This window comes from Anolis sagrei, chromosome 1 (genome assembly GCF_037176765.1).
Source record: "Anolis sagrei isolate rAnoSag1 chromosome 1, rAnoSag1.mat, whole genome shotgun sequence".
Taxonomy (NCBI): Eukaryota; Metazoa; Chordata; class Lepidosauria; order Squamata; family Dactyloidae; genus Anolis; species Anolis sagrei.
In genome coordinates this window covers 65863-136561 of record NC_090021.1, presented here as the reverse complement: position 1 = coordinate 136561, position 70699 = coordinate 65863, and the positions used below count along the sequence as shown (strand labels likewise).

Genomic DNA, 70699 nt, shown 5'->3' with positions numbered 1-70699 from the left:
GTTTGTGTCCCCAGATGTCACTGAACGACAACTTTTGATTATTATCCGTCCTACATCCTTTGCAGCCAAATGTGGCAGACATCCATCCAGTCAGTGAAAACAAGACCTGGAGCTGATTGTAGTTCAGATCTCAAACTTGTTATTACGCAATTTAGAATCAGACTAAAGAGATTAGGGAAAACACACAGACCGGTTAGATATGCTCTCACTAACATTCCTACTGAATATGCAGTGGAAGTGCAAAATAGGTTTAAGGGGCTAGATTAAATAAATAGAGTATCAGAAGAACTATGGACAGAAGAACTATGGACAGAAGTCTGCAACATTGTTCAGGAGGCGGCAACAAACTACGTCCCAAAGTCAGAGTTCCAAAGTCAAGGCATTTAGTGAGGGATACAAACTGAAGTCCACATCCATAAATCAAGCGGGGAAGTCAATCAATAATTTAGAGTCAAGGATTCAGGATACAACAGAGTCCAGAAGAAGGTTACAGGAACAAGGCCACAGCCCAGAACTCTAACCTGCGGGCAGCAGAGCCAAGATCCAGTGCAAAGAGGTGCCGTTGTCTGCTCCCAAAGAGCTATTTCTTCCAGACCCCTTTTATCATGGGATCTCAGCTCCTGCTCGTTTCAGAAGGCCTTCACAGATCGTGCCTTGAGGGGGAAATTGTTGCTTTAATATTGAAAAGAGTCCTTTGTGGGAGACCTGCTCCCGGCAGCAGTCAAGCCAGGCAACATAAACGGCTGCCCGCAAGCTGCCCCTCTCCCTCTGTCGTTCCCTTCTCCCATTCTTCACCACCTGCAGAGAGATGGGACCCTTTCCGGGCACCTGAGTTTCCTAGTTCTCCTCCTCTAGCCGAGAACTCCTCCTCTAGCCGTGTGTACGTTCTTTCATGCTTAATGCATGTCAAACTTTCTTTGAAGCTCTTTCCGCATTCCATGCACGGATGTGGCTTCTCCCCTGTGTGGGTCCTTTGGTGGCGATGCAGGGACCCACTCCGACTGAAGCTCCTTCCACATTCCATGCATTGATATGGCTTCTCCCCTGTGTGTGTCCTTTTGTGGGAAAGGAGATGCCCACTTTGACTGAAGCTCTTTCCACATTCCATGCACTGATATGGCTTCTCCCCTGTGTGGGTCCTTTGATGGAAACGCAGGGACCCATTATGACTGAAGCTTTTCCCACATTCAATGCATTTACTTTGCTTTTCACCTGTGTGGGTCCTTTGATGGGAATGGAGATGTCCACTTTGACTGAAGCTCTTTCCACATTGCACGCACTGATATGGCTTCTCCCCTGTGTGGGTCCTTTGGTGGGAACGGAGATCTCCACTGAGACTAAAGCTCTTTCCACATTCCACGCATTGATATGGCTTCTCCCCTGTGTGTGTCCTTTGGTGGGAACGCAGGGTCCCACTGTTACTGAAATTCTTTCCACATTCCATGCATTTATGTGGCTTCTCCCCTGTGTGGGTCCTTTGATGGGTACGCAGATGTCCACTCAAACTGAAGCTTTTTCCGCATTCCACACACTGAAATGGCTTCTCCTCTGTGTGGGTCATTTGATGGGAACGGAGGTCTCCACTCAGACTAAAGCTCTTTCCACATTCCATGCATTGGTATGGCTTCTCCCCTGTGTGGGTCCTTTGGTGGGAATGCAAAGTGTCACTTCGACTGAAGCTCACTCCACATTCCACACATTGATATGGCTTCTCTCCTGTGTGGGTCCTTTGGTGGGAACGCAAACTGTCGCTCCGACTGAAGCTCCTTCCACATTCCACACATTGATATGGCTTCTCCCCTGTGTGGATTCTTTGATGGGAATGCAGATGTCCACTCTGACTGAAGCTCTTTCCACATTCCATGCATTCATACGGCTTCTCTCCTGTGTGAATTTGCTGATGTCTAGTTAGATAACTTCTCGTAATGAAACATTTCCCACACTCCATACACTTATGTAGCTGTGATAGGGAACAGGGATGGAGAAGATTTTCCATTCTTTTATATTTATGATTCAAATATTATGCCAGAAATTCATAAATATTTACTCGTAAACAGCGTAAGATTTCTTCTTGGTCTTTGTATTGTTGTAGTCTTCCGGTCTCTTTTGCAAGCCCTTCTTTTAACAGTACAATCCTCCCTTGCCTCTTTGATTACACAGATATGTATCTTGAAATATATCTTTCTCCTACATATTTCTTGTGCTTGTCAGTGCTGTGTAGCTTCAAGTCATTTCAGACCTAGAGCATCCCTAGGGCTTAGCTCTCACAAGGTGTTCTTCACAAGATTTGTTCAGAGACTACCTGCTGGACAGATGAGAGGAAAATGAGTTAACATAAAAATATCCCATTGGTTATGAAGAACAATAGCTTAGTGCTGTTACAAATGCAGGGGAAAGGGGGTTGGAGGGGGAGAAGGAGTGGCCCCATGGATAAGAGCCCAATTCCCGGCAAAAAGTCCTTCAACACCTGCCCAACGAAAAACACCCAAAGGGGACGATGCCCTAAGGTTCTATGCGTGTGATTTGTTGCACTGCAATTTATTAAGAGTTTAAATCAACATTTGCAAAGGAAAAGATCTTACAATATATTTATTTATTTATTTACTGTACTTGTATACCACTATTTCTCAGCCTAAATGGCGACTCAATGCGGTTTACAACAAAATACAACAATCAACAGTATACAATTTAAAAACATAAAACACAATACACATTATTACCACATCAATAACCATCCAGTGCATCTCCTAACTCAAATCATGATCCAATTTCGTCGTCCATTTGCCAGTCCTTAATCATCACATTCAATTGCACCAAATTAACCAAATGCCTGTTCAAACATCCAGGTTTTTAGTCTTCTTCGAAAAACCATCAGCGAGGGGGCTGCTCTTATCTCCATGGGGAGGGCGTTCCATAGCCGAGGGGCCACCACAGAAAAGGCCCTGTCTCTCATCCCCGCCAGCCGCACCTGTGAAGCAGGTGGGATAGAGAGCAGGGCCCCCCCCAGAAGATCTTAGGGGCCTGGTGGGCTGATAGGCAGAGATACGTTCAGATAGGTAGGTTGGGCCAGAACCGTTTAGGGCTTTAAAGGCCAACGCCAGCACTTTGAATTGAGCCCGGTAGCAGATCGGTAGCCAGTGGAGTTGGCGCAACAGGGGGGTTGTATGCTCCCTGCGCTCCGCTCCTGTTAGTATCATGGCTGCCGAACATTGGACTAATTGGAGTTTCCGAGCCGTCTTCAAAGGCAACCCCACGTAGAGAGCGTTGCAGTAGTCTAAACGGGATGTAACCAGAGCGTGGACTACCGTGGCCAAGTCAGACTTCCCAAGGTACGGGCGCAGTTGGTGCACGAGTTTTAACTGTGCAAATGCTCCCCTGGACACCGCCGAAACCTGGGGTTCCAGGCTCAGCGATGAGTCCAGGGTCACACCCAAGCTGCGAACCTGCGTCTTCAGGGGGAGTGCGACCCCGTCCAACACAGGCTGTAACCCTATACCCTGTTCGGCCTTGCGACTGACCAGGAGTGCCTCTGTCTTGTCTGGATTCAGTTTCAATCTGTTCGCCCTCATCCAGACCGTCACAGCGGCCAAGCACCGGTTCAGGACCTGAACAGCCTCCTTAGTAGCAGGTGGGAAGGAGTGACAGAGTTGGACATCATCCGCGTACAAATGACATCGCACTCCGAAACTCCGGATGATCTCACCCAGTTAGCATAGAATGGGGTTAAGGTTGCAAAAGCATTTCCTGCCTCGATCCCCTGACTCCTCACATCCCAACTCAGATCTTGAGTGACCACCTGTACACACAGATCATCCCAAGTGAGTGGTTTTGGGAGGAAGTGAATTGGCAGTCAGTGGAGCTGGCGCAACAAATAATAATAATAATAATAATAATAATAATAATAATTCTTTATTTGTACCCCGTTACCATCTCCCCAAGGGACTCGGTGCGGCTTACATGAGGCCGAGCCCGCAGCACATCAACAAAACGAAGGCAGTAACAAAATAGTAAAATAAATCTCAAAACAAAAATAAACAATAAACAATAACAATGAACAATAACATACAAGCATTTAAAAACCTATGGCTGGGCCAAATGTAATAATTTAAGATTTAAAAATAAGGCTCTCCCTGTTCCCCGCTCCCGTTAGTAATCTGGCCGCCGAACGTAGTAACATTTTATTTATTTATTTATTTATTTATTTATAATTCCAACTTCTATGCTGCCACTCACCTGGGGCTCGGAGCGGCTCACAAGAATGGCTAAAATCTAACACAATTTTAAAACAATTTAAAACAATTTAAAAACAGCAATATCAATATCAACAATATCAACAATCAAAGGCCTGTCAAAACAGGTATGTCTGACATGCCTTGCGGAAAGCTGATAAGTCCCGCAAGGCACGGACTTCAGGTGGCAGAGTGTTCCAGAGCGATGGTGCCACTGCTGTGAAGGCTCTGCGCCTGGTTGCTGTTAGACGCAAGGTCTTGACACTGGGAATTTGCAATAGATAGAATCCTAGAATCAAAGAGTTGGAAGAGACCTCATGGGCCATCCAGTCCAACCCCATTCTGCCAAGAAGCAGGAATATTGCATTCAAATCACCCCTGACAGATGGCCATCCAGCCTCTGCTTAAAAGCTTCCAAAGAAGGAGCCTCCACCACACTCCCTCCGGGGCAGAGAGTTCCACTGCTGAACGGCTCTCACAGTCAGGAAGTTCTTCCTCATGTTCAGATGGAATCTCCTCTCTTGTAGTTTGAAGCCAAGTCCTCAGAACGGAGGGATCTCTGGGGTTGGGAGGGGGAGAGGCGGTCCCTCAGGTACATTGGCCCCAGGCCATGCAAGGCCTTCAAGGTGAGTCCCATCCCTCTGAAAGTGATCCGGTGCTCAATGGGTAACCAATGCAGCTGCAGTCAGATTGGGGTGATGTGGCATCTCATTGGAATTCCCACCTGAATTTTGTACCAACTTGAGCTTCCGGATCACCGACAGAGGAAGGCCAATGTAGAGGGTGTTACAGTAGTCCAGTCTTGAGATGACCATGGCCTGGATCACCGTAGCCAGGTCATCCCTGGACAGGGAGGGGGGCAGCCGTCTAGCCTGCCGCAGGTGAAAGAAAGAAGGCGGTTCTGCTCACAGCGGAGAGAGACCTGGGCCTCCATCCTCAGCAGAAAGAGGGTCCAAAAGGACTCCCAGGCTCTTGACCAACAAGGACGGGCGTAATGCCTCGCCATCCAGGGTGGGCAGATGGATGTACATACATAGTGTTATTTTAAAGCTGTTTTTGTAATTGTGATATATGATATTTTAACGACTGTATATGTTTTTATGGTTGGAAACCGGGCTGAGTCCCTCAATGAGGTTGAGAAGCTCGGTATAGAAAACTTTGAAATAAATAAATAAATAAATAAAGACTGCCCGGTCGACCCAGCCATAGGATCTCCTCCGTCTTTGCTGGATTCACCCTCAACCTGCTGGCACGCAGCCACCCAGTCACGGCCTCAATGAGGCACTGAGGGAAACAATCGGGTCCAGAGTCTAGTCGGCCTTCCATCTTCAGCACCAGCTGAGCGTCATTGGCGTACTGGTCACACTCCAGCCCAAAACCTCGAACCAGCTGAGCAAGTGGTTGCATAGAGATGTGAAACAAGAGAGGGGAGAGAATGGCCCCCTGAGGAGGAACCCCACAAGAGAGAGAGAGAGAGAGGGGACCTCTCAGAGGCCAGGCCTCCCCTCTCCACTCACTGTCCACGGTTGTGAAGGAAGGAGGGGAGCCAGTTCAAAGCTCTCCCCCTGATTCCAGCAACAGCAAGGCGGTGGGTCAAGAGATTGTGGTCGACTGTGTCCGATGCTGCTGTGAGATCCAATAGCACGAGCAGCGCTGACCCGCTCTGGCCAAGCTGGCATCGAAGGCGATCCGTGATGGAGACCAGCACAGTCTCTGTCCCGTGCCCCACACAGAAGCCGGACTGGAAGGGATCTAGTCCGGCGGTGTTGTCTAGGAATTGCTGCAAGTGCTCCGCTGCTGCCCTCTCCATCACTTTGCCCAGGAACGAGAGATTCGAAACTGGGCGGTAACTGGAGGGAACCGAGGGATCCAAGTCTGGTTTCTTCAGCAGGGGAGAGAGAGAGAGACCACCGCCTCTTTTAAACCCTCTGGAAAGACCCCTTGCTCAAGGGAGCTGTTTATCATCTTCAACAGAGGGTCGCGTAATCCCTCCAAGCAGGATTTCACCAGCCAAGAGGGACAGGGATCGAGGGAGCAAGTGGTCGGTCTAGCTGCAGCTATGAGCCTATCAACAGCCCCTGCGTCCAGCGGGATGAACCGGTCAAGGATGGGCCCAGCAAGTGGCCAAGGAGTCTCAAGTTCTCTCAGCAAGTGGCCGGAGCACGTTACCTGGAATCCCACTGAGTCCAATTCTGGGCACCACAATGGAAGGGAGAGGCTGACTCTAAGCTGGAATGTGTCCAGAGAAAGAGGGTGACCAAAGTGATCAAGGGTCTGGAGAACAAGCCCTGTGAGGAGCGGCTTCAAGAGCTAGGCATGTGTTTAGCCTGCAGAAGAGAAGGCTGAGAGGAGACGGGATGAGGACCATGTATACATATGTGAGGGGAAGTCCTAGGGAGGAGGAGGGAGCAGGCTTCCTTTCTATTGCCCTGGAGAGAGACTAGGATGCAAAGGAACATCAAGCTACAGGAAAGGAGATTCCACCTGAACATGAGGAAGAACTTCCTGACTGTGAGAGCCGTTCAGCAGTGGAACTCTCTGCCCCTTGTGGAGTGTGGTGGAGGGTCCTCCTATGGAAGCAGTTTTCCTGCTTCTTGGCAGAATGGGGCTGGACTGGAGGATGGCCCACCAGGTCTCTTCCAACTCCAGGATTCTACTATTCCTCTGGTTTGTTGTTCCTGTGATTGATGTTTTAATTGACTGACAAGTCAATTGTTTTAAAACTGACAAGTTGGAATGTCGACTAAAATGATCCAGGGTCTGGAGAACAAGCCCTATGAGGATTGGCTTAAAGAGCTGGGCGATTTTGGCCTGCAGAAGAGAAGGCTGAGAAGAGACATGATGAGGACCATGTATAAATATGTGAGGGGGAGTCCTAGGGAGGAGGGAGCAGATCAAGTGTCTGGAGAACAATCCCTATGAGGAGCGGCTTAAAGAACTGGGCATGTTTAGCCTGGAGAAGAGGAGGCTGAGAGGAGACAGGATGAATCATAGAATCATAGAATCAAAGAGTTGGAAGAGACCTCTTGGGCCATCCAGTCCAACCCCCTGCCAAGAAGCAGGAATATTGCATTCAAATCACCCCTGACAGATGGCCATCCAGCCTCTGCTTAAAAGCTTCCAAAGAAGGAGCCTCCACCACACTCCGGGGCAGAGAGTTCCACTGCTGAACGGCTCTCACAGTCAGGAAGTTCTTCCTCATGTTCAGGTGGAATCTCCTCTCTTGTAGTTTGAAGCCATTGTTCCCTTGCGTCCTAGTCTCCAGGGAAGCAGAAAGGAAGCTTGCTCCCTCCTCCTCCTCCCTGTGGCTTCCTCTCACATATTTATTATACATGGCCCTCATTATGTCTCCTCTCAGCCTTCTCTTCTTCAGGCTAAACATGCCCAGCTCCTTAAGCCGCTCCTCATAGGGCTTGTTCTCCAGACCCTTGATCATTTGAGTCGCCCTCTTCCTCTGGACACATTCCAGCTTAGAGTCAATATCTCTCTTGAATTGTGGTGCCCAGAATTGGACACAATATTCCAGGTAAAGTGGTCTAACCAAAGCAGAATAGAGAGGTAGCATTACTTCCCTAGATCTAGACACCATGCTCCTCTTGATGCAGACCAAAATCCCATTGGCTTTTTTTGCCGCCACATCCCATTCCTGGCTCATGTTCCCCTTCCTCCCCACGAGGACTCCAAGATCTTTTCCACACGTCCTGCTCTCGAGCTGATGCCAAGCATTCCCCCCCAAGTATTTATAGTTCGCCAAGGGCCGGACAATGGATTCTGTTGCTTCCTGACCCAGCACACATAACTGGGTTCCTGTTTCCTCTTTGTGAATTCTCTGGCTTGTGCACTGGACTATGGACTCTGCTACTACCCAACCCAGCTCCCCCTTCAGCTCCAGCTCCTGTTCCTAGAAGGAGCCAATCTTCTGTTGACCAACCCGGACCTTGGACTGATCTTCTGGTGGCCAGCCTGATGCATGGACTGGCCCCTGCACCCAAAACCCTTCCGTCCAGACTTTGGGACTTCTAGTTCTTTCCTCTCTTTTTATGAAATGAATAAAATGTTTTCTTATTACTGTGGATTGGGGTTGGGATGGGTGGTGGGTGGTGATATATGGAATGCCTGTATACTGGTGATGCCTATGGTTTATGAATATGAAATATGTAACCCCTATGAACTCCTCTGTATCCTCACCCCCTTGACCCTCGCCCCACAAGAAAACCAGCGTGACCAGGAACTGCCTGGGGACAGAGCCCAAGCCTCTTTCCCCCAAATCACCCATTGATTGATTCATTTTGCATGGACAATGCTGCTGGCCCCAACCCTAGCCCTCGGAGCATGGCCAGCGAAGGAACAAGGGTCAGCAGAGCTTCGGAAAAAGAGACTGATTAATTCACCCAGATATTGTTGACCCTCCGGGTGGTCCGATATTGATCTAGCCTATTCAAATTCCCTGCCAGACTCATCAAGGACAGGAAAGCCTTTGTTTGTCAAACATCTGGAGACATTTTTCCTTTGTTTCGCTGAGCACATGGCATTCCTTTGTCTGCAGATTCCTTTCCCAGATTCCTTTGTGCTCCCTCATCCCGCCCCCATTTCTCCTGATTGGCTGTCGCCACCATGTGACAGAGGTCTCCCCATTGGATCCTACAGACCACTGGAGCTTCCTGATTGGTACAGAGGCGCCAGGGGCGGGAGGGTTGAACTCTGGGTTTTCAAAAATTGTATAAATATGCCTGCATCACTGTACCCCGGCATGCTTTGCAGTGGAATGATTCCTGTAAACCATCCGTTCAGCTGAATCGCAAATAAACGCCTCGATCCTGGACTCCTTTCGCCTCTGGTGAGCTGATTTGCTTTTAGATTTGCGCTCTTGGATTGGCTTCCGGAAAAATCTCACCAAGGTTCCCAGGACCCTTTTTGGTGCGGTCCTTGGGCTCTCCTGTTTGGGAGGGCCCCCCTAAAAGAGCTCGATAACAGAGCCAGGCCTCATCGTCCCCCATTCTGTGTCTTTGCCATTCATAGTTTTGGCCATTCATCATCTCTCTAATCTGTCAAGATCCCTTTGAGTCCTGCTCCTGTCCTCTGGACTATTGGCTCTCCCTCCCAATTTGGTCCCGTCTGCAAACTTGATGATCCTGCCTTCTAGCCCTTCATCTAAGTCATTAATAAAGATGTTGAACAGTACCGGGCCCAGGGGGGAACCCTGCTTGTGGCACTCCACTTGTCACTTCTTTCCAAGATGAAGAGGAAGCATTAGTGAGCACTCTCTGTGTTCGTCCACTTAACCAATTACAGATCCACCTCACCGTAGTTTTGCCTAGCCCACATTGGACTAGTTTCCTTGCCAGAAACATGCACAAGAAGCATGTGGACAATTTCAACAGAAAGGAGGAGACCATGGAAATGAACAAAATCTGGCTCCCAGTATTAAAAAACTCTGGATGGATAGCCTGAAAAAACCCACAAGAACCTAATTGCCAAGGGTTTGTCACCCCCCCCCCCCCCGTCGAAGACTGAGAAGGCCCCGAGAGGCACAGAAGGAATGAAGGAAGGAATCATAGAATCCTAGAAGAGTGGGAAGAGACACCTCCTGGGCCCTCATCCAGTCCAACCCCCTTCTGCCAAGAAGCAGGAATATTGCACTCAAATCACCCCTGACAGATGGCCATCCAGCCTCTGCTTCAAAGCTTCCAAAGAAGGAGCCTCCACCACACTCCCTCCGGGGCAGAGAGTTCCACTGCTGAATGGCTCTCACAGTCAGGGAGTTCTTCCTCATGTTCAGGTGGAATCTCCTCTCTTGTAGTTTGAAGCCATTCCTCCATTGCGTCCTAGTCTCCAGGGAAGCAGAAAACAAGCTTGCTCCCTCCTCCTCCCTGTGGCTTCCTCTCACATATTTATCCATGGCTATCATGTCTCCTCTCAGCCTTCTCTTCTTCAGGCTAAACATGCCCAGCTCCCCAAGCCGCTCCTCATAGGGCTTGTTCTCCAGACCCTTGGTCATTTGAGTCGCCCTCCTCTGGACACATTCCAGCTTAGAGTCAATATCTCTCTTGAATTGTGGGGCCCAGAACTGGACACAATATTCCAGGTGTGGAAGGAAGGAAGGAAGGAAGGAAGGAAGGAAGGGAGGGAGGGAGGGAGGGAGGGAGGGGGGGAGGAGGCCTTCTGGGAGGGACGGGGGGGGCCGCGAGGGCGGGGCCTGCCTGGGCTGCTACTGAGGGCTGAAGGCAAGCCCCGCCCCGCCCCGCCCTTCCTCCACCCCCCCCCCCGGGAGATGGATATAGACATACCTCTCTCTCTCTCTCTCTCTCTTCAAGCGCCGCCTCCGCAAGATGGCGAAGGGAAGGAGCCCCACCGAGGACAAAGGCCCCCCCTTCGCCCTCCCATTGGTTGGCTGCGTGACGCCCCGCCCATCGGGGCCACCCATTGGCCGCCCACCGCTCTCCAGCTGTGATTGACGGGTGGCAAGGAGGAGGGGCTGGGAGGAAGGAAGGCAGGAAGGCCCTCCTTGCCCCGCCCATCCGCCCCTCCTCCTCCTCCCAGCCCCTCCTTGCAACCCATCAATCACAACCGGGGAGCGGCGGGCGGGCTGGCGGGCGGCCAATGGGGGGCGCCGTGGGGCGGGGCTTCGCGGACTCAGGCACTCGGAGGGGAAAGCCGGCTCCGAGGGGAAGAAGAGGCGCCCTCCCGCCCACCAGGGGGCGCCCACGTCTTTGGACTGGACTGAGTCACTCGCGCATTGCACAAGGACAGGAAAGGCCTCCCCCGACACACACCAGCAGCACCCCTCCCCCACACTCCCACCATCACCCCCACCACCACACGGGATGTTGGCCTCAGGCATCAAGAGGAGCCTAGTGCCTAGATCCAGGGAAGTCATGCTCCCCATGCTCCATTCCGCCTTGGTTAGACCACTTTACCTGGAATATTGTGTCCAATTCTGGGCACCACAATTCAAGAGAGATGGAATACTGTGTCCAGAGGAGGGCGACTAAAATGATCAAGGGTCTGGAGAACAAGCCCTATGAGGAGCGGCTTGGGGAACTGGGCATGTTTAGCCTGAAGAAGAGAAGGCTGAGAGGAGATATGATAGCCATGTATAAATATGTGAGAGGAAGCCACAGGGAGGAGGGAGCAAGCTTGTTTTCTGCTTCCTTGGAGACTAGGACGCGGAACAATGGCTTCAAACGACAAGAGAGGAGATTCCATCTGAACATGAGGAAGAACTTCCTGACTGTGAGAGCCGTTCAGCAGTGGAACTCTCTGCCCCGGAGGGAGTGTGGTGGAGGCTCCTTCTTTGGAAGCTTTTAAGCAGAGGCTGGATGGCCATCTGTGAGGGGTGATTTGAATGCAATATTCCTGCTTCTTGGCAGAATGGGGTTGGACTGGATGGCCCAGGAGGTCTCTTCCAACTCTAGGATTCTAGGATTCTACAAGAGAGGAGATTCCATCTGAACACGAGGAAGAACTTCCTGACTGTGAGAGCAGTTCAGCAGTGGAACTCTCTGCCCCAGGGGGAGTGTGGTGGAGGGAGGCTCCTTTGGAGGCTTTTAAACAGAGGCTGGATGGCCATCTGTCGGGGGTGCTTTGAATGCAATATTCCTGCTTCTTGGCAGAGTGGGGTTGGACTGGATGATGGCCCAGGAGGTCTCTTCCAACTCTTTGATTCTAGGATTCTATTGTTTTATTGCTCATTGTTTAATTTTGTTTTAACTGTTTTTAATTTGCTTTAGGTGTTGTATTGTTATGTTGTGTTATGAGGCCTTGGGCTTTGTAAGCCTCATCGAGTCCTTCGGGAGATGCTCGCGGGGTACAGATAAAGTTTAATAATAATAATAATTAATAAATAATAATAGTTCACCTCCAATCAAAGAGCATTCTGAACTGAACCAATGATGGAACTGAACCAAATATGGCACACAGAACTCCCACGACGAACAGAAAATATATTACTTAGGCGATCCCTCGTTGGACGAGTAAGATGGTCTTCCATGATGCGTTTCCTTGTGGGTCCGTATGTGGCTGTGGAGCCCTAATCTTGACCCGCGTCTTCTCCCACAGTGAGGGCATTGGTTTCCAGACGGAAGGTGGTCCCGGTCAGGGTTGGCTTGACGCGCCTTCCTCCTGGCACGTTTCTCTCTTTCACCCTCCACTCGTGCCTCCTCAAATTCTGCAGCACTGCTGGTCACAGCTGACCTCCAGCTGGAGTGCTCAAGGGCCAGGGCTTCCCAGTTCTCAGTGTCTATGCCAGAGTTTTTAAGGTTGGCTTTGAGCCCATCTTTGAATCTCTTTTCCTGTCCACCAACGTTTCGTTTTCCGTTCTTAAGTTCGGAGTAGAGCAACTGCTTTGGGAGACGGTGGTCGGGCATCCGGACAACGTGGCCGGCCCAGCGGAGTTGATGTTGGAGGACCATCGCTTCAATGCTGGTGGTCTTTGCTTCTTCTTCCAGCACGCTGACGTTTGTGCGCCTGTCTTCCCAGGAGATTTGCAGGATTTTCCGGAGGCAGCGCTGATGTTGCATGTGACATCTGTAGACAGTCCACGTCTCACAAGCATAGAGCAGGGTTGGGAGGACAATAGCTTTATAGACAAGCACCTTGGTCTCCCTACGGATGTCCCGGTCCTCAAACACTCTCTGCTTCATTCGGGAAAATGCTGCACTCGCAGAGCTCAGGCGGTGTTGTATTTGGGCGTTGATGTTGACTTTGGTGGAGAGGTGGCTGCCAAGGGAGCGGAAATGGTCCACATTTTCTAAAGTTACACCATTAAGCTGTATCTCTGGCATTGGAGAGGGGTTGGCTGGCGACTGCTGGAAGAGCACTTTGGTTTTCTTGATGTTCAGTGACAGGCCAAGCTTCTCGTATGCTTCTGCGAAGGTGTTGAGAGTGGCTTGTAGATCTTCTTCTGAATGCGCACAGACGACATTGTCATCAGCATACTGGAGTTCTATAACAGATGTTGTTGTAACCTTGGTTTTGGCTTTCAGTCTGCTGAGGTTAAACAGCTTGCCATCTGTTGATGTCGATGACTTCCACTCCGTTGGGAAGCTTCCCGTCAACAAGGTGAAGTCTCATAGCAATGAAGATGGAGAATAGAGTTGGGGCAATAATAACACATTATCCCTGTTTGACACCTGTTTGAACCCCGCGGCCACTCCTGGGAGCGCACGACTCCAGTCCTTGTGCCCACAGGTTCATTGGAACGCGCAAGCCCCCTCACCACGACAAGGTGATAGTCCATCGAGGGGGAGAAAATATACATCAGTGATTGGTTGAGGGGGTGTACAGAAGTTGATTATAAATTGTATGATTTTAACTGTATTTGTGTTTAGATTGGCTGCAGTAATGCTGGAGCGGCCTAAGTCAGAGGAGTGCGTTGCCATGGAGACGATGCAGTAGAGAGAGAAGTGGGAGGAGCTTAGAGGGGAGAGTTTGAAAAACGACAGTTTATGTTCGGTTAGGTTTTAGGTTCCGAGGAGTGAGGAGTTAGGGTTTGGAGCTCGGAGTGAGCAGTTCCAGTTAGGAGGTCGATTCAGTCAGCCGTCGGAGATAGTTGTTTAGTGGAAGAGCAGCGAGAGGGAATAGCAGTGGGTTTTCCAGCCTAGGAAGGCGGGAGGGAGAAACCTAGATAGTTTCTTTAGTCAGGGAAGGCTAAAGAAAGCTAGTTAAGATCGCTAGTCGGGAGAAGACTAGAGATCAGTAGTTTGATCAAGGACAGATCAAATTAGAAAGCTATTATTCACCTCAGGAAACATTGCTCAGCAAAGTGCTACATTTCACTAACAGTTGCTATAAGCTGTATCATTTGAAAGAGTGTTACTTAAAGTTCCAGAAGTCATTCAACAACTCGTAACCACTACTTAAAGTTCCAGAAGTCATTCAACAACTCGTAACCACACGCTTTGTACAAAATAAACTTGTTCTCTTTTGTTTGAAGACTGCCTCATCTCCCATTAATTCTGCGTCCAGTGTGCCATATCTCCCAATAATACCTCATATCACACATTGGTGGCACCATTAAGAGTAATAAATAATAAATCGTCCCTCCTCTCTCCTAATTTGTTACGGGGGGGGGGGGGGGGCAAAAGACTGTTTGCTTACGTTGAAAATTACCTAGGGCTATCCCTATGGAATAATGTCCCGGGGGGGGTGGTGGTGGAGGGGGTGGAGGAAGAACCCTCGTCTGTTAAAGCAAGTGTGCATGCTGCAATGCGCCCGCTTGAATAGCATTGCCTAGCCAGGAGGCTGCCAAGTCAACCAGTGAGGCGACCCGCATACGGGTGGCCTGGCTGTAGCTGCCTGGAGGCAGTCAAGGAATAATGAGTAGTGGAGCTCAAAGGCCAGATTGTGCAGATGGCATCGCGGCTTCTGACCCTGGCATTTGTGCTTCCAAACCCTTTGGGCATGAGGTGTCAGGGAGATCAAAGGAGAGCGCTCTCTTGCCCCCCCCCCCCCCCACTGGGTGACCCTTGGCTTGAGAAGAAGGGAGTGTCTGGGGGGCTTCCCTCTGGCAGAAGAAGAAGCACGGGTGGACCTCTGTTGGGACCGTTTGCCCAGCCTCTTCGCCCCCCACCCCCCTCCCCTCCCCCCCAGGCGTTTTGGACTTCAACCCCGCAATTCTGAACTGGAAAATCTGGAAAGTCAACTATGTTTTCTGCACATTTTGTTCTGCCATTGCATATTTGGGTCTGGAGCTGCCCTCCCCCCTCCCCCCCCCCCCCCCGCTACCATTCTGTGCTGAGCTCCTTGGAACACAGGCAAGATGGCTCTCTGCCAGGAGGGATCGGATGGTGCCTTCTTGCCAAACTCCAGAAGGAGCTGCATAGCCATGGGTCAGAATACAAGAGAAACCTAATTTTAAAGGTATTTATTAGATTTTAATCTGTTCACATCACTGGGCTACTTCGTTGGGGTTTTAGAAAAAACTTTTGCATTGTATTGACTAAAATGTGGGATTGTTAACTGCCCCCACCCACCCCCGCCCCCCACATTGCAAAGGGGGAGAAAGGCGGGGCATACATACAGATCACAACAACAACAACAGCAACAACACAAGGAATGCCATCTTCGTGCTTGGCAGCAGAGGGCTAGGCTGGGTGACCTTTGGGGTCCCCCCCCAAGCTGTAGCGGAATAAAGACTGGCTGGGAGTCCAGTGGGGTCCCCCTCTTTCCTTCCTTCCTTCCTTCCTTCCTTCCTTCCTTCCTTCCTTCTTTCCTTCCTTCCTTCCTTCCTTCTTCTTTCCTTCCTTCCTTCCATCCTTCCTTCCATCCATCCATCCATCCTTCCTTCCTTCCTTCCTTCCTTCCTTCCTTCCTTCCATCCTTCCTTCCTTCCTTCCATCCTTCCTTCCTTCCTTCCATCCTTCCATCCTTCCTTCCTTCCTTCCTTCCTTCCATCCTTCCTTCCTTCCTTCCTTCCTTCCTTCCATCCTTCCTTCCTTCCTTCCTTCCTTCCATCCTTCCATCCTTCCTTCCTTCCTTCCATCCTTCCTTCCTTCCTTCCATCCTTCCATCCTTCCATCCTTCCATCCTTCCATCCTTCCTTCCTTCCTTCCTTCCATCCTTCCATCCTTCCTTCCTTCCTTCCTTCCTTCCATCCATCCTTCCTTCCTTCCTTCCTTCCTTCCTTCCATCCTTCCATCCTTCCTTCCTTCCTTCCATCCTTCCATCCTTCCTTCCTTCCTTCCTTCCTTCCATCCATCCTTCCTTCCTTCCTTCCTTCCATCCTTCCATCCATCCTTCCTTCCTTCCTTCCTTCCATCCTTCCTTCCTTCCTTCCTTCCTTCCATCCATCCTTCCTTCCTTCCTTCCATCCTTCCTTCCATCCATCCTTCCTTCCTTCCTTCCATCCTTCCTTCCTTCCTTCCATCCTTCCTTCCTTCCTTCCTTCCTTCCATCCATCCTTCCTTCCTTCCTTCCTTCCATCCATCCTTCCTTCCTTCCTTCCTTCCTTCCATCCTTCCATCCTTCCTTCCTTCCTTCCTTCCATCCTTCCATCCTTCCATCCTTCCTTCCTTCCTTCCTTCCTTCCTTCCATCCTTCCATCCTTCCATCCATCCTTCCTTCCTTCCTTCCTTCCTTCCATCCTTCCATCCTTCCTTCCTTCCTTCCTTCCTTCCATCCTTCCATCCTTCCTTCCTTCCTTCCTTCCTTCCTTCCATCCATCCTTCCTTCCTTCCTTCCTTCCATCCTTCCTTCCTTCCATCCTTCCATCCTTCCATCCTTCCTTCCTTCCTTCCTTCCTTCCTTCCATCCTTCCATCCATCCTTCCTTCCTTCCTTCCTTCCTTCCTTCCATCCATCCTTCCTTCCTTCCTTCCTTCCATCCTTCCATCCATCCTTCCTTCCTTCCTTCCTTCCTTCCTTCCATCCTTCCTTCCTTCCTTCCTTCCTTCCATCCATCCTTCCTTCCTTCCTTCCATCCTTCCTTCCTTCCTTCCATCCTTCCTTCCTTCCTTCCTTCCTTCCATCCATCCTTCCTTCCTTCCTTCCTTCCTTCCATCCTTCCATCCTTCCTTCCTTCCTTCCTTCCTTCCTTCCATCCTTCCATCCTTCCATCCTTCCTTCCTTCCTTCCTTCCTTCCATCCTTCCATCCTTCCTTCCTTCCTTCCATCCTTCCATCCATCCTTCCTTCCTTCCATCCTTCCTTCCTTCCTTCCTTCCTTCCTTCCTTCCTTCCATCCTTCCATCCTTCCATCCTTCCTTCCTTCCTTCCTTCCTTCCTTCCATCCTTCCATCCTTCCTTCCTTCCTTCCATCCTTCCATCCATCCTTCCTTCCTTCCATCCTTCCTTCCTTCCTTCCTTCCTTCCTTCCTTCCATCCATCCTTCCTTCCTTCCTTCCTTCCATCCATCCTTCCTTCCTTCCTTCCTTCCTTCCATCCTTCCATCCTTCCTTCCTTCCTTCCTTCCTTCCATCCTTCCATCCTTCCTTCCTTCCTTCCTTCCTTCCTTCCTTCCTTCCATCCTTCCATCCTTCCTTCCTTCCTTCCTTCCTTCCTTCCATCCTTCCATCCTTCCTTCCTTCCTTCCTTCCTTCCATCCTTCCATCCTTCCTTCCTTCCTTCCTTCCTTCCTTCCATCCATCCTTCCTTCCTTCCTTCCTTCCATCCTTCCTTCCTTCCATCCTTCCATCCTTCCATCCTTCCTTCCTTCCTTCCTTCCTTCCTTCCTTCCATCCTTCCATCCATCCTTCCTTCCTTCCTTCCTTCCTTCCTTCCATCCATCCTTCCTTCCTTCCTTCCTTCCATCCTTCCATCCATCCTTCCTTCCTTCCTTCCTTCCTTCCATCCTTCCTTCCTTCCTTCCTTCCTTCCATCCATCCTTCCTTCCTTCCTTCCATCCTTCCTTCCTTCCTTCCATCCTTCCTTCCTTCCTTCCTTCCTTCCATCCATCCTTCCTTCCTTCCTTCCTTCCTTCCATCCTTCCATCCTTCCTTCCTTCCTTCCTTCCTTCCATCCTTCCATCCTTCCATCCTTCCTTCCTTCCTTCCTTCCTTCCTTCCATCCTTCCATCCTTCCTTCCTTCCTTCCATCCTTCCATCCATCCTTCCTTCCTTCCATCCTTCCTTCCTTCCTTCCTTCCTTCCATCCTTCCATCCTTCCATCCTTCCTTCCTTCCTTCCTTCCTTCCTTCCATCCTTCCATCCTTCCTTCCTTCCTTCCATCCTTCCATCCATCCTTCCTTCCTTCCATCCTTCCTTCCTTCCTTCCTTCCTTCCTTCCTTCCTTCCATCCTTCCATCCTTCCATCCTTCCTTCCTTCCTTCCTTCCTTCCTTCCATCCTTCCATCCTTCCTTCCTTCCTTCCTTCCTTCCTTCCATCCTTCCATCCATCCTTCCTTCCTTCCATCCTTCCTTCCTTCCTTCCTTCCTTCCTTCCATCCTTCCATCCTTCCTTCCTTCCTTCCATCCTTCCATCCTTCCATCCTTCCTTCCATCCTTCCTTCCTTCCTTCCTTCCTTCCTTCCTTCCATCCTTCCATCCATCCTTCCTTCCTTCCTTCCTTCCTTCCTTCCATCCTTCCTTCCTTCCTTCCTTCCTTCCATCCATCCTTCCTTCCTTCCTTCCATCCTTCCTTCCTTCCTTCCATCCTTCCTTCCTTCCTTCCTTCCTTCCTTCCATCCATCCTTCCTTCCTTCCTTCCATCCTTCCTTCCTTCCTTCCATCCTTCCTTCCTTCCTTCCTTCCTTCCTTCCATCCATCCTTCCTTCCTTCCTTCCTTCCTTCCTTCCATCCTTCCATCCTTCCTTCCTTCCTTCCTTCCTTCCATCCTTCCATCCTTCCATCCTTCCTTCCTTCCTTCCTTCCTTCCTTCCATCCTTCCTTCCTTCCTTCCATCCTTCCTTCCTTCCTTCCTTCCTTCCTTCCATCCTTCCTTCCTTCCTTCCTTCCTTCCTTCCTTCCTTCCCTTGGAAGGCTGCCTTCCTGCAGAGGGGGGCCCAGCTGGATGGCCCTTGGCCCCCGGGGCCGAGGGGGCGGGCGGGGCGTTGCAGGGAGGGAGGGGAGGGGAGGGGAGGGGAGGGGGGAGGATCGGCCACTGGCCCCTGGACCCACCCGCCTCCTCCTCCTCCTCCTCCTTCTTCTGCTGCGAGGATGCCGTCGGTGGGCTGCTTGGCCCCTTCCCTCCGGGGGCCCCTCTTCCTCCTCCTCCTCCCCCCGATGCTGCTGCTGCTGCTGATGCTGCTGCTGGGCGCCTCCGCCGGAGAAGGCAAGCGCAGGGCTCCTTCCTCTCCTCTCTTACCCCCTTTTTCCTTCCTTTTTTCCCTCCCTCCCTCCACCCCCTCCTCTTCTTCCTTTGTCTTCCAGGTGACCCCCCTCCCGAGGTGCGTGTGGGGCAGGGGTCTCTGCGGGGGCGCCGCACGCGTGTTCCGGGCTCGGGGCGCCCCGTGGACGTCTTCCTGGGGGTCCCCTTCGCCGCCCCGCCCCTGGGCCCCCTGCGCTTCGCCCCCCCAGGAGCCCCCCCGCCGTGGAATGGGACCCGGGATGCCTCCCAGACCCACCCACCCATGTGAGTGAGATGGGGGTCAAGCGGGAGGGGGGGGGCTGGACAAGGAAGGGCCCAGAGCGAGTGGCCCCTGGGCCCCTTCAGCAGTCCAGAACCTCTCACTGGGATCCATGACCATAGCCACCAATGTGTCACCTGAAGCCATGCCTCCACGACTCCTTGGCCCTCACAATCCCTACTTTGTCTTCAGTGCAGCCGGCATGGGGTTTGAGCCCTAGACTGACTCTGATGGGCAAGGTCTGGGTCATAGAATCATAGAATCATAGAATCAAAGAGTTGGAAGAGACCTCATGGGCCATCCAGTCCAACCCCCTGCCAAGAAGCAGGAATATTGCATTCAAATCACCCCTGACAGATGGCCATCCAGCCTCTGTTTAAAAGCTTCCAAAGAAGGAGCCTCCACCACACTCAGGGGCAGAGAGTTCCACTGCTGAACGGCTCTCACAGTCAGGAAGTTCTTCCTAATGTTCAGATGGAATCTCCTTCCTTGTAGTTTGAAGCCATTGTTCCGCGTCCTAGTCTCCAAGGAAGCAGAAAACAAGCTTGCTCCCTCCTCCCTGTGGCTTCCTCTCACATATTTATACATGGCTCTCATCATATCTCCTCTCAGCCTTCTCTTCTTCAGGCTAAACATGCCCAGTTCCCTAAGCCGCTCCTCATAGGGCTTGTTCTCCAGACCCTTGATCATTTTAGTCGCCCTCCTCTAGACACATTCCAGCTTGTCAATATCTCTCTTGAATTGTGGTGCCCAGAATTGGACACAATATTCCAGATGTGGTCTAACCAAAGCAGAATAGAGGGGTAGCATGACTTCCTTAGATCTAGACACTATGCTCCTATTGATGCAGGCCAAAATCCCATTGGCTTTTTTTGCCGCCACATCACATTGTTGGCTCATGTTTAACTTGTTGTCCACGAGGACTCCAAGATCTTTTTCACACGTACTGCTCTCGAGCCAGGCGTCCCCCATTCTGTATCTTTGCATTTCATTTTTTCTGCCAAAGTGGAGTATCTTGCATTTGTCACTGTTGAACTTCATTTTGTTAGTTTTGGCCCATCTCTCTAATCTGTCAAGATCGTTTTGAATCCTGCTCCTGTCCTCTGGACTATTGGCTCTCCCTCCCAATTTGGTGTCGTCTGCAAACTTGATGATCCTGCCTTCTAGCCCTTCATCTCAGTCATTAATAAAGATGTTGAACAGGACCGGGCCCAGGACGGAACCCTGCTTGTGGCACTCCACTTGTCACTTCTTTCCACGATGAAGAGGAAGCATTAGTGAGCACTCTCTGTGTTCGTCCACTTAACCAATTCCAGATCCACCTCACCGTAGTTTTGCCTAGCCCACCTTGGACTAGTTTCCTTGCCAGAAGGTCATGGGGGACCTTGTCGAAGGCCTTCCTGAAATCCAGGTACGCTACATCCACGGCATTCCCCGCATCTACCCAGCTTGTAGCTCTATCGAAGAAAGAGATCAGATTAGTCTGGCATGACTTGTTTTTGATAAATCCATGTTGACTGTTAGCGATGACTGCATTTGGTTCTAAGTGTTTGCAGACCGCTTCCTTAACAATCTTTTCCAGAATCTTGCCCGGTATCGACGTGAGGCTGACCGGACGGTAGTTGTTTGGGTCGTCCTTTTTTCCCTTCTTGAAGATTGGGACCACATTGGCCCTCCTCCAATCTGCTGGAACTTCTCCCGTTCTCCAAGAACTCTCAAAGATGGTTGCCAATGGTTCCGAAATGACTTCCGCTCGTTCCTTCAATACTCTTGGGTGTAGTTGATCTGGCCCTGGGGACTTGAACTCATTAAGAGCGGCCAGGTATTCCTGGACGACTTCTTTCCCAATTTGGGGTTGGATGTCCTCCAATCCCTCATCCACTCCATCTTGCTGAGGTTGAAGACTCTCTTTTTGTGAGAAGACCGAGGCAAAGAAGGCATTAAGTAGTTCTGCCTTTTCCCTGTCCCCTGTCAGCATTGCCCCATCTTCTCCTCGAAGAGGTCCTATCGCCTCCTTGTTTTTCCTTTTTCTACTGACATAAGAAAAGAATCTCTTTTTATTGTTTTTAATGTCCCTGGCAAGTCTGAGCTCGTTTTTTGCTTTAGCTTTGCGGACCTTTTCCCTACAGGTGTTGGCTATTTGTTTGAATTCTTCTTTGGTGATTTCTCCCTTTTTCCACTTCTTGTGCATGTCTCTTTTGTGTCTTAGCACAGTTAGAAGTTCTTTGGACATCCTTTCTGGCTTCTTTGCACTTGTCCTATTTTTTCTCTTTGTTGGCACAGTTTGCAATTGCGTCTTGAGTATTTCACTCTTGAGAAATTCCCATCCATCCGTAGCTCCCTTGTCTTTTAGTATCTGTGTCCACGGAATGCTGCTCAGTGTTTCCTTCATTTTTTGGAAATCAGCTCTCCTAAAGTCCAAAATGCAGGTTTGACTTGTCTTAGTTTCGGCCTTCCTTTGTACCTCAAATTGCAGGAGCACATGGTCACTTGCCCCTAAGGATCCTACCACTTCGACCGCATCGATCAGGTCCTCCGCATTTGTTAGGATGAGATCAAGAGTAGCCAATCCCCTTGTTGCCTCTTCTACCTTCTGGACCATGAAATTGTCTGCAAGGCAAGCGAGGAATTTGTTGGACCTTGTACTCTTGGCCGAGTTTGTTTTCCAGCAAATATCGGGATAGTTGAAATCGCCCATGACTACTACATCTCTTTTCTGTGCCTGTTTGGTCAACTGTTGGCAGTTGACCCACGAGGACATGCAGACCCACCGGGGAAGTCACTCTCAGAAGGCAGCAAAGGCAGCCTCTGAAAAAGGTCTTGCCCATGATCAGTGGTTCGCTTTCACATCACCATAAGTTGCAAATGTCTTGAAGGCACATGGCAACAAAATTGCATTCCAAACAGCTTCCAAGGGCAGCCCCAGGAAGGTTTTCTTGCAGTAGTCCAGCAGTGGTGCCTCCAAGGCCTATCTGGCTCCTCAAGGAAGCTGGCAGGGGCCTTTTCGCCCTGAAAATAAATGCATTCAGGCAAACACCCAAACACTCAAGATCCGGAGCCCAGGCTGAATGGCCGGCTGCCTTTTGGCAAGGCAGGCCCGTCCTGGGCACCGGTGAGGTTGGCAGGACTTTGGTAGCCAGCCATGGAAAGAGAGGCTCACCAGAGGAAGGTCTTGGAAGGATCTTTAACACCAGGTTGCGACACTATAGCAAAGTCTCATAGAATCATAGAATCAAAGAGTTGGAAGAGACCTCATGGGCCATCCAGTCCAACCACATTCTCCCAAGAAGCAGGAATATTGCATTCAAAGCACCCCTGACAGATGGCCATCCAGCCTCTGCTTAAAAGCTTCCAAAGAAGGAAGGAGCCTCCACCACACTCCGGGGCAGAGAGTTCCACTGCTGAACGGCTCCCACAGTCAGGAAGTTCTTCCTCATGTTCAGGTGGAATCTCCTCTCTTGTAGTTTGAAGCCATTGTTCCCTTGCGTCCTAGTCTCCAAGGAAGCAGAAAGGAAGCTTGCTCCCTCCTCCTCCCTGTGGCTTCCTCTCACATATTTATACATGGCTCTCATCATGTCTCTTCTCAGCCTTCTCTTCTTCAGGCTAAACATGCCCAGCTCCTTAAGCCGCTCCTCATAGGGCTTGTTCTCCAGACTCTTGATCATTTGAGTCACCCTCTTTCTCTGGACACATTCCAGCTTGTCAATATCTCTCTTCGATTGTGGTGCCCAGAATTGGACACAATATTCCAGGTAAAGTGGTCTAACCAAAGCAGAATAGAGCATGGGGAGCATGACTTCCCTAGATCTAGGCACTAGACTCCTCTTGATGCAGGCCAAAATCCCATTGGCTTTTTTTGCCGCCACATCTCATTCCTGGCTCATGTTCCCCTTCCTCCCCACGAGGACTCCAAGATCTTTTTCACACGTACTGCTCTCGAGCCAGGCATTGTCCCCCATTCTGTATCTTTGCATTTCATTTTTTCTGCCCAAGTGGAGTCTCTTGCATTTGTCACATTTGTCTCCGCTGAAGGAAACACAGTCCACGGCCACCTTGAACCCAGCCCTTTCGGCACCCAGTTCCAGTTTGAGCCGGCTGCCGTTCCCAGTCCCTCCTCCGGCCAGAGAGCCCAGTTATCTCTTCTTTCCCGCCCTGGGCCCCCCCGTTCTTCCCCTGGGGTTGACCGCATGGTATGGGATCTGGCCTGCCTGGGGTGTCAAGGGCATCGGCAGAGCACCTTGTCAGGATTCGTACATTCCCTTGACTTAAGGGGTCACAGGGTCAACACCTCTGGCCTGACCACGTGTGAAAGTGCGGCATCACAGGAATTGGGGTGTTGATGCAGTGGGGGGTGGGGGAGCGGGGGGGGGGCGGTAAAAGAACCACGGTGCCTGCATGTTCATGTTACTACAACAAGTCAGTTGTGCTGCTAATCTGTGGGTATTTGGCTCCGTAATTTCTTCTTTCGGGCACTTCTCAACCCCCGAGGGGGGGGGGGGACTCAGGGCGGCTTACAACCGGCACAATTCGATGCCAACAATTCCACAATAAAATACAATTCAGCAATAAAAATACATAACCACAATAACCACAAAAGTTAAAACATTCAGTTAATACAACATCAACAGGGTATAGGGTTACAGCCTGTGTTAGACGGGGTCGCACTCCCCCTGAAGACGCAGGTTCGCAGTTTGGGTGTGATCCTGGACTCATCGCTGAGCCTGGAACACCAGGTTTCGGCGGTGACCAGGGGAGCATTCGCACAACTAAAACTCGTGCGCGAACTGCGACCGTACCTTGGGAAGTCTGACTTGGCCACGGTAGTCCACACTCTGGTTACATCCCGTCTTGACTACTGCAACGCTCTCTACGTGGGGTTGCCCTTGAAGACTGCTCGGAAGCTCCAAATGGTCCAACACTCGGCAGCCAGGTTGCTAACGGGAGCGGCACTCAGAGAGCACATCACTCCTCTGTTGCGCCAGCTCCATTGGCTGCCGATCTGCTACCGGGCTCAATTCAAAGTGCTGGCGTTGGCCTTTAAAGCCCTAAACGATTCTGGCCCAACTTACCTATCCGAACGTATCTCGGCCTATCAGCCCACCAGGACCCTAAGATCTTCTGGGTGGGCCCTGCTCTCGATCCCGCCTGCTTCACAGGTGCGGCTGGTGGGGACGAGAGACAGGGCCTTTTCTGTGGTGGCCCCTCGGCTTTGGAACGCCCTCCCCATAGAGGTAAGATCAGCCCCCTCGCTGATGGTGTTTCGAAAAAGACTGAAGACATGGATGTTCGAACAAGCATTCGGTTAATCTGGTGCAATGAATCTGATGATCAAGGATTGGTAATCCCAGACGAGGAAATTGGATTGCGATTTTAGTTAAGAGATGCATTGGTTTGTTATTGGTGGCCCAATATTGTGTATTTGTATGTGTTTTTATGCTTTTTAAACTGAATATTGTGATTATTGTAGTGTTGTAACCCGCGTTGAGTCGCCAATGTAGGCTGAGAAACAGCAGTATACAAGCACTGTAATAAATAATAAATAATAACTAAAAAGCCAATCTAGTGGCCAGCGTTCATCGAGTTCTAAAATCCGCAAGTCCATTCCGCACAATCCTTTCCAAGCTCCGGTCGTCATTGCCTCGTCAGTCTGCCAGATTACCCAAAGGCTGTCGCAGCTGTGGCGTTGCTGCTTTACAGTTGGGGTTGATTTCAAGCATCCAAACCCCCTTCTCGGAAGCTGCGCCCCATTGAGAAGAATAATGCAATCCACAGAAGACAAACTTTCTTCCAATAAAGTAAATGTTTGTGCAATCGTCACAAATAACAGTTTCAATCCATCAATCCCAATATTCCAGCAAACCTTCCTTGAGCTTTTACGGGAATCTATTCCTCTTTCCTAGAATCATAGAATCAAAGAGTTGGAAGAGACCTCCTGGGCCATCATCCAGCCCAACCCCATTCTGCCAAGAAGCAGGAATATTGCATTCAAATCACCCCTGACAGATGGCCATCCAGCCTCTGCTTAAAAGCTTCCAAAGAAGGAGCCTCCACCACACTCCGGGGCAGAGAGTTCCACTGCTGAACGGCTCTCACAGTCAGGAAGTTCTTCCTAATGTTCAGGTGGAATCTCCTCTCTTGTAGTTTGAAGCCATTGTTCCATTGCGTCCTAGTCTCCAGGGAAGCAGAAAACAACCTTGCTCCCTCCTCCTCCCTGTGGCTTCCTCTCACATATTTGTACATGGCTCTCATCATATCTCCTCTCAGCCTTCTCTTCTTCAGGCTAAACATGCCCAGTTCCCTAAGCCGCTCCTCATAGGGCTTGTTCTCCAGACCCTTGATCCTCTAGCTCTTGCTTTCTTCACAGTCTCATCATCACCATCAGCATTCTCTGCTCATACTCTTCTCTATCTCTTCTCTACTCTCTACATCCTCAGTCTCTCAATTTGTAATAGCTAATAAGCTCTCACAGGTGGCTTGACTGTTGCTGGTCATACAATGACTGGGCATGATGATTCCTGCAATCACTTACCCATTTTTCACTTAAGAAATTATCTTGTTGTTGTTCATTCGTTCAGTCGTCTCCGACTCTTCGTGACCTCATGGACCAGCCCACGCCAGAGCTCCCTGTCGGCCGTCACCACCCCCAGCTCCCTCAAGGTCAGTCCAGTCCCTTCAAGGATGCCATCCATCCATCTTGCCCTTGGTCGGCCCCTCTTCCTTTTGCCTTCCACTTTCCCCAGCATCATTGTCTTCTCTAGTTGACCTCATGGACCAGCCCACGCCAGAGCTCCCTGTCGGCCGTCACCACCCCCAGCTCCTTCAAGGTCAGTCCAGTCACCTCAAGGATGCCATCCATCCATCTTGCCCTTGGTCGGCCCCTCTTCCTTTTGCCTTCCACTTTCCCCAGCATCATTCCCTTCTCTAGGCTTGGCTGTCTCCTCGTGATGTGGCATTCAAAGGACTTCACCTTTCCCTCTAGTCTCCTTCCCTCCAGTGAGCAGCCGGGCTTTATTTCCTGGAGGATGGACTGGTTGGATCTTCTCGCAGTCCAAGGCACTCTCAGCACTTTCCTCCAACACCACAGCTCAAAAGCATCTCTCTTCCTTCGCTCAGCCTTCCCTAAGAAGGTCCCGCTCTCACCTCCGTAGGTGACTATGATCTAAGAAATGATCATAAGAAATGATCTAAACAATATAAAACTCTGGTAAAGGCCTCGTCCCATATCCAAGTTTTCAGCTTCCTTCTGAAGGAGAGGAGGGATGTTGACGACCTAATCATCCCAGGGAGTGAATTCCACAGGCGAGGGGCCACCACTGAGAAGGCCCTGTCCCTCGTCCCCGCCAGCCTCACTTGTGATAAAGGCGGGGCCGAGAGCAGGGTCTCCCCAGACGATCTTAAGCTCCCAGGTGGGACAGAGCAGGAGATACGTTCGGACAGGTACATTGGGTCGGAGCCGTATAGCTGTAACTGGAGTTATCAGATCATTGAGAAATGATAGAAAGACAGATAAAGAGAGACCAAAGATAGATAGATAGATAGATAGATAGATAGATAGATAGATAGATAGACAGATAGATAGATATAGAAATAAATAGAAGATAAATGATAGGCAGGTGATAGAAAGAGAGAGGGGGAGAGGTGGGGAAGCTGGAAGGGAAGAGAGCTCGATGTAGATGGAGGTCTGGATGCATCTGTACAGACATAGAAGAGATAGATAGATAGATAGATAGATAGATAGATAGATAGATAGATGAGACAGGGAAGCTGATAGTAGATAGACAGTGATGGGGTGGGAAAGGGAAGAGAGCCAAATAATATAGATGGAGGTCCGGATACATGCAGCATAGAAGGAGAGAGATAGATGATAAATGAGAAACAGATGATAGATTTTTTTATTTATCGTGTCAGGAGCGAACCAAAACAGTTGTATTGCATTAAAAACAAACAAACAAACAAACAAAACATAAAGTTTGCAGGCTTGGTATTCTTATTAAATGTCCTTTGACCAGTCTCTGTCCCCTTGGAGTGCCTCTGGTGTGGCCGCAAGGAGGTCCTCCCTGGTGCATCATGTGGCAGGGCTCAGGGTGCATTGCAGCAGGTGGTCAGTGGTTGGCTCTTCTCCGCACTCGCATGTCGAGGATTCCACTTTGTGGCCCCATTTCTTGAGGTTGGCTCTGCATCTCGTGGTGCCAGAGCGCAGTCTGTTCAGCGCCTTCCAAGTCGCCCCGTCTTCCGTGTGCCCAGGGGGGAGTCTCTCATCTGGTATCACCCATGAATTGAGGTGCTGGGTTTGGGCCTGCCACTTTTGGACTCTCGCTTGCTGGGGTGTTCCAGCGAGTGTCTCTGTAGATCTTAGAAAACTATTTCTTGATTTAAGTCGTTAACGTGCTGGCTGGTACCCAAACAAGGGATGAGCTGGAGATGTCTCTGCCTTGGTCCTTTCACTATTGGCTGCCACTTACTGGCGGATATCAGGTGGTGCAATGCCGGCTAGACAGTGTAGTTTCTCCAGTGGTGTCGGGCGCAGACACCCCGTGTTAATGCGGCATGTCTAAGAGCCACACCCACTGTTTTAGCGTGGTGAGATGTGTTCCACACTGGGCATGCGTACTCAGCAGCAGAGTAGCATAGCGCAAGGGCAGATGTCTTCACTGTGTCTGGTTGTGATCCCCAGGTTGTGCCAGTCAGCTTTCGTATGATATTGTTTCTAGCGCCCACTTTTTGCTTGATGTTCAGGCAGTGCTTCTTGTAGGTCAGAGCACGGTCCAGAGTGACTCTTCCCAGGGATTTGGGTGCGCTGCAAGGCTCCAGTGGGATCCCTTCCCAGGCGATCTTCAGAGCTCAGGATGCTTGTCTGTTCTTGAGATGAAAGGCACATGTCTGTGTTTTAGATGGATTAGGGATCAGCTGGTTTTCCCTGTAATAGGCAGTAAGGGCACCTAGAGCTTCGGAGAGCTTCTGTTCTACCATCTCAAAGCTCCCTGCTTGAGCGGTGATGGCACGATCATCAGCATAGATGAAACTCTCTGTCCCTTCTGGGAGTGGCTGGTCATTTGTGTAAATGTTGAACATGGATGGAGCGAGCACGCTCCCCTGAGGCAGGCCGTTCTTCTGCTTCCGCCATCTGCTTCTCTGGCCCCGGAACTCAACAAAAAAGCTCCTGTTTTGTAGCAGGTTTCCTTGAGTGGTGATGGCACGATCATCAGCATAGATGAAACTCTCTGTCCCTTCTGGCAGTAGCTGGTCATTTGTGTAGATGTTGAACATGGATGGAGCGAGCACGCTCCCCTGAGGCAGGCCGTTCTTCTGTTTCTGCCATCTGCTTCTCTGGCCCTGGAACTCAACAAAAGAGCTCCTGTTTTGTAGCAGGTTTCCTTGAGTGGTGATGGCACGATCATCAGCATAGATGAAACTCTCTGTCCCTTCTGGCAGTAGCTGGTCATTTGTGTAGATGTTGAACATGGATGGAGCGAGCACGCTCCCCTGAGGCAGGCTGTTCTTCTGTTTCTGCCATCTGCTTCTCTGGCCCTGGAACTCAACAAAAGAGCTCCTGTTTTGTAGCAGGTTTCCTCTGAGGCGGGTGAGGTGGTCGTCCTTTGTGATACTATACATTTCTCTCAGGAGGAGGCGGTGCTTCACAGTATCATAAGCCGCTGACAGGTCTATGAAGACAGCTATGGGGGGCATGAGAGAAGCCTCCTCGCAGGATTGCAAGACATCTGGGCATCCCCCCCCCCCGGGCAACGTCTTCATAGACGGCTGATTCTCTCGCCTCAGAAGCAACCAGAAGTAGATTTAAGATGTCAGGGAGAGAAAGGGAAGAGAGCTAGATATAGATAGAGGTCTGTTTACATGCTTTTTTTTTTAATGTCAGGAGCCATTTAAGAAACTGCAATTTGCTTCTGGTGTGAGAGAATTGGCCATCTGCAAGGATGTTGCCCAGGCGACACTCAGATGTTTTGATTTTTACCATCCTTGTAGGAGGCTTCTCTCATGTCCTCACGTGGGGAGCTGGAGCTGACAGAGGGAGCTCATCTGCGCTCTCCCTGGATTCGAACCTCCAACCTGTTGGTCTTCAGTCCTGCCGGTAGAAGGGTTGAGCCCATTGCATCACTGGAGGCGATATAGAAATAATGCGGTATAGAATAGAAGAGATAAATGAGAGACAGGTGATAGAGAGAGAGAAGAGACAGAGAAGCTGATAGGTAGGAGGAAAAAAGACAGGTATGGATCAGGCATGGGCCAACTTCAGCCCTCCAGGTGTTTTGGACTTCAACTCCTACCATCCCAAAACTTCTGGGGGGCCAAAGTTGGCCCATGCGTGATCTAGACTGAGGTCTGTTTCCATGCGATGGCCGCCTTGCTTCCCTTCGCTTCCTTCAGGTGTGTGCAGGACCCGGTCATGGGGCAAGGCTTGTCGGACGCATTCACGAACAAGAAGGAGAAGGTCTCCCTGGAGGTTTCCGAGGACTGTTTGTACCTCAACATCTTCTCTCCGGTCCACGCGGACAAGAAGGCAAAGCAGCCCGTGAGTGCTGGGCGGGGCCATGAACCGGAGGGTCACCAGGAGGGTCAGGATGCCCACAAAGGCCTCCTCCAGGCCTGGGCCAGCTTTGGCCCTCCTCCCTCCAGGTGGTTTGGACTCCAACTCCCACAATTCCTCCTCCTGTTTGGCTGCAGGTAATGGTTTGGATCCATGGCGGGTGGCTTGAGCTGGGGGCGGCCTCCTCTTACGACGGGTCCGCCTTGGCCGCCTTTGAGGACGTGGTGGTGGTGACCATTCAGTACCGGCTGGGCATCCTTGGTTTTTTCAGGTAAGACTTGGAGCTGGACCTTCCATAGAATCTTGGAATTCTAGAGTTAGAAGGGACCCCCCAAAGGCCATCTAGTTCAACCCCCTTCTTTCTACCAGGCACAAGAAGCACAACCCAACAGTTGGCCATCCAGCCTCTGCTTAATACTGCTACTACTACTATTACTACTACTACTGCTGCTACTACTACTTGAAACCTAGAGTTGAAAGGGACACCAAAGGTCATCCAGTCCAACCCCCTATAGGAAAAGCACAACAAAAGCACCCGATCAGATGGACATCCAGCCTCTGCTTAATAATAATAATAATAATAATAATAATAATAATAATAATAATAATAGAGTTGGAAGGGACCCCAAAGGCCATCTACTCCAACCCCTGTCTGCCTTTGTGCAGGAAAAGCACAGTCAACTCCCCCCCCCCGGCGCGACAGATGGCCATTCAGCCTCTGCTTCATAGCCTCCAGGGAAGGAGCCTCCACCAGACTCCAAGGCGGAGAGTTCCACTGCTGAACAGCTCTTCTAACAGCCAGGAAGTTCTTCCTCGTGTTCAGGTGGAATCTCCTGTCCTGCCATTTGAAGCCATGTCTCCATTGAGGCCCAGTCTCCAAGGCAGCAGAAAGGAGACCTCCACCTTGTCCCTTTTGACATCCTTGCAATTATTTAAACATCCCTCTCATAAGTTCTCCTGTCAGCCTTCACTTCTCCAAGCTGAACAGACTCAACTCTTTAAACCACTCCTCAGAGGGATTCAGGGTTTCCAGTCTTTGGATCCTTTTAGTTGCCCTCCTCTGAACATGTTCCATCTTAGAGCTTATTATTATTATTATTGTTATCTCTTTTGAACCGTGGTGTCCAGAATTGGACACAGTGTGGTTCCAGGGGAAGAGGTCCAACCAAAGCAGAACTGAGGGGCACCAGGACTTCCCTTGGTCTGGACACAACACTCCTTTGTGTGCAGCCCACAATCCCATTGGCTTTGGTGCTGCCGCATCCCATTCTGGGCTCACGTTCTCCTGGTTGTCCATGAAGAACCCAAGATCCCTTTCCCACGTGACTCTGTTGTGGAGCCAGGGGTCTCCCATCCTGTATCTGTCCATTTTGGTTTTTTCTGCCAAAATGAAGTCTCTTACATTTGTCCTTGTTTGTCTGGAGTGAGCCAAATAATGGCTCTGTATGCCCTCCTCTGAGTCGCTGCATCGGCACACAAAGGACCTCTCTGGCCAAAGCCCCTCAGGGTCAGCAGGCTTAGACTAATGCATCAAGCAGCCATTCAACGTCCCCAACGGCCTCGGCCGCCCTCTGCTTGCCCTCCCTTCCAGCACCGGTGATGACCATGCGCCCGGGAACTGGGGCTTTCTGGACCAAGTGGCGGCTCTCAAGTGGGTCCAGGGGAACATCGGACACTTTGGGGGCGACCCGGGATCCGTGACGATATTCGGAGAGTCGGCAGGAGGCTTCAGCACTTCCGCTCACGTGGGTTCACGGTGACTGGGACGTGTCTCTTTGTAACGGTTGGTGTGGGCTCTCCTTCCTTGTCAGACACTGCAGGCACGTGGTGGCCAGGGAGTGCGCGGGTTTTATTACTGCCATCACAGACCAAGATTACTAAACTTTGAAACATGTTTTTGAAGGGTTAATATTCAGGCCAGGGATTCTCAACATTAAAGGCAGAGAGTGCGTGTTATTTAGTCGACCTACACAGCTTCCTATGTGATGCTTATAATAACATCAGCGGGTACGGATATAATAAAAAGAATAAGTTAAAATACTGTATTGTCGAAGGCTTTCATGGCTGGAATCACTAGGTTCTTGTGGGTTTTTTCAGGCTATATGGCCATGTTCTAGAGGCATTTCTCCTGACGTTTCGCCTGCATCTATGGCAAGCATCCTCAGAGGTAGTGAGGTCTGTTGGAAGTAGGAAAAATGGGTTTATATATCTGTGGAATGGCTGGGGTGGGGCAAGGAGCTCTTCCTTGCTGCAGTTAGGTGTGAAAGAAGAAGAGAAGCCATTGAAATCCACAAGCATGTGGACAATTTCAACAGAAAGGAAGAGACCATGAAAATGAACACTATCTGGCTACCAGTATTAAAAAACTCTAAAATTATAACAGCTAAACAACAGAGAGGAAAAAACCAGGCACAGATTAACACCTCCCAGCAACAGATTTTCCCAGGCTCAGGCAGGCCTTCAAATGCTAATGAAGGTGGTCAGCTAAACATTCACACCTAGCTCCAGCAGACAAGAGTCTTTTGTCCCACCCTGGTCATTCCACAGATATAGAAACCCCTTTTTCCCAGCTCCCTTTTTCCTAGTACCAACAGACCTCACAACCTCTGAGGATGCTTGCCATAGATGCAGGTGAAACGTCAGGAGAAATGCCTCTAGAACATGGCTCTATAGCCCGAAAAAACCCACAAGAACCTAGTTAAAATACTATTTGCTAAAATCATCCACAAATGGCTTCCTTGTTTTTGGAGCTGCCGCACAAAATTTAGCTGCCATTTTATACGTGGTTCGTTCTCTATATTCTATGAGATATTTGAGATAATATTCCTCATTTCTTCCAGGGATCTTCTGTACAATAGGAGTAATACGATATGCTCTTAAATTGGTGACCTGTGGTTTCTTGACCATTTCGTGGTTGTGGACAGGCCAGAATGCCCCCGCAGCCAATGGAGGCACATTGTTGTTGTTTGCTTGTTTGTTTATTGCTATGTTTATTTATACCCACCTTATGTCTTCCGAAGGAGACTCAAATCGGCTAACAATGAAAGTATGACCACGTAATTTAAAATATACAAAAATATGCAACGACTTCCCGGCAGCTGCTTCCTCCTGGATCCCAGCAAGAATGGCTTCTCTTTTTCAGTCAATCAATCAATCAATCAATCAATCAGAACTTTATTGCAGTCCAAGGATTCAGTTGGCTCAGTGGTCAAAGGTGCAGAACTGCAAACAAATTAATAACCTGCTGATAAAACTAATGAAACACAGGATGATGTGAAATACAAGAATAAGGGAAAGAACAGGGCAAGTTCCAGCCGGTGTCCAATACGGGAAATTGTTTGATCCTGGCTTCACTTTTTGCACAGCAGCCGGTTCCCTGAACCCGCCTCCAAGTTTAAAGGAAAGGACAGGCCAGAAGAAATGGGAACTGCGAATTTTTGAATGCCATTCTGTTTTGATGTTTGTATATTTGTAGATTTTAAACTGTACTGAAAGCTTTTTAATGTAAGCCATTTTTGAGTCTCCTTGTTGGAGAGAAAAGCAAGTAAACAAAACAACAACATGGGGGAAAGCCCTTCCAATGCGGTGCGTGGCGGATGCCCAGAGAGCGGGCCAAGGGGGGGGGATTCGCGTGGGAGACCCTCCTTGACCGGCCCCCTCCTCTTTCCTCAGGTCTTGTCCCCTCTGTCCAAGGGCCTATTCCACAGAGCCATCTGCGAGAGTGGCGTGGCTGCCGCGGACATCCTCATAGACCCCCACCCAGAAAAGCTTGCAAAGGTAGGTTTGGGGATCTCTTTCCAACTGACCCAAAGGCCTTGTGGGGAGGGGTCAGCCAGGGTGGGCTAAGGGGAAGCAGCGCATGAGAGAGTCCGGGTCAGGGTCTTTCATGGATACTTCTGAACCTTTAAAATCGTCTTTAATATGCATCAGGCACTTTCAGAGAAAGAAGCAGACACACAGACACAGGGCTGGTTTTATAATGGCTATATTGGCCACGTGGGCAAAGGGGAAGCATCACACACCGTATACTCAGCACTCCACATACATTCATTCACATTCATACCATCCTTCTTCATTCAGTCCATCTTGGAAGGAGGCGGGTGTTCAGATTCGGCATTCCTTGCAGATCTGACACACTTTTCAAATAGAAAAGGGTCTCCTTATGTAGAACTTCTTGCTGTTGTTGTTCTGGATTGCTTGAACAATCTTTATTAATGACTTAGATGAAGGGCTAGAAGGCAGGATCATCAAGTTTGCAGACGACACCAAATTGGGAGGGAGAGCCAATAGTCCAGAGGACAGGAGCAGGACTCAAAGGGATCTGGACAGAGTAGAGAGATGAATGGCCAAAACTAACAAAATGAAGTTCAACAGTGACAAATGCAAGATACTCCACTTTGGCAGAAAAAATGGAATGCAAAGATACAGAATGGGGGATGCCTGGCTCGAGAGCAGTACGTGTGAAAAAGATCTTGGAGTCCTCGTGGGGAGGAAGGGGAACATGAGCCAGGAATGTGATGTGGCGGCAAAAAAAGCCAATGGGATTTTGGCCTGCATCAAGAGGAGCCTAATGTCTAGATCTAAGGAAGTAATGCTACCCCTCTATTCTGCTTTGGTTAGACCACTTTACCTGGAATATTGTGTCCAATTCTGGGCACCACAATTCAAGAGAGATATTGACAAGCTGGAATGTGTCCAGAGGAGGGCGACTAAAATGATCAAGGGTCTGGAGAACAAGCCCTATGAGGAGCGGCTTAGGGAACTGGACATGTTTAGCCTGAAGAAGAGAAGGCTGAGAGGAGATATGATAGCCATGTATAAATATGGGAGAGGAAGCCACAGGGAGGAGGAGGGAGCAAGCTTGTTCTCTTCTTCCCTGGAGACTAGGACGCAAGGGAGGAATGGCTTCAAACTCCAAGAAAGGAGATTCCATCTGAACATGAGGAAGAACTTCCTGACTGTGAGAGCTGTTCAGCAGTGGAACTCTCTGCCCCGGAGGGAGTGTGGTGGAGGCTCCTTCTTTGGAAGCTTTTAAGCAGAGGCTGGATGGCCATCTGTCAGGGGTGATTTGAATGCAATGTTCCTGCTTCTTGGCAGAAGGGGGTTGGACTGGATGGCCCATGAGGTCTCTTCCAACTCTTTGATTCTGTGATTCTATGATTGTCATTCTGCTAAGACTTGCTGGAGCTCCATCAATTCCGGAACAGATGTTGTTTTTCTTCCTTAACAGAAGGACTTCTTGTTTCTGACTTCTTTTTAAATTCACCCGTTCTCATGGTGGATTTTAAACTTGGCTGTATGCTTGGTTTTTGTTTGTGTATTTAGATACATATTTTATGGAGGTATGTTTTAATATGTGTATTTTACAAAGTGTTTTAAAATTATTATGTACTTGTATATGTTTTTGTGATGCTGTAACTCACCTCAAGCCATGAGGAGAGGTGGGCAAGAAATAAAACTTCCTCCTCCTCCTCCTCCTCCTCCTCTTCTTCTTCTTCTTCTTCTTCTTCTTCCTATTATTTTCTAACTTAAAAGAGCCATTGCTTCTAACCAGAAGCATGTGTTGCTTACCTCAGAAGTTCCCAGGCCAGTCATTGTCAGTTCCACAGTTTTTCTCACCAGCACGTTCCATGCCAAAGTTAACTTCACCTCCTCCATGATGGCTTTGCTTTTAATCTTAGGTTAGTCTCTTCAGTCTTGCCAGGCCTCAACAGACCCTCAGCCAGACCCCAATCATGCAATTTCATTCCTTCCTCCATCACATCTTGGCCTGGCCCTGCGCCATCCCAAGGGGGCTGCAGAGAAGCCCACCAGCATCACATCTGCATCACGCTCTGAAAGGAAAGGACATAGATAAACCAATGGCAGCCATTGATGAGCTCATTGTGTTTTGGGGGCTGCTCGTCAGGTCCAACAATGCTGGGATCCAAAACACTACGGTCATTTCATAGAATCATAGAATCAAAGAGTTGGAAGAGACCTCATGGGCCATCCAGTCCAACCCCATTCTGCCAAGAAGCAGGAATATTGCATTCAAATCACCCCTGACAGATGGCCATCCAGCCTCTGCTTCAAAGCTTCCAAAGAAGGAGCCTCCACCACACTCCCTCCGGGGCAGAGAGTTCCACTGCTGAACGGCTCTCACAGTCAGGAAGTTCTTCCTCATGTTCAGGTGGAATCTCCTCTCTGGTCGTTTGAAGCCATTGTTCCATTGCGTCCTAGTCTCCAGGGAAGCAGAAAGGAAGCTTGCTCCCTCCTCCCTGTGGCTTCCTCTCACATGGCTATCATATCTCCTCTCAGCCTTCTCTTCTTCAGGCTAAACATGCCCAGTTCCCTAAGCCGCTCCTCATAGGGCTTGTTCTCCAGACCCTTGATCATTTTAGTCGCCCTCCTCTGGACACATTCCAGCTTGTCAATATCTCTCTTTCGGTCGCTGGAGTGTATAACCCTTTTTTATTGTTGACTAGCTTGGGGACCCGGCGCTGCCCGGGTTATTTGAGAAAGGAATTGTGTATCAAGGTTGGTCTTTATCAGTTATTTATATGGCTCACAGTGGTCTCAGGAAGTTAGTGAAGGTACTACGAGTACCATCCTTTGTGGTCCATCCTCCTCCAAAATGCACAAGGATGGAGAGTGGGTCATGGGGGCTCTGTATGCCAAGTTTGGTCTTGATTGGACATTAGATGAGTGTTGCAGCAGCCTTGGGAAGGGAGTGGAGGTATTTGATGTCCCATCATGCATAGTCTGTTCTCTTCGAAAGTGCACCAAGATGTAGAGTGGGTCATAGGGGCTCTGTGTGCCCAGTTTGGTCTTGATCAGTCATTGGTGAGGGTCTCAGTGGTCTCAGGAAGTGAGTGAAGTGACTGCAAGTCCCATCATCCATCGCCAAATTCTTCCTAACCGCACCAGGATGTAGAGTGAGGTGCAAAGGAAGGCCGAAACTAAGACAAGTCAAACCTGCATTTTGGACTTTAGGAGAGCTGATTTCCAAAAAATGAAGGAAACGCTGAGCAGCATTCCGTGGACACAGACACTAAAAGATAAGGGAGTTACGGATGGATGGGAATTTCTCAAGAGTGAAATACTAAAGGCACAATTGCAAACTGTGCCAACAAAGAGTAAAAATAGGACAAGTGCAAAGAAGCCAGAATGGATGTCCAAAGAACTTCTAACAGTGCTAAAACACAAAAGAGACATGCACAAGAAGTGGAAAAAGGGAGAAATCATCAAAGAAGAATTCAAACAAATAGCCAACACCTGTAGGGAAAAGGTCCGCAAGGCTAAAGCACAAAACAAGCTCAGGCTTGCCAGGGACATTAAAAACAATAAAAAGGGCTTCTTTTCTTATGTCAGTAGAAAAAGGGAAAACAGGGAGGCGATAGGGCCTCTTCGAGGAGAAGATGGGGCAATGCTGACAGGGGATAGGGAAAAGGCAGAACTACTTAATGCCTTCTTTGCCTCGGTCTTCTCACAAAAAGAAGGTCATCTTCAACCTCAGCAAGATGGAGTGGATGAGGGATTAGAGGACATCCAACTCCAAATTGGGAAACAAGTCATCCAGGAATACCTGGCCGCTCTTAATGAGTTCCAGTCCCCTTTCAGGGCCAGATCAACTACACCCAAGAGTACTGAAGGAACTAGCGGAAGTCATTTCGGAACCATTGGCAACCATCTTTGAGAGTTCTTGGAGAACGGGAGAAGTTCCAGCAGATTGGAGGAGGGCCAATGTGGTCCCAATCTTCAAGAAGGGAAAAAAGGACGACCCAAACAACTACCGTCCGGTCAGCCTCACGTCGATACCGGGCAAGATTCTGGAAAAGATTGTGAAGGAAGCGGTCTGCAAACACTTAGAAACAAATGCAGTCATCGCTAATAGTCAACATGGATTTATCAAAAACAAGTCATGCCAGACTCATCTGATCTCTTTTTTCGATAGAGTTACAAGCTGGATAGATGCAGGGAATGCCGTGGATGTGGCGTACCTGGATTTCAGGAAGGCCTTCTTTTGACAAGGTCCCCCATGACCTTCTGGCAAGGAAACCAGTCCAAGGTGGGTGAGGCAAAACTACGGTGAGGTGGATCTGGAATTGGTTAAATGGACGAACCCAGAGGGTGATTCTCCCCAATGCTTCCTCTTCATCTTGGAAAGAAGTGATGACCGGAGTGCCGCAGGGTTCCGTCCTGGGCCCGGTCCTGTTCAACATCTTTATGTGAGTGGAGGTACTTCAAGTCCCATCATCCATGGTCCATTCTCCTTCAAGCAGCACCAGGATGTAGAGTGGGTCATGGGGGATCTGCGTGCCAACTTTGGTCTTGATCAGTCATTAGATGAGGGTTGGAACAATCTTGGGAAGTGAGTGGAGGTACTTCAAGTCCCATCATTCATGGTCCATCCTGCTGGAAACTGCACCAGGATGTAGAGTGGGTCATGCGGGATCTCAGTGTGAATTGTGGTCCTGATCCATCATTGTTGGCAGTTTTATTGGTCTTAGGAAGGGAGTGCAGGAATTGCAAGTCCCATCGTCCATGGTGCATCCTCCTCCAAACCACACCAGGATGTAGAGTGCATCATGGAGACTCAGTGTGCCAAGTTTGGTCTTTTTTGGTAATTGGATGAGGGTTGCAGTGGTCTCAGGAATTGAGCAAAGGTACTGCAAGTCCCATAATCCATGGCGTATCCCCAGTCAAACCACACCAGGATGTAAAGTGGGTCATGAGAGGTCTATGTGTCAAGTCTGGTGTAGATCAATCATTGGATGAAGGTCACAGCAGTTCAGAAAGTGAGTGATGGGAGTGCAAGTCCCATCATCCATGGTCCATCCTCCTCCAAACTGCAGTAGGATGTCGAGTGGGTCATGGGGGCTCTGTGTGCCAAATTTGGTCTGTATCGGTAATTTTCTGACACATCCTCTGGCCTTTTCTCTCTTTGTCATCTCGGAATCTTGGAATTGAGGCTGGCCAATCAGAGACCGTATGCAAATTTCCTTCTCATTTCATTGAGCCAACAATGTGATGTGGCAGCAAAAAAAGCCAATGGGATGTTGTCCTGCATCAAGAGGAGCCTAGTGTCTAGATCTAGGGAAGTCATGCTCCCCATGCTCTATTCTGCTCTGGTTAGACCACATCTGGAATACTGTGTCCAATTCTGGGCACCACAATTCAAGAGAGATATTGACAAGCTGGAATGTGTCCAGAGGAGGGCGACTCAAATGATCAAGGGTCTGGAGAACAAGCCCTATGAGGAGCGGCTTAAGGAGCTGGGCATGTTTAGCCTGAAGAAGAGAAGGCTGAGAGGAGACATGATGAGAGCCATGTATAAATATGTGAGAGGAAGCCACAGGGATGAGGAGGGAGCAAGCTTGTTTTCTGCTTCCTTGGAGACTAGGACGCAAGGGAACCATGGCTTCAAACTACAAGAGAGGAGATTCCACCTGAACATGAGGAAGATATGAGAGCCGTTCAGCAGTGGAACTCTCTGCCCCGGAGTGTGGTGGAGGCTCCTTCTTTGGAAGCTTTTAAACAGAGGCTGGATGGCCATCTGTCAGGGGTGATTTGAATGCAATATTCCTGCTTCTTGGCAGAAGGGGGTTGGACTGGATGGCCCATGAGGTCTCTTCCAACTCTTTGATTCTAGGATTCTATGATTCTCTCATGTCGGGCTTCTGTCATTAACCCTCTTCGCCACCAGGAGGTCCCATTGAGGCTGGCCAATCAGAGACCATATGCAAATAGTGTCAGAGTTTTATGTTAATATTTAGATCATTTCTTAAGTGACAAATGGGTAAGTGATTGCAGGAATCATGTCCAGTCATTGTATGACCAGCAACAGTCAAGCCACCTGTGAGAGCTTATTAGCTACTACAAATTGAGAGACTGCGAATGTAGAGAGTAGAGAAGAGATAGAGAAGAGTATGAGCAGAGAATGCTGATGGTGAGACTGTGAAGAAAGCAAGAGCTAGAGGAAAGAGGAATAGATTCCTGTAAAAGCTCAAGGAAGGTTTGCTGGAATATTGGGATCGATGGATTGAATCTGTTATTTGTGACGATTGCATAAACATTTACTTTATTGGAAGAAAGTTTGTCTTCTGTGGATTGCATTATTTTCTCAATGGGGCGCAGCTTCCGAGAAGGGGGTTTGGATGCTTGAAACCAACCCCAACTGTAAAGCAGCAACGCCATCGCTGCGACAAATAGCACCACAGTGGCAGCCAATCAGAACGCTGCCACAAACTCCTCCACCCTACGTCCTCCTTCCTCTGTCCGTCGCACACGCACAAACTTTGACTTTTATTATATACATAGATATAGATATTTATTTATTATTTATTTGTTTCTGGTATTTTTACCCCGCCCTTCTCAACCCCCGAGGGAGGACTCAGGGCGCCTTCCAGTCGGCACATATTTGATGCCTACAATTAAACACTGTAAAATACACAGCAACAGTCATTATAAATAATTAAAACATTAGGTTAATGCAATAAAATCTAATAGAAAAGAAGCCAGCCTGGTGGCCCGCGCTTCGCCGAGATCTGTCGTTAGTGAGTCCATTCCACTTACCATAATCCATTCCAGAGATCTCGTCGTCATTGTCCTTGTCAGTCTGCCAGATTACCCAAAGGCCTGGCCCCATATCCATGTCTTCAATTTCCTTCTAAAAGAGAGGAGGGATGGCAATGATCTAATTTCCCTGGGGAGTGAGTTCCACAGGTGGGGGGGGGGCACCACCAAGAAGGCCGTGTCCCTTGTCCTTGCCACTCTCATTTGTGACAAGGGCGGGGCCGAGAGCAGGGCCTCTCCAGAAGATCTTAAGTTCCTAGGCAGGACGTAGAAGGAGATGCGTTCGGACAGGTGCGCTGGGCCGGAGCCGTCTAGGGTTTGATAGGTCTCTTGCCCATGTGGCCATGCCTTCAGGATGATCCTATCACAAGGTCTTCCTGGCAGATCTCTTTGGGGAGGAAAGGGTTGCCTTTGCCTTCCTCTGAGGCTGAGAGAGTGCAGTGTTATGCTTTATTTAAATTTTTTCTCCTCCAGAAAATTGCCAAAACTGCCGGTTGCCAAGCCTTCAGTTCTCCCGAGATGCTCCGTTGCCTCAAAGCCAAGACGGCGGAAGAAATCTTAGAGACGACTCTCAAGATGGTAAACGGGCCGCCGTCTGGGGGCTCCTTGGGGAAGAGTGCCCAGAAAGGCAAAAGGGCCTTTTCGGGAGGGGGGGGGGGTAGCAATGGGTCGCATGCAGGGGAAACATCAGGAGAAAATGCTGCTGGAACACCTTAGCCATACAGCCCAGAAACCACACAACACCCTAGTGATTCCGGCTAGGAAAGCTTTCGGCAATACAATGGGTGGAAGGGCTGCCAAGCAAGGATCCCATCCGAATTGGGAGGGAGAGCCAATAGTCCAGAGGACAGGAGCAGGATTCAAAGGGATCTTGACAGATTAGAGAGATGATGGGCCAAAACTAACAAAATGAAGTTCAACAGTGACAAATGCAAGATACTCCACTTTGGCAGAAAAAATGAAATGCAAAGATACAGAATGGGGGACAATGCCTGGCTCGAGAGCAGTACGTGTGGAAAAGATCTTGGAGTCCTCGTGGGGAGGAAGGTGAACATGAGCCAGGAATGTGATGTGGCAGCAAAAAAAAGCCAATGGGATTTTGGCCTCAGGCATCAATAGGAGCATAGTGTCTAGATCTAAGGAAGTCATGCTACCCCTCTATTCTGCTTTGGTTAGACCACACCTGGAATCACATTGTGTCCAATTCTGGGCACCACAATTCAAGAGAGATATTGACAAGCTGGAATGTGTCCAGAGGAAGAGGGCGACTAAAATGATAAAAGGTCTGGGGAACAAGCCCTATGAGGAGCGGCTTAGGGAACTGGGCATGTTTAGCCTGAAGAAGAGAAGGCTGAGAGGGGATATGATGAGGGCCATGTATAAATACGTGAGAGGAAGCACAGGGAGGAGGAGGGAGCAAGCTTGTTTTCTGCTTCCCTGGAGACTAGGACGCAATGGAACAATGGCTTCAAACTACAAGAGAGGAGATTCCACCTGAACATGAGGAAGAACTTCCTGACTGTGAGAGCCGTTCAGCAGTGGAACTCTCTGCCCCGGAGTGTGGTGGAGGCTCCTTCTTTGGAAGCTTTTAAGCAGAGGCTGGATGGCTATCTGTCAGGGGTGCTTTGAATGCAATATTCCTGCTTCTTGGCAGAATGGGGTTGGACTGGATGGCCCATGAGGTCTCTTCCAACTCTTTGATTCTATGATTCTAGGATTCTATGATCAGTTTAGGGACTCTGTGTGTTCAATGTCCCAATCTGCTTGGACTTGCCCAATAGGGAAGGAGGGAGCGGCACAAAGGCTGCTAAACCCGAGCAGGACACGGCTTGTCTTTGGGAAGGCTGGCTTTGTCTGGAGAGCCCCCACCCCCACCCCCACCCCGGGTGGGTTCCCTCCTTGACAAATAAGACCAAAGGCAGAGCTGGGAACAGACCCATTCCGGCTCCTTCCTTCTGGCCAGAAGCTATGCAGCCACACCTCAGGGTTATGGGGCACATTGGAAGCAGCATGTCCACAGTGGCCTGACCGGTGGTGGTGGTGGTGGTGGTGGTGGTGGTGGGGGGGCATTGACATTCCATCGACAAGATCTTCGATACCAAGAGCAAGTCCTTTGGCGTCCGCATTCATCTCCTGCCTTCTTCTCTTGTCCCATCTTTTCCTTGACTTTTCCTCCTTTTATGAGTTTACTTATACACGCTCTATTTCCCTCCTAGTTTAATAGTCTCCAGCCATTTAAATACCCCAGAGTTAATTAATTTTGTTAATAGGTTAGTAATACATGTGTAAATACTTGCTATTTTAGTCTGTCGTTTACACAGATTCTGTATATCGATGCCCATAATATCCACGTCATTGAAATTATAGGCATTTCTATTCCGACTTTGAAATATTAACCCATCAATCTTTTGAGAATACAGAATATATTAATATACTAGCTGTCCCTGCCAGGCGTTGCTGTGGCCCAGTCTGGTGATCTGGAAAATAAAGTAATGAGAAAGCGTTGGTTTCTAATAGATGTAATTCTTTTCTGCTTGTGAGTAAACAGTATTCCTTGTTGTTTCTTTGTGAGTGTTGATGTGGAGAGTGCCTGGTTTGCCTCCTCTGGAACAGGCAACATATCATAGTCCTTCTTTAAGGGCCTCTTTCAAATCTATCTCTCTCTCTGTGTGTGTGAGAGAGAATCATATCTATCTCTCTCTATTTATGACTGGATGTCTCTTTGTCAGGAGGGCTCTGATTACATTTTCTTGCCCTGGTGAAGGGAGTTGGACTGGGTGGCCTTAAGTATTTTCTGTTGGTCAAGGGGGTTCTGGGTGGGAAGTTTGCCCCATTTCTCTCGTTTGTGGGTTTCAGAACGCTCTTTGATTGTAGGTGAAGTATAAATCCCAGTAACTACAACTCCCAAATGTCATGGTCTATTTCCTTCAAACTCCATCTGTGTTCATATTTGGGCATATGGAATATTTGTGTCAAGTTTGTTCCAGATCCATCATTGTTTGAGTCCACAGTGCTCTCTGGATGTGTGTGAACTATAATTCCCAAACTCTAGGTCAATGTCCACCAAACCCTTCCAGTTTTTTCTGTTGGTCATGGGAGCCCTGTGTGCTAAGTTTGGCCCAACTCCATCATTGGTGGAGTTCAGAATGCTCTTTGATTGTAGAGAAACTATAAATCCCAGCAACGAAAATTCCCAAATGACAAAATCATTTTTTTTAGTGGAGGACATAAATTGGACTGTTAGGTGTCTTGTGTCCAAATTTGTCAATTCCCCCAGTGGTTTTTGAGTTCTGATGGTAGCACGAACTAACATTACATTTTTATTGATATAGATTATTCGTATTAGGTTCTTGTGGGTTTTTTCGGGCTATAGAGCCATGTTCTAGAGGCATTTCTCCTGACGTTTCACCTGCATCTATGGCAAGCATCCTCAGAGGTTGAGAAGGTCTGTTGGAAGTAGGAAAAATGGGTTTATATATCTGTGGAATGGCTGGGGTGGGGCAAGGAGCTCTTCCCTGCTGCAGCTAGGTGTGAATGTTTAGCTGATCACCTTCATTAGCATTTGAAGGCCTGCCTGAGTCTGGGAAAATCTGTTGCTGGGAGGTGTTAATCTTTCCTACTTCCAACAGACCTTCTCAACCTCTGAGGATGCTTGCCATAGATGCAGGCGAAACGTCAGGAGAAATGCCTCTAGAACATGGCTCTATAGCCCGAAAAAACCCACAAGAACCTAGTGATTCCAGCCATGAAAGCCTTCGACATTATTCGTATTATTTATAGTTCTCAAATCCTGTTCCGATGATCGCCTTCTTCTCAAACCCCACCACGTTTCTGTTGTGAGCGGACTGGCGCCTTTGCTGGCTCCTTCCCTGCATTGGGGGCCCAGCGCAGACCTCAATCCCTGTGTGTGTGTGTGTGTGTGTGTGTGTGTGTCCCTTTTCTGTGATTTCAGGGCTTCACCCACCTGCAACTGGAGGACAATGCTCAGGTGAGTGGCGCTTGGCCTCTGCAGGAATGCTTTGCGTGCCCCCTTCTCACAACTTCCATTGGGGGGGGGGGTTCCCTAAGGGGTCCGGCACCAACGCCCCTTGCCCCCTTCTTCTTCTTCTTCTTCTCATCCCCAACAACCCTTTCTTTCTGCCCTCTTTTCCTTCCAGAAGACGCTCTTCATGCCTGCCGTGGTGGGCGGTGCGTTTATGCCGAAGCGCCTGCTGGAGGAGGAGGGGGCCGGCAGCAGCGTGCCCGTCATCATCGGTGTCAACAACCATGAGGCGGGGTGGCTTCTCCCCAATGTAAGCCCTCCCCCAATGGCACCCCTCCTTTCCTCTTCATTGCCCCCCTGTTGGCCCCAGGATCCCCCTGACCCCTGACCCTCTCCCCTCCAGATGCTCGCGTTCCCAGAGTTAGACAAGGGCTTCGACAGGAAGACGGCCGAGCTCCTCCTGTGCGCCACTGCACGGTCCCTCAGGGTAAGAGCCCTCTCTCTTCCTCTGCCCCCCCCCCCACCCCACCTTCTCCCATGCCATTGCGGCCCATCCCTGGACTTGGCCCTTCTTCTGTGCATTGGCTCCTTTGACTGGATGTGGAACATCTCACAAAACCAGAGTGAAGTGTCGCTTCCAGAATGTAGCATGGAGCTCCACTGGCTGCCATTTATCTTCCGAGCCCAATTCAAGGTGCAGGTGCTCACCTACAAAGCCCTGAACGGTTTGGGACCACCCTACCTGCGTGACCGCATCTCCATCTACGAACCCACACGCTCGCTCGGTCATCTGGGGAGGCCCTGCTCGTGATCCCACCCACATCGCAAGCGCGCTTGGTGGGGACACGGGACAGGGCCTTCTCTGTGGCGGCCCCCTGACTTTGGAACGCCCTTCCAAAAGATCTCCGACAGGCCCCTACTTTAGCGGTTTTCAGAAGGAACCTAAAAACCTGGCTGTTCCAATGTGCCTTCTCAGATTAGGAATCCCCATCCCAAGTCCTAGAAGCACTTTAGCACAACCGATGTTGCTGCACACCGCACCTTTAATCCTATGTTCCTCCTGCCATCTCAGCACTTTAACCCCTGTACCCCATTGCGCCGGCCGAACCAGTTTTAATAGTGTCTTGATGTAGTTATTGTTGTTATTTTGCTTAACTGTTTTGATTTGCTTTGTGTATTATTGTGTTATGTTTTGTTGTATTGTGTTTTGAGGCTTCGGCCTGTGTAAGCCGCATCGAGTCCTGCGGGAGATGCTAGCGGGGTACAAATAAAGTTAATAATAATAATAATAATAATAATAATAATAATAGCATGACATTTGGCTTAATTAGGCAGATTCCTTGGGTCAATATCTACAAGGCAAATAAGATGACATGCAATAATAATAATAATAATAATAATAATAATAATAATAATAACTTTGTATTGTTGAAGTCTTTCATGGCCAGAATCACTGAGTTGTTGTAGGTTTTTTCGGGCTCTATGGCCATGTTTTAGAGGCATTCTCTCCTGACGTTTCGCCTGCATCTATGGCAAGCATCCTCATGAAGTCGAACTAGACTTTAGGGGGGTCATCTCCAAGGAGAGATGACCCTTAGTTCCCACCAAAGAGGGAACGCTACCTTGGCAAGCCTTCAGAGAAGCCTGATTCCAGCAATTTTATTTAATATTAATAATTGAAATGAGACTCTTGCCAAAGCGAAGAAGAAGAAGGGGCATCGAGGTTTAATGAGCGATTCAGCTGAGATCGGATGCAAGTGGGAATAATTCCGCCACAGGCATACCAATACAGAATTTACAGGCATTTTTATAGGCAAAATACAGGAAAACATTTCAAAACTCCCTCCCTCTTCGGCTCCTTAGCCAATCAGGGAGAGGGAGGCAGGACGGAAGAGGATGATGTGTGTCCAGAGAGGAGGATGACCTCCCACTGTCCTGGATTTCCGGTGCCCGAGGGATCAGCCAGCCAAGGAAACTAGTTTTTTTTTGTTCTTGTGATGGATCAGTGATTAGGGATAATCACTTGATAGAGGTTTTCCCCTTCCAAGATCAGATAAGGTAAAAGGTGAGGCTGGGAAAGATGTTTGTTGTGAAGGGAAACTTGGCAGAGGAGGAAATCACAGTCTGAGGACCCCCTCCTCAAGTCAAATAGTAGTAACTCCAGGTCCCATTGTTCAGGTGTGAGTTCCAAGTAAATAGGTGTTTTTGTGATTCCCGATTGCCTTTTCAGCCTAGCGGGCCGCTCCCTGATCAGCCTCCCAAAGGGCAAAAGAGTTCATGGCTGGGTCAGACTTGTGAAGGAAATACATAGACGGAAAGTATATAGATCAGTCACCCCTTCTCCATCCCACCCACCAGAGAAATTTAATAAAGAAATTATTTTCAAGCAATGTGAGTCCATGAGCGGGAAAGATGTCCTTGTGAGTCCAAAACGTTAGGCAGAGCTGCCACGCTGGAATCGAAGCTGGCCCCTGGGAAACTACAACTCTCGTGGAGGGCAGAAGTCCCAAGATCCAGCTGTTTCCCAAAAGCCTCGTGGGGTCCTTGTTGTTGTCGTCAGTGCTTTGGCAATGTGACCAAGACTTGACCCTTGTTGTGTAGTCTGGTGCCCTTGCCCTTTGCAGAACTATAAGTCACTATCCCTTATTTTTTTTGGGGGGGGGGAGGGGGTGCTCGACATCACTCAGAGCTTGTGAGGTCAGACCTATAACAACCCAATAATAACTTTATTTTTGTACCCGTCTCCATCTCCCCGAAGGGAGTCAGGGTGGCTTACATGTGGCACAGTGTGCCTAAAACGACGTGTAAATATAAACACACAATACAATACAAAATAAAACCAAAGACAAATGAAACAAAGCTTAAGCTCTCAACAGTGCCCCGTAACCTATGTACAAATCTCTGTTGCTCAGTCATAGAATCATAGAATCATAGAATCGAAGAGTTGGAAGAGACCTCATGGGCCATCCAGTCCAACCCCATTCTGCCAAGAAGCAGGAATATTGCATTCAAAGCACCCCTGACAGATGGCCATCCAGCCTCTGCTTAAAAGCTTCCAAAGAAGGAGCCTCCACCACACTCCCTCCGGGGCAGAGAGTTCCACTGCTGAACGGCTCTCACAGTCAGGAAGTTCTTCCTCATGTTCAGATAGAATCTCCTCTCTTGTAGTTTGAAGCCATTGTTCCCTTGCGTCCTAGTCTCCAGGGAAGCAGAAAACAAGCTTGCTCCCTCCTCCTCCCTGTGGCTTCCTCTCACATATTTATACAAGGCCCTCATCATATCCCCTCTCAGCCTTCTCTTCTTCAGGCTAAATATGCCCAGCTCCTTAAGCCGCTCCTCATAGGGCTTGTTCTCCAGACCCTTGATCGTTTTAGTCGCCCTCCTCTGGACACATTCCAGCTTGTCAATATCTCTCTTGAGTTATGGTGCCCAGAATTGGACACAATATTCCAGGTAAAGTGGTCTAACCAAGGCAGAATAGAGCATGGGGAGCATGACTTCCCTGGATTCTAGACACTATGCTCCTCTTGATGCCTGAGGCCAAAATCCCATTGGCTTTTTTGGCCGCCACATCACATTGTTGGCTCATGTTCCCCTTCCTCCCCACGAGGACTCCAAGATCTTTTTCACACGTACTGCTCTCGAGCCAGGCATTGTCCCCCATTCTGTATCTTTGCATTTCGTTTTTCCTGCCAAAGTGGAGTATCTTGCATTTGTCACTGTTGAACTTCATTTTGTTAGTTTTGGCCCATCTCTCTAATCTGTCAAGATCGTTTTGAATTCTGCTCCTGTCCTCTGGACTATTGGCTATCCCTCCCAATTTGGTGTCAGTCACACAGAGCAGTGCCAATTCCTTGGTGTCCTTGGGCTGTGGCGGTGTGTGCAGCTCTCTCCTTTGGACTCTTCTCTCCTTTGCGGCTGGGTCAGCGCTGCCTGATGCAATGCCGAACACTGCCTTTCCCTGCGGAGACTTTGCCTTTCCTTTGCATTCTCTGTCTAAGGATGGCACCTTAGGACCAGCTGGGCTTCATTCGCTCTATTCCCCATCCAGTATCCTTGGCATACATTTGAATCCACCAAGTTTCTCAAACAGCAGAAAACAGGCTTACTCCATCTTCTTCTATATGGGGGACCCCAAACAAGCAGAGAAACGAAACAGAAAATCGAAGCCCCGGACCCATATCTTCCCTTTGTCCTCTCATTTATTTATTGTGTGAGTGGCAACCAGACAATTGCATTACATTTTAAACAAAATTTTAACAAACAGACAAAACAGAGTTTGCAAGATTGGTAGTCGATTAAATGTCCTTTGACCAGTATCTGGGCACTTGGAGTGCCTTTGGTGTTACTATAAGAAGGTCCTCCATTGTGCATCATGTGGAAGAAGGGCTCAGGGTGCATTGCAGCAGGTGGTCAGTGGTTTGCTCTTCTCCACACTCGCATGTTGTGGATTCGACTTTGTGGCCCCATTTCTTGAGGTTGGCTCTGCATCTTGTGGTGCCCGAGCGCAGTCTGTTCAGCGCCTTCCAAGTCGCCCAGTCTTCTGTGTGCCCAGGGGGGAGTCTCTCATTTGGTCTCAGCCACTGTTTGAGGTTCTGGGTTTGAGCCTGCCACTTTTGGACTCAAGCTTGCTGAGGTGTTCCAGCGAGTGTCTCTGTAGGTCTTAGAAAACTATTTCTTGATTTAAGTCATTGACATGCTGGCTGATACCCAAACAGAGGATGAGCCGGAGATATCACTGCCTCGGTCCTTTCACTATTGGCTGCTACTTCCCAAAGGATGTCAGGTGGTGCAGTACTGGCTAAACAGTGTAATTCCTCCAGTGGTGTAGGGTGCAGACACCCCGTGGTAATGTGGCACATCTCATTAAGAGCCACATCTACTGTTTTAGCGTGGTGAGATGTGTTCCACACTGGGCATGCATACTCAGCAGCAGAGTAGCATAGCGCAAGGGCAGATGTCTTCACTGCATCTGGTTGTGATCTCCAGGTTGTGCCAGTCAGCTTTCGTATGATATGGTTTCTAGCACCCACTTTTTGCTTGATATTCAGGCAGTGCTTCTTGTAGGTCAGAGCACGGTCCAGGGTCACTCCCAGGTATTTGGGTGCGCTGCAATGCTCCCGTGGGATCCCTTCCCAGGTAATCATCCTCAGAGCTCAGGATGCTTGTCTGTTCTTAAGGTGAAAGGCGCATGTCTGTGTTTTAGATGGATTATGGATCAGCTGGTTTTCCCTGTAATAGGCAGTGAGAACGCCTAGAGCTTTGGAGAGCTTCTGTTCTACCATCTCAGAGCTCCCTGTTTGAGTGGTAATGCCACGATCATCTGCATAGATGAAGCTCTCTGTCCCTTCTGGCAGTGGCTGGTCATTTGTGTTGAACATGGATGGAGCAAGCGCGCTCCCCTGAGGCAGGCCGTTCTTCTGTTTCCTTCGTCCTCTGTGAGAATGGGACAAGCAGGGCAGCAACAGGGAAATGCATCTGCAGAGCCACTGAGTCCATTTCCAGCCTTCCTTCTTTCCCTCCCTCCTCCCAAAACACTCAGACCCCAAGTTTGTATTACCAAATGAGATCACTAATATGAAGGAACCCTTTATTCTGGTGCCAAGCTTTGACCGCGATACCAATAGCGATGCCAAGATGCCTTCATCTGGCGACAGAGACACTGTTCCCAAGAGGCAGGGAAGGAAATCCTGGGATATTTGCCAGAAAGGGATCATGAGAACGGATGGCGGAGGAGGGCAGGGTCCCTTGACCAGAGGGTCTCCCGCTGGCGCCCTTTTCATACTGGTTTGGCCCCGGGCTTCTCTTGGCAAGACTTGACCAGAGCAGGATTGCCTTGCCTTCCTCTGTAGCAGAGAGAGTGATTTGCCCAAGGCTGAGCAATGGATTTCCAGGGCGGAGCAGCAGGGATGCGAACTCCAGTCTCCAAAGGCTGACGCTCAAACCAGTAGCCCCATGGATGGCCTTGTTTGTGCTTATGAGACACCTATACAACAGGCCTTGGCCTGAGAGTATGCTTCCGTGATTGATTATAGTCTGTGATTACAGATAATCGACCATGAACACTGTCACATCATCATCAACGAATACCTGAAGGACGTCCAGGACCCCTTTCAGCTCCGGGACCGGGTCCTGGAAGCCCTTGGGGACGTGGTCTTAGTGGCGCCTGCTGTCCTTGCTGCCCGGCACCATCGGGGTGAGTGGCGTCTCCGGCAGAAAAGACCTATGGTCTCCAACCCCCTCCCCCAACACACACACACACACACACACACACATCCACCCTGTGGCCGCGTTGAATCAACCAGGGCAGAGTTGAATCAGCCAACGCAATATGAGCCACGGCCAGGTTTGCTTAAGTGGAGAACCAAAACCTCGAGTCTTTCAAAGGTCCATCTCACAAAACAGAAATGCAGCACACAGCCGGGGTGATCCAAAGCAAGATCAGGAAGTCCATTCATTAACGCTGAGAGCATTACTAAGCAAGAAGAGGAAAGAGTTGCCAGGTTTGCAGTCCAAAAGCCAGGTGCCAAGGGTGTTCCAGCGAGTGTCTCTGTAGTTCAAGACATAGTTTTCTTAGAACTACAGAGACACTCGCTGGAACACCCCAGCAAGCGAGAGTCCAAAAGTGGCAGGCCCAAACCCAGCACCTCAATTCATGGGTGATACCAGATGAGAGACTCCCCCCTGGGCACTCAGAAGACTGGGCGACTTGGAAGGCGCTGAACAGATTGCGCTCTGGCACCACGAGATGCAGAGCCAATCTTAAGAAATGGGGCTACAGGGTGGAATCCTCGGCATGCGAGTGCGGAGAAGAACAAACCACTGACCACCTGCTGCAATGCACCCTGAGCCCTGCCACATGCACGATGGAGGACCTTCTTGCGGCAACCCCAGAGGCACTCCAAGTGGCCAGATACTGGTCAAAGGACATTTAACCAAATACCAAATTTACAAAATCTGTGTGGTTTTTTTTTCTTTTTTTTCTTCTTTTTCATTTTAATCTCTGTGTTTGTTTTGCTCTGTTAGAATTGTAAAACAGTGGTTGCTGATGACACGATAAATAAATATAAGGGTGGGCTTGGGATCAGAGTTAAAGGGCACCAACTGTAGTCAAGCCAGAAAGCCAAGGGCCCAAGTCAAGTCAAAGTCCAAGGTTCAGGGTCCAGGTCTCAAGGCACAATGAGGTGTATGAAAAAGTCACCGAGGCAGCAGAGTCCCAAACGGGAGGCATGAACAACGTTAAGTTCACAGATGTAACCCAGCGGTAACAGCGGGACCCAATTTATTTATTTATTTATTGGCTTTATTTCTATACCGCATTTTTCAGCCCTTAACAGGCGACTCAATGCGGACCCAAGACACAAATACCGAAGAGCTCCCTCTCCCAGAGCCCTTGTTTGTCTTCTGCTGCTCATGTCGTCATGCCTGTGCCAATCCTCACGGGAACCTGCGGTGCTTTCTTGAAAAGGGAGCGGCAGCTTGACCCCCACCCCCCCCACCCCCCACCCCCCACCCCCACCCCCGTTGCACATTTATCATAATATGCGCTCATTGCATGATGCAATAATAATTCCCGTTGCAACAATTATGTAATAATACATAGTATCCATTACTGCATGACATAATAATTTCAAGTGCACCATGTTGCATGATATAATAATAATAATAATAATAATAATAATAATGCTCAAACTTCCGTACAGTGGCCCTTATTACCCAGTAAGGTAATGCTCAAGGTCCTGCAAGGAAGAAGACTCCAGCAATACATGGAGCGAGAGTTGCCAGATGTTCAAGCTGGGTTTAGAAAAGGCAGAGGAACGAGAGACCAGATTGCCAATATCCGGATGCTGGAGAATGGAGAAAGGCAGGCAGTTTCAGAAAAACATCTACTTCTGCTTCATTGACTCTTCTAAAGCCTTTGACTGTGTGGATCATAATAAATTGTGGCAAGTTCTTGGTGGGATGGGCATACCAAGCCACCTTGTCTCTCTCCTGAAGAATCTGTACAAGGACCAAGTCGCAACAGTCAGAACTGACCACGGAACAACAGACTGGTTCAAGATTGGGAAAGGCGTACGGCAAGGCTGCATCCTCTCACCCAACCTTTTTAACTTGTATGCAGAACACATCATGCGAGGATGTGCGGGGCTGGATGAATGCAAAGCTGGGGTGGAAATTGCTGGAAGAAACATTCACAACCTCAGATATGCAGATGACACCACTCTGATGGCCGAAAGCGAGGAGGAGCTGAGGAGCCTTCTAATCAAGGTGAAAGAAGAAGCGCAAAAGCCGGGTTGCAGCTAAACATAGAAAAAAAAAAAAACAAGATTATGGCAACAAGAATGATTGACAACTGGGAAATAGAGGGAGAAATCGTGGAGGCTGTGACAGGGTTTGTATTTCTAGGTGCAAAGATGACTGCAGATGCAGACTGTGGCCAGGAAATCAGAAGACGCTTCCTTCTTGGGAGGAGAGCAATGTCCAGTCTCGATCAAAGAGTGAAGAGTAGAGACATCAGACTGGCAACCAAGATCCATTGCCTAGTCCAAGCCATGGTCTTCCCTGTAGTCACCTCCGGATGTGAGAGCTGGACCTCAGGAAAGGCTGAGCGAAGGAAGATCGATGCTTTTGAGCTGTGGTGTTGGAGGAAAGTGCTGAGAGTGCCTTGGACTGCGAGGAGATCCACCCAGTCCATCCTCCAGGAAAGAAAGCCTGACTGCTCACTTCAGGGAAAGATACTAGAGACAAAGCGGAAGTCCTTTGAATGCCACATCATGAGGAGACAGGAAAGCCTGGAGAAGGGAATGATGCTGGGGAAAGTGGAAGGCAAAAGGAAGAGGGGCCGACCAAGGGCAAGATGGATGGATGGCATCCTTGAAGTGACTGGACTGACCTTGAGGGAGCTGGGGGTGGTAACGGCCGACAGGGAGCTCTGGCGTAGGCTGGTCCATGAGGTCACGAAGAGTCGGAGACGACTGAACAAATGAACAACAACAACAACATTGTGGCCCAATGCAGTTACAGTGTCTACGGACAACGCTGGCTCTTTGGCTTACAAATGGAGATGACCACCACACCCCAGAGTCAGACATGACTGGACTTAATGTCAGGGGACAACTTTTACCTTCATATTGTGACCCAATACATTTACAGTGCAATAAAGATAAATACCAGGATAGAGTTAAATGTGCACTATACAACTGCTGTAATGTATCTTGGCCAAAGTGAGATAAATATGGCTCTATTCTTAATATATCGATATAAAAACAAATATATAAATAACAGAGTCATATAAATATACATATTTGTATAGCTTGGCCACTTCTAAGCAGCCGCATCAGATGTAACCCCCCCCCCCCCTGCCAAGCCAGAAGGCGGTCAAGCTGATCATCGTTTCTCAAGGAAAGGATAATGGCTGGCCATGGCACATGTTTTGGGAGGCCACCTTGGACCGGAGGCGACGGCGGCTGCGGCTGCGGCTGGGCTGAGCTTGCCCTCCGCTCCCTTGGCCCAGTAGCATGGGTCAGGCAGCTTCATCTGGGTGGGGCCACATCCAGAGGAGGGAAGGGTGACCCCACCGCCTTTGTCTTTCCAGACGCCGGCCACCCAACCTACGTCTATGAGTTCCAGCACAGCCCCAGTTGGCAGGCGGGCCTGAGGCCGGACTTTGTTCAGGCGGACCACGGCGACGAGCTTTTCTTTGTCTTTGGGAAGCCCTTCTTAGCAGGTGAGTGCTTACTTTTCCCCAAAAAGCATAACGTTTTGACCTGTATGAAGGCAGTTGGCAGGTCTCTGGTAGGTGAGCCAACCATGTGGAGTGCCGCAGGGTTCCGTCCTGGGCCCGGTCCTGTTCAACATCTTTATTAATGACTTAGATGAAGGGCTAGAAGGCAGGATCATCAAGTTTGCAGACGACACCAAATTGGGAGGGATAGCCAATAGTCCAGAGGACAGGAGCAGAATTCAAAACGATCTTGACAGATTAGAGAGATGGGCCAAAACTAACAAAATGAAGTTCAACAGTGACAAATGCAAGATACTCCACTTTGGCAGGAAAAACAAAATGCAAAGATACAGAATGGGGGACAATGCCTGGCTCGAGAGCAGTACGTGTGAAAAAGATCTTGGAGTCCTCGTGGGGAGGAAGGGGAACATGAGCCAGGAATGTGATGTGGCGGCAAAAAAAGCCAATGGGATTTTGGCCTGCATCAATAGGAGCATAGTGTCTAGATCTAAGGAAGTAATGCTACCCATGCTCTATTCTGCTTTGGTTAGACCACACCTGGAATATTGTGTCCAATTCTGGGCACCACAATTCAAGAGAGATATTGACTCTAAGCTGGAATGTGTCCAGAGGAGGGTGACTAAAATGATCAAGGGTCTGGAGAACAAGCCCTATGAGGAGCGGCTTAGGGAACTGGGCATGTTTAGCCTGAAGAAGAGAAGGCTGAGAGGAGATATGATGAGGGCCATGTATAAATATGTGAGAGGAAGCCACAGGGAGGAGAAGGGAGCAAGCTTGTTTTCTACTTCCTTGGAGACTAGGACGCGGAACAATGGCTTCAAACTACAAGAGAGGAGATTCCATCTGAACATGAGGAAGAACTTCCTGACTGTGAGAGCCGTTCAGCAGTGGAACTCTCTGCCCCGGAGTGTGGTGGAGGCTCCTTCTTTGGAAGCTTTTAATCAGAGGCTGGATGGCCATTTGTCAGGGGTGATTTGAATGCAATATTCCTGCTTCTTGGCAGAATGGGGTTGGACTGGATGGCCCATGAGGTCTCTTCCAACTCTTTGATTCTATGATTCTATGATTCTATGTGCTGGGCTAATGGGGAATGTCCCCTCATAACTCCCCGGCGGGACTGGATTTTTCTCCTATCCTGCAGCTTAAAAGCACCTGCTCATAAGCATACCTGCTCTTTCTGTCCCTCAGTTAACTCACAGTGTGACACATCAATTTGTCACAGCAGGAAAGAGAAATTAGACCTTGTGGTCTCGTGATTCCTAGCAGACTTGTCTATCAGTATTCCACCCCTCCGGATGTGACCAGCCTTGCGCTCTCTAGCCTGGCACATCCGGGTGGGCACTCCACCCTTCGATTACCGGGTGCTTCTGGGAATACGTGTCTCGAGGGCGATTTCTCCTCATACACGTAAGCCTACCATTTCATCAACAGGGAGGCCTGGAGTCACCTGGCCGGCCCCAAGGCCCTCTTTGCAGGCGGTCAAGGAAGGTTCGGAAACCCTTGGGACATTGCTAAAACTTGGCCAAAGGCTGCAACTCTTGACTGACCTTGTCGTTGCGTGTCTCTCCTGTAGGTGAAGGCACTGACAAAGAGAGAAACCTGAGCAAAACCATGATGAAATACTGGGCCAATTTCGCTCGCAACGGGTGAGTCCGTAGGCTTTCTGTTGATTGCCTGTATCGGTCTTCTGCCGCAGCCGCCCAAAGCTTATTTCATTCCTCGGGAGGAAACCTGAGGTGGGTTCCTGTGGTGAGGAAGGGAGGGAGGGAGGGATGGGTGGATGGATGGATGGATGGGACAAGGGCCGGGTGCTGCCAGGAGAGCGCCTGCAAAGGTGGCTTTGGGTGATGAAACCAAGACCAACTGACGGAGCCTCTGCCTCCTTTCTGCTCCGCAGGGATCCCAATGGGGCCGGTCTAGTGGCCTGGCCCTCCTACGGCCAGGAGGAGCAGTACCTGGGCATCGGCTTGAAGCAAAGGGCGGCCAAGAAGCTGAAAGAGGGGCGGGTTCGCTTCTGGAGCCAGACCTTGCCTGAAAAAGCCGCAGAAGGGAGAGAGGGGCACAGGGAGCGCTGAGCCCTTCCCAGCCCTCCTTCCCCCATTGGGGTCCCCTGACCCCCCCCCCCCCCCCCCATAGGCTTCTCTGCATCTGTGTCCATCGATCGCAGCCAGGTTCCAGAAGGAACAGATGCCGGGAGAGGGGGTGCAGCACTGGATTCGGTACCTTTGAATGACTTCTTTGCTTTTCTGGAGAAAGGTGAAATACCACCCCCTCTTTTTTGGAACTCATTTCTGTCCAATCCGCTTCTTTCCAAAGCTGGAAGGATGTCTCCGACGCTTCCAGTTTCTGTGTGTAACGGGATCAGGCCAAGCAATGCTCCGTCTTTTGAAAGCTTTTCATAAGTAATAAATAAAAATGTATCATATTATTATTGTTATTTAATAAGACTCCCCTTTGGACACACAGTGATATCGAGCCTGACATCAACAGCTTCCAGATTTTCAGTCCCTTCTACACGGCTATATAAAATCCAGATGATCTGTTTTGAACTTGATCGTGTGGCAGTGTTGATTTATATAATCCAGTTCAAAGCAGACTATCTGATTTGATAACCTGGATTATATGGCAGTGTAGAAGGGGTATTAGTTTCAGTTTGAGTTCACTTTGTTGTTGTGTATTCGTTCAGTCGCTTCTGACTCTTTGTGACCTCAAGGACCAGCCCATGCCAGAGCTCCCTGTCAGCCGTCACCACCCCCAGGGTCTCCTCCTTCAAGGTCAGTCCAGTCCCTTCAAGGATGCCATCCCTCCACCTTGCCCTGGGTCGGCCCCTCTTCCTTTTGCCTTCCACTTTCCCCAGCATCATTCCCTTCTCTAGCTGACCTCCTGGACCAGCCCAGGCCAGAGCTCCCTGTCGGCTGGCTGGCCCCACCCCCAGGGTCTCCTCCTTCAAGGTCAGTCCAGTCCCTCCAAGGATGCCATCATCCCTCCACCTTGCCCTTGGTCGGCCCCTCTTCCTTTTCCCTTCCTTTCCCCCCAGCATCATTCTCTTCTCTAGCTGACCTCCTGGACCAGCCCATGCCAGAGCTCCCTGTCAGCCGTCACCACCCCCGGGGTCTCCTCCTTCAAGATCAGTCCAGTCCCTCCAAGGATGCCATCATCCCTCCACCTTGCCCTTGGTCGGCCCCTCTTCCTTTTCCCTTCCTTTCCCCCCAGCATCATTCTCTTCTCTTGAGTTCACTATGTTTTAATTTGAATTCATGATGTTTTAGTTTACCATGTTGTTTTAGGCTCCTTCTACATTGCCATATAAAATCCACTTTATCTGTTTCGAACCAGATTATATTGTAGTGTAGACTAATCCAATTCACAGCAAATAATGTGGATTATCTGATTTTATAAATTGGATTATATGGCCGTGTAGAAGGGGCCTAAATGTTTTAGATTCGGTCTTAGTCCGCTATACTGTTTCAGTTTCATTTCACTATGTTTTAGGTCCTTTCTACACTGCCATATAAAATCCAGATTATGTGCTTTGAACTGGTTTATATGGCAGTGCAACTTTATATAATCCAGTTCAAAGCAGATGTGGATTATCTGATCAGATAATTTGGATTATATGGCAGTGTAGAAGGGACCTATGATGTTTTAGATTCACTTTGAATTCACGATAACACATGGATAATAATCCAATGTTCCTGGGGAATCATGGGGGGGGGGGCGGGGGCGGGGGGCGAAGCAGCATCCCTCCGCTTCAGGGGACCACGTGGTTTTCAAAAGGGAACATTCATGTTTGCAACAGATTTGGTCTGCGGTCGGGGACAATCCCATCAGGAGATCCTACAAGAAATGCAACAAGGAGAGGAAGCACACCTCTTGGAGGAGGGCCAATGTGGTCCCAATCTTCAAGAAGGGAAGAAAGGATGACCCAAACAATGACCAATGTCCAGTCGGCCTCACATCGATACCACCCAAGAGTACGGAAGGAACTAGCGGAAGTCATTTTGGAACCATTGGCAACCATCTTTGAGAGTTCTTGGAGAACGGGAGAAGTTCCAGCAGATTGGAGGAGGGCCAATGTGGTCCCAATCTTCAAGAAGGGAAAAAAGGATGACCCAAACAACTACCGTCCGGTCAGCCTCACGTCGATACCGGGCAAGAGTCTGGAAAAGATTGTGAAGGAAGCGGTCTGCAAACACTTAGAAACAAATGCGGTCATCGCTAATAGTCAACATGGATTTATCAAAAACAAGTCATGCCAGACTCATCTGATCTCTTTCTTCGATAGAGCTACAAGCTGGGTAGATGCGGGGAATGATGCCATGGATGGAGCGTGTCTGGATTTCAGGAAGGCCTTCTTTGACAAGGTCCCCCATGACCTTCTGGCAAGGAAACTAGTCCAATGTGGGCGAGGCAAAACTACGGTGAGGTGGATCTGGAATTGGTTAAGTGGACAAACACAGAGAGTGATTCTCCCCAAGGCTTCCTCTTCATCTTGGAAAGAAGTGACAAGTGGAGTGCCATCCGCAGGGTTCCCGCCTGGGCCCGTTCCTGCTCAGGATCTTTATTAATGACTGAGATGAAGGGCGAGCAGGCAGGATCATCAAGTTTGCAGACGACACCAAATTGGGAGGGAGAGCCAAGACTCCAGAGGACAGGAGCAGGACTCAAAGGGATCTTGACAGATTAGCGAGATGAATGGCCAAAACTAACACAATGAAGTTCAACAGTGACAAATGCAAGAGACTCCACTTTGGCAGAAAAAACGAAATGCAAAGATACAGAATGGGGGACGATGAGGCCTGGCTTGAGAGCAGGACGTGGGGAAAAAATCTTGGAGTCCTCGTAGATAAGTTAAACATGGGCCAGGAATGTGATGTGGCAGCAAAAAAAGCCAATGGGATTTTGGCCTGCATCAAGAGGAGTGTAGAGTCTAGATCCAGGGAAGTCATGCTCCCCATGCTCTATTCCGCTTTGGTTAGACCACTTTACCTGGAATATTGTGTCCAATTCTGGGCACCACAACTGAAGAGAGATATTGACAAGTTGGAATGTGTCCAGAGGAGGGCGACTAAAAGGATCAAGGATCTGGAGAACAAGCCGTATGAGGAGCGGCTTAAGGAGCTGGGCATGTTTAGCCTGAAGACGAGAAGGCTGAGAGGAGATATGATAGCCATGTATAAATATGTGAGAGGAAGCCACAGGGAGGAGGGAGCAAGCTTGTTTTCTGCTTCCTTGGAGAGAGACGAGGATGCAATGGAAGAATGGCTTCAAACTACAAGAGAGGAGATTCCATCTGAACATGAGGAAGAACTTCCTGACTGTGAGAGCCGTTCAGCAGTGGAACTCTCTGCCCTGGAGTGTGGTGGAGGCTCCTTCTTTGGAAGCTTTGAAGCAGAGGCTGGATGGCCATCTGTCAGGGGTGATTTGAATGCAATAGACCTGTTTCTTGGCAGAATGGGGTTGGACTGGGTGGCCCATGAGGTCTCTTCCAACTCTTTCTTTCTATGATTCTAAGAAAGACAACTCATCTCATAAGAAATCAGGTCAGATCTTCAAGAGGGAAGAAGAAAGAGAATCATCGATTGTATACTGGAGTCAAGATAGAATAAGAAGACAACAGTGGCATCATAAAATACATCATATTACAATATAATAATACTGTCGTCGTCTATAATTTTTATAATATTATGATAATATAACACATGGATGTGAATCTAAAATAGTGTAGTGAACTGAAACTGAAACCAACAGACATCACAAAAACAACATACGCATCCCTCCACACTTCAAGCACCAACCCCCATTGCAGAAGGAAGGTCTGTTTCTGTGCACGGGTTGCTCCCATTTTGACACAACATCACACAACATCAGTTCTTAATAGCAAAATACTGAGTTTATTTCTTTGTTTTTAGTGTCTTCCTTTTCAGCTGCTCTTACATTTCTTCGAAGAAGAATCGATAACTTGAATTCTGCAAGTAGGCAGCTGAAGAGTGGCAGGAAAAGGGGAGAGGAAGGGGAAGGGAGGGGAGGGGAGGGGGAAGGGGAAGGAAAGAAAGAAAGAAAGAAAGAAAGAAAGAAAAGGCAAAAAGAAAAATAGAAAGCAAAGGATACAGAAAAAGAGAAAGAGAAAAGAGAAACAGAAAGAGAAAACAAAGGAGAAGATGGATGTAAAAAAGCCTACCGCTCAATTTCAGTATTGAATATTGATGATAAATTATTTGCTAATGTCTTGGTAGAAAGACTAAAGCCCTTTCTAATGGATAAAGGAAGAACAATGGGGCTTCCTCCCGTAACGAAGAATGAATGATACCGTCAGAACCACGACAAACGTCATTCTGAAAAGAACAACGATAAGCACTAGACGCGGAGAAGGCCTTCAACAACATAAATTGGAAGTCCTTCATCTAACTCATGCAAGAATTCGATATGGGGCACTACTTCATAAATGGCATAAAATCGGTATAGAATAAGCAAGGAGCGTTGTAAGATCCTCCTTGATAAGAATTTGGGGAAAGTAGAAAAGCAGATTTCATTTTTTAAAAAACCTCTGAATACCCACCGTGGAAGCGGTACAGAGGAGAGATCTAGGGTGGGAAAGGTGGCTCAGAGACAAAGAGAGACAGTGAAAACTCTATGGAAATAATCTCTCCTGGTTCCAATACAGACAGCTGAAGGAGGCCTTCAACAAGGACAAGAAATTAGGATTTGAAGAAGGAGGAAAACTATGGGCCAAGATAATGGTATCACAGACAAAAGTGATGACTAAAATATATAAAGCCCTTCTAACATGGTCATCTGAAAAGGAAGGAATTAAAAATTGCTTCACAAAGTGAGCAGCAAATATTGGACACACTACATGAATGACTGATTGGGAAAAGAATTTGGAACAAGAAAGTGAAATCTACCAACTCTTACGACCTAGGCGAGAATCGGATCAAAGTATAAAACTGAGGTGAAGAAGAGGTAGACGGAGGCGTGAGAGGGGCCTGAGAAAAGAAAGGAGAAGGCCAAAAGAGAAGGAGAAAAGAAAAAGTGAACAGAGAAGGGCAAAGGGAAGAGGGAGAGGAGAGAGACGAAAGGAGGGAGAAGAGACAGAAAGAAGGGAAAGAGTGAAGAGAAAGGAGGCAGATGAGTGAGAATGTGAGGGATGTGAGATGTGTAGAGTGTGTGAGAAGAAAAAGGTAAAAGAGAGGGAAAAAACCAGAAAAAAGCAAAATATAAAAAGAAAAAGGGAGAAAAGAGTGATGGGTGATCTGAGATGGGCAACGTGTGTGAGATGTGCATGGTGTATGTGATGTGTGTGCAGTATAATGTGCACAATTTGTGTGGTGTATGAACTGTGTGTACTATGCGTGTGGTATGTGTTCTGTGCGATGTTTGTATTCTGTGTGTTGCATATGATATGAAATGGGTGATATGAAATGGGCATGTTCATAGAATCATAGAATCAAAGAGTTGGAAGAGGCCTCATGGGCCATCCAGTCCAACCCCATTCCGCCAAGAAGCAGGAATATAGCATGTTGTGTGACATGTGTGTGATGTGTGATGTGTGATGTGTGTGGTTTGTCTGGTGTATGAGGCGTGTGTATTATGTATGACCTGATGTGTGTGTTCTGTGTGATGAAGTGTTCTGTGTGATGTGTGTGGTGTGTCAGGTGTGGGGAGGGGAGAAGGAAGGGGAGGGGAGGGAGGGAGGGGGAGGGAGGGAGGGGGAGGGAGGGGAGGGGGAGGGGGAGGGGAGGGAAGGGGAGGGGGAGGGGAGGGAGGGAGGGGGAGGGGGGAGGGGAAAGGATGGGAGGGAGGGGGGATTGAACAGTCAGACTTTTGCCACAACTGAACACACATCTCAAGTCTTTGGGATTTCAAACTGGTGGGAAGTATAAAAAAGCAGAAAAAAAGAGGACGGTTCAGTCTGCTTTCCTTCAACCATGGCCTTCTACTCTCATCTCAAGATGTTTTGGGTTCAGTTCTGTTCACGACTGGTCAATGCTGTGATTTCCTGTTGAGTTCAAATCTAGCCAGAAGTGGATCCAACATCCAGGCAGTTGAGGAGAGGAACATTGGGCATTGGGCAACCCATCAGGAAGAAGAAGAAGAAGGCCAAACGCTGCCTTGGCGTAGTCGTGGTTCTCTTGCTTTCCTCGGATTCCACCTGGCTCTCTCTCACTCCTGGTGCTGTTGTCTCCTGTTGTCTCCGCAAATTCACCAAGACTCTCCAAGTCTTTGGCACAGAGTATGTTTCCGACCGGGCTTGATCCGGCTGAAACCCTGGCTGATATCTCTGCCGTATCCCAACACTTGTGAGGCTTTTCACCTGAGGAGAATGAGAAGAAGGACATCACATGACACACGGCAGCTTCACCAGCTTGGTGAAGGACCCAATTTTGGGCCCAGATCTAAAATATGAGGATGCCTGTTGCCCCCCACCTGGCTCCCTTCCCAGATGAGAAGTCCAGCAGGGAAGAGGAGTGGAGACCCCATGCCGGGAAGCCAGCCAGACCAGTTCAAACTGCTTTAATGAACCAGAGAAGGAAATGCAAAGACTACCCAAGACTTCTAGAACAGACTTTGTCCTGTGCTGCCTTGGACTCACCTCAGGAGGAGGAACGGGGCAACCCAAGAGCTCTGGTGTCAGTTGGAAGCCCCTTGCAGCATCCTTCTCCTTGCATCGTTGGCCACCAAACAGGCCTGGGTCTTTCTCAGCCTTACGTGTGAGCATTTCTTCATGATACAGATCTTCATGATACCACTTATCCAGACATACTTGTCCCATGGGAGGCGGGGTGGGTGTTGATGTGCCTGGAGCTTTGCCTGAAAGCTTGGCCTCACCCTTGGTGCTTCTTGTGGGGCTTGTAGTCCAAGCTGTGCTCCTGCAGAAGGAAAGGAAGAAAGAAAGAAAGAAAGAAAGAAAGAAAGAAAGAAAGAAAGAAAGAAAGAAAGGAAGGAAGGAAGGAAGGAAGGAAGGAAGGAAGGAAGGGCTTGAGTCCACGGCACAAGGCGCCTGGTTCCCAAAGAGCCGTCCTGCTGCTGACACGAGGGTTTCCCCCTTTGCGCCACTGGCTGGGGGCTCCGCCTCACAGAGTCATTCTATGGGACTTCTTCTGAGCAGTGTGGGTTGCATCGATTAGCATGATCGCCTTAGAGTTCTGTTCCTGGCTGTCATTTAGTTTTGCAGATAGAAAAACATTTTTGCCTCTTCCTCTTCCTTTGCAGAGTCTTGATTCTGCTTGCTTGCATGTTTGTATTTCTGTTCTTTTAAATAACAATTAATGTAAAAGATGCCAAATGTTTCCACTTTACTAAAATATACAGCACTAAAAACTTTGGGAAAGATTCCTTCTTTCCCCAATCGCGAGTCAATTAACCAGGAACGGATCAGAAACGTCACAAAGGAAATGTCATATTTGCAATTTGGCCACAGTGGGACATCATCCTTTGAGTCGCCACCACCACCACCACCACCACCACCATTTCTTGGGGGCCATGGAGCTCTGCGCGACTGCCTGTCTGTCACCAATCGAGTCTGCTAATGTCAGAATGAGACTCCCATGCCATAGGGAAGAAGGAGCATCCCCAGACTTTGCCTAAATGGGGCAAAGTAGCATTCAACCGGGAAAATCTAGAATACTCACCAAAAATACATGTGCATAGCAGATGAACTCTATGTTGAATTCAAGGTACATCTGGGTTTTCTATGTAGTGTAGTCAAGCCGCATATAACCGCATCTGTAACAGATCCAAAGAAACAACTGGACAGGAGTTGGCTGTCTGGCAAGTGGCCAGCCTCTCTCCCTCCCAGCTGCCACCTCTGCTCAGACCTGAAGGTCATCCCCATAGTGACATCATCATCATCATCATTCATGGCATCAGAGTGTTTGTGATCAGCTGAGGCTGCCTCCATGTCAACCACAGTTTAGGCAACCCTTGACACCAGGCCCCATCTGCAATACTCTAGAATATCGTTGAACTGCTTTGAACTGCATTCTATGAAGCTACGTATGGCAGAATGCATGATGGCACCTCGGGTGTTCTTTATTGGAAGTTACATAATGGGTGTAGAAGAGTTTAACATGAAGCACTCCCTCACTAATCCAAAAGGGTCGGTTACGCACATATTGTGAACAGATAATTGGTAATATTGGTAAAATACATATTATTATTATTTTACATTTCAGTTGGAAGATGAGCAAGTGAAAGACTGTATGATAAAATGGGATGTTTATCGACCAGAAGTTGATGGCAAAAGTGACTAGGAGGGTGATATTGGAATCCTAGGATAACAGAGTTGGAAGAGACCTCATAGATCATCATTAACTGACCCAAATAGTGCTTTTTCTGTGACTTTTGTGAGTGTTGACTATAAAAGTGTAGCTCAGAACTGTCACAGTTAGTTTCTCATCACAATATTCCTACTATGCTATAAAGGTGCCAATATATGGGAGCTGATTTTCCAGCCACAGAGTAGAGATACCACAATACAATGTATTTGGATCTCCAATATGTTTTTTTGGTATATGCAAGGTCTACATCAGTGGTTCTCAACCTGCAAGTCCCCAGGTGTTTTGGCCTTCAACAGCTGGTCTACTGGCTGAAATTTCTGGGAGTTGTAGGCCAAAGCTCCTGAGGATCCACAGGTTGAGAACCATTGGTCTACATTTAGTCAGCTAACATTGGGAACTTGTATTAACTGACCTAAACATGGATGGGTTATGGGTAGATATAAACCAATAAGCCAATGGGTGCTAAATACCGATCCTCTGATGACATTTACGATACGCCTTCCGAGATATGTCAACCCTGGCTAGGTGACTCTGATGTCTATCTGACCCTGAGGAGGAGCCCTGGACCCAGCATCGATGTCATGAAGTTAGAGCTGTTACAGCCTTAGAGTTGGATCCAGAGTGGCCTTCCTTCCTGCCTGTGGAAGGAAGGAAGGGCTCCATCTCCTTCCATAAAGGACGTTGTGTCCCAAGGACGTTCCTCCGGAAAGAGAGACAGAAGGCGCATTTCATTCATTTCTCTGTGTGACTTGTACACACACAGCAACAACAACAACGACAACTCTATGCTTCTGTTCTGTATTCGGATCTGTTACTTAATAGAGATCTCAGTCGCTGTTACAGGAGACTAGTTACTTACTTACTTACTTAGGCGATCCCTCACTTTCCGAGGATGATTGTCTTCCAATATTCTTGTGGGTCCGTATGTGGCTGTGGAGCCCTATTTTTGCTCTGCATCTTCTTCCGCAGTGAGGAGGGCATTGGTTTCCAGGTGGAAGGCGGTCTCGGCCGGGGTTGGCTTGACGCGCCTTCTTCCTCTTGGCACGTTTCTCTTTTTCACCCTCCACTCGTGCCTCCTCAAATTCTGCAGCACTGCTGGTCACAGCTGACCTCCAGCTGGAGCGCTCAAGGGCCAGGGCTTCCCAGTTCTCAGTGTCTCTGCCAGAGTTTTTGAGGTTGGCTTTGAGCCCATCTTTCAATCTCTTTTCCTGTCCTCCAACGTTCCGTTTTCCGTTCTTGAGTTCGGAGCAGAGCAGCTGCAGTTGGGGAGGGGAGGGAAGACACGTTCGGCGCATGGCAGCGTGGGGCACATGCACAGGCAGGGGAGCCAAAGCAAGGACGGACAAAGGCTTGCACCTGGGAATCCATTTTTTTCATGTCAGGAGTGACTTGAGAAACTGAAAATATGCAATAAAGATTATTTTTCAAAAAGAGGAGGAGGAGGAGGAGGAGGAGCAGGAGCAGAAATTTGAACAACTGCAAGTCCCAAATGTAAAGGTCTATTTTCCCCAAACCTCACCTGCGTTCAAATTTGGGCATATTGAGTGTTCATGCCAAGTTTGGCCCAGATCCATCATTGTTTGCGTCCACACTGCATGTAGGTGAACTACAACTGTTCTGGAACAGCTGTGCCAGGAGCTCCAATTTTGTTTGCTTTGCATTGAATGTTTGTTTGCAGTCCTAAGTTTCAGGGACTCTGCAGATAGGTGGCTTCGTTTGGCTGCAATCATAGGGCAAGCCACCTGTCAATTAGAGTTAGGTTCCCTGGTCCCGCCCCCTTTGGGTTTTTGGAGGGAATAGGAGCCTTTTTGAGTCAGTCCACACAGAGCAGCTTTCCATACAGGACACGAAACCAAGAGCTCCTGTCGAAAGCTTCGTCTTCTACGGCTTGGCCGGGGAGATACACAGCCTACAGCTTGGCTGAGGATTTTACCACCTTACAGCTCCTTTGCTGAGGGACTTCAGTCAGCCATCACAGCACCCTGAACTCCTTCTTTTGCCCTGGAAGTCTACAAATCTCTGCTTGGCAAGGGTCGCTCGCGGAAGCCGGACGCAGTTGGTACCGGGTGCAGGGGCTCCACGCCAACAGAAACATGTACAGACTGCCCAGATTAGAAGTTAAGCATTTCCCCATTAGTTAGTATTTTTATTTATTTATTTATTTATTTATTATTCCAACTTCTATGCGGCCACTCCCTTCCCTGGGGCTCGGAGCGGCTTACAAGAATAGCTAAAATCTAACAAAGTTTAAAAGCAATTTAAAACAATTTAAAAACAACAGTATCAAACATTAAAAGCCTGTCGAAACACGTATGTCTGACATGCCCTGCGGACAGCTGGCAAGTCCCGCAGGGCACGAACTTCAGGTGGCAGTGCATTCCAGACTGATGGCGCCACTGCTGTGAAGGCTCTGCGCCTGGTAGCCGTTAGACGCAAGGTCTTGACACGGGGACTTCCAATAGATCTTGGTCCTCAGAGCGGAGGGATCTCTGGGGTTGGGAGGGGGTGAGGCGGTCCCTCAGATACATCGGCCCCAGACCATGCAACCCTTCAAGGTGAGTCCCATCCCTTTGAAAGTGATCCGGTGCTCAATGGGTAACCAATGCAGCTGTAGTAAGATTGGTTTTATGCGGCATCTCATCGGAATTCCCGCAAGAAGCCGAGCAGCTGCGTTTTGTACCAACTTGAGCTTCCGAATCACCGACAGAGGGAGGCCAATGTAGAGGGCGTTACAGTAGTCCAGTCTTGAGATGACCGTGGCCTGGATCACCATAGCCAGGTCGTCCCTGGACAGGGAGGGGTCAGCCGTCTAGCCTGCCGCAGGTGAAAGAAAGAAGGCGGTTCTGCTCACGGCGGAGAGAGACCTGGGCCTCCATCCTCAGCAGAAAGAGGGTCCAAAAGGACTCCCAGACTCTTGACCAATGATGACGGGCGTAAGGCCTCGCCATCCACGGTGGGCAGATGGATGTCCCCACTGCCCGGTCCACCCAGCCATAGGATCTCCGTCTTTGCTGGATTCACCCTCAACCTGCTGGCACGCAGCCATCCAGTCACGGCCTCAATGAGGCACTGATGGAAACAATCGGGGACAGAGTCCGGTCGGCCTTCCATCTTCAGCACCAGCTGAGTGTCATCAGCATACTGATAACACTCAAGCCCAAAACCTCGAACCAGCTGAGCAAGTGGTCGCATAGAGAGGTTAAACAACAGAGGGGAGAAAATGGCCCCCTGAGGAGGAACCCCACAAGAGAGAGAGAGAGGGACCTCTCCGAGACCAGGCCTCCCCTCTCCACTCGCTGTCCACGGTTGTGAAGAAAGGAGGGGAGCCAGTTCAAAGCTCTCCCCCTGATTCCAGCAACAGCAAGGCGGTGGGTCAAGAGATTGTGGCCGACTGTGTCAAATGCTGCTGTGAGATGCAATAGCACGAGCAGCGCTGACCCGCCCTGGTCAAGCTGGCATCAAAGGTGATCCGTGATGGAGACCAGCACAGTCTCTGTCCTGTGCCCCGCACGGAAGCCGGACTAGAAGGGATCTCGTCCGGCTGTGTCGTCTAGGAATTGCTGCAACTGCTCCGCTGCTGTATACAGTTATGAAGATAGTGCCTGTTCCCAGTAAACAAGATTGCAAGAGCCAATAGACTGTTAAGAAAGTGATATCGAGCTGCTTTTAGCAGGGTCTCCTTGAGAGAAAGAAACCCGAGGACCGCGCCTAAAGGGCTCTGGGTCCCTTGGTGAGGCCAGCGAGAGCCAATCCAAAGAGTAAAAATATTATAAATAATAATGCCTCATCCAAGTGGAAGAAGTTTCTTTTCAGCAACCGAAGTTTATTGTGATTCAGCTGAGATCAGATGCATTACAGGAATCATTCCACTGCAAGCATGATTTTACAGAATTTCCAAGCATTTTTATAGTACACAGACAAAGGAAAACAGTTTCAAAAACCCCGCCCACCCTCTGTCAGCCGGCTTCGGGCTGATTGGCTGGCCGCGGAACAGCTGGGAGGAGGTTTGGCAGCATGCCTCGCCTCTGGACCAATCAGCGGGCTCCGCTGCCTCTGGGAGGCCAATCAGTGCCTTCCTAGCGCCTTGGAAGATGGACCAATCGGCAGCCAGGAGGCGGGACGAAGCCTGACAGTTCAGAGGAAATGATGAGCCCAGGGGGCATCCGCCAGCTGAAATGCGAGCCTTTGTCCTCACCGGCGGGGTGACAGATAGGGGGAACAATGAGTTTGCTGGTTTATGATTGGATTTGGGAGGAAGTATGAAAAGGAGCTTTTGATGGTATTTGGACCTCAGAGCCTTGTAAACAAGGGGGATCAACAAATACCTAAAAATGATACAATCAGCCTTTTATCCCTGAGTTTCTGTTGACCCTTCCCTCATCTTACTGTCTGCTCTGAAAGTAAGTTTGAAGAAGGGGTCAACTATACGGCCCATGCAAATGTAAATATGAACCGTTTCGGGAAGACAAAGGATTTCCTCCCTGCCACAGTAATCCTCAGGTCACATTCCTTTTGGGGCACGGGTCAAAGAGGAGAGGCGGGGAGGGGGACCAGAGTACATTTTACATGATATTTCATTGCATACATACATTTCATACACTTCATATATATTTCATAAGGCGATCCCATCCCCATCCCAAGCAAAGTTTATTACAATATTGGATCTTTATTATAACGCAAACTGGAGATCTCATAGTCCTTTGGCAAAGGTGCGTGGAAACGGAGGCTGCTTGCATTTCAAGGCAAGCACCAGAAGGAAGTTCCTAAGCCAGGGATATGGCAAACAGTTCAGTTCATGAAGCAGAGAGTCAGTGAGAAAAGGGCAGAAGCCCAGTGATGGGCGCTGGGTTGGGTAGTAGCAGAGTCCATAGTCCAGTGCATAAGTCAGAGAGTTCACAAAGAGGAAACAGGAACCCAGTTATGTGCGCTGGGTCAGGAAGCAGAAGAATCCATTGTCCGGCCCTTGGCGAACTACAAATACTTGGGAAGGGGGGGAAAGATGCTCGGCATCAATTGCTTTAAAGTCCCTCTTTGTTTTCCTCAATAAAGAACTTTGCTGGACTTCCTTTAAGCCTCTACAGAACTTTGTTTAAGGAAATCCAAGGGCCTTTAATCTGAGGCAGCCCCGTTGGGCATCCCGTTGGGCACACAGAATGTATGTCCTGTCTACAGTCTTATGCACAGGCGTGCGACAGCACAACAACTCCAAAACCTCAAGGTCAATGCCTACCAAACCCTTCCATTATTTATGGTTGCTTATGGGAGTTCTGTGTGCCCAGTTTGGTTCAATTGCATCATTGGCGGAGTTCAGAGTGCTCTTTGTTTGTAGGTGAAATACCAGCAACTACAACTCCCAAATGACAAAATCTATCCCACTGCAACTCCAGCAGTATTCAGATTTGGGCATATCGGTTATTTGTGCCAAATTACGCCAATTAATTTGAAAAATAGGATCCATGTTAGTGTTATTTAACTCAAATCAATCTCCACTTTGTGCAAGTGATAAACGTTGTAATAGTATCATCTCCACTGGAACAAGACCAGCTTTCCACTTCTGTAGGGAGTAAGTCTCTCTGCTGGCTGGAGGGGGCTGGACCAAATTCCCTTTGGGTGGGGGTCTCTGGCATCTCATTCCCTGGAGCTACATAAACAGGCCGGATGGCCGTCTTCTGGGAGTGCTTTCCCTGGTCTTCCTTCCTAGCCGAAAGGGCTTGGGCTGGGTGGCCTTAGTGATTCATCACACGGGTGTCCTACTGTTCTTTCCATAGACACAAAGTCCTCAGTCATTCCAGGAACAGGGACATTTCAGAGCCAATCCCCCACATAGAGACACCAGAGTATCAGAAGCACATTGGCTACCTTTCACTGAATGGTCCAATAAGGTAGCACTTAATGGTCCATAGAAACCTTAAAGTCTTTAGAATGATAGAATAACGTTATTGTCTCTGTACATTGTACAATAAAAGGAAATGAATTCCCCAACAGGCATCACAAAAACAACATACCCATCCCTCCACACTTCAAGCACCAGCCACCATTTCAGAAGGAAGGTCTGTTTCTGTGCACGGGTTGCTCCCATTGTGACACAACATCACACAACATCAGTTCTTAATAGCAAAATACTCAGTTTATTTCTTTGTTTTTAGTCTCTTCCTTTTCAGCTGCTCTTACATTTCTTCGAAGAAGAATCTATAACTTGAATTCTGCAAGTAGGCAGCTGAAGAGTGGCAGGAAAAGGGAAGGGGAAGGGGAAGGGGAAGGGGGGGGGAACCGGAAGGGGAGGGGAAGGGGAAGGGGAAGGGGAAGGGGGGGAAAGGAGGGGAGGGGAGGGGAGGGGGAAGGGGAAGGGAGGGGAAAGGAGAAA

The 70699-nt window shown here is 49.1% G+C and overlaps 2 protein-coding genes across 2 annotated transcripts; one reads left to right on the top strand and one right to left on the bottom strand.

Annotated features, from left to right (window-relative positions):
* Positions 1–116: 116 nt before the first annotated feature.
* On the bottom strand, positions 117–10576 carry LOC132761750 (zinc finger protein ZFP2-like). The gene is made up of 2 exons (XM_067469817.1): positions 10517–10576; positions 117–2302 (listed from the first exon to the last, which is right to left on the bottom strand). The coding sequence occupies exon 2, from the start codon at positions 1994–1996 to the stop codon at positions 722–724; it is 1275 nt and encodes a 424-aa protein (XP_067325918.1). The 5' UTR covers positions 1997–2302; positions 10517–10576; the 3' UTR covers positions 117–721.
* An 8512-nt stretch (positions 10577–19088) lies between these two features.
* On the top strand, positions 19089–56181 carry LOC132778910 (fatty acyl-CoA hydrolase precursor, medium chain-like). The gene is made up of 13 exons (XM_067468897.1): positions 19089–19233; positions 29612–29756; positions 29909–30042; positions 31363–31516; positions 33444–33548; positions 40803–40907; positions 44281–44316; positions 44486–44620; positions 44714–44797; positions 50359–50506; positions 53906–54037; positions 55629–55701; positions 55953–56181. Coding segments are annotated over exons 1-13 (1431 nt in total). The 5' UTR covers positions 19089–19231; the 3' UTR covers positions 56131–56181.
* The last annotated feature ends 14518 nt before the right edge of the window (positions 56182–70699 follow it).

Bases quoted from the DNA above. Each gene is read 5' to 3' on its own strand.
- LOC132761750 (XM_067469817.1), bottom strand. From the start codon at position 1,996: ATGGAAAATCTTCTCCATCCCTGTTCCCTATCACAGCTACATAAGTGT.
- LOC132778910 (XM_067468897.1), top strand. The intron at 29,757-29,908 runs GTGAGTGCTGGG...GTTTGGCTGCAG, and splicing joins ACAAGAAGGCAAAGCAGCCC to GTAATGGTTTGGATCCATGG. The intron at 44,621-44,713 runs GTAAGCCCTCCC...TCTCCCCTCCAG, and splicing joins CGGGGTGGCTTCTCCCCAAT to ATGCTCGCGTTCCCAGAGTT.